This window comes from Solanum verrucosum, unplaced genomic scaffold, assembly GCF_900185275.1.
Source record: "Solanum verrucosum unplaced genomic scaffold, falcon-dt-bn FXZP01000299.1, whole genome shotgun sequence".
In the NCBI taxonomy this organism is placed as follows: domain Eukaryota; kingdom Viridiplantae; phylum Streptophyta; class Magnoliopsida; order Solanales; family Solanaceae; genus Solanum; species Solanum verrucosum.
This window is the reverse complement of record NW_026019922.1, coordinates 918,159-990,247: the sequence shown is the minus strand read 5'-3', so window position 1 is coordinate 990,247 and position 72,089 is coordinate 918,159. Positions and strand designations below refer to the sequence as shown.

General features: G+C 36.0%; 1 protein-coding gene and 2 pseudogenes across 1 annotated transcript; 1 reads left to right on the top strand and 2 right to left on the bottom strand.

The window, feature by feature from the left end:
* Positions 1-6,851: 6,851 nt before the first annotated feature.
* LOC125823533 (pumilio homolog 1-like) lies at positions 6,852-33,649 on the bottom strand (annotated as a pseudogene).
* Positions 33,650-40,676: 7,027 nt separating this feature from the next.
* Positions 40,677-56,965, bottom strand: LOC125823526 (uncharacterized; annotated as a pseudogene).
* A 9,584-nt stretch (positions 56,966-66,549) lies between these two features.
* Positions 66,550-69,208, top strand: LOC125823435 (WAT1-related protein At2g39510-like). Its single transcript, XM_049502821.1, has 7 exons — positions 66,550-66,787; positions 67,250-67,312; positions 67,413-67,529; positions 67,864-68,098; positions 68,200-68,361; positions 68,727-68,878; positions 69,031-69,208. The coding sequence occupies exons 1-7, from the start codon at positions 66,594-66,596 to the stop codon at positions 69,206-69,208; spliced, it is 1,101 nt and encodes a 366-aa protein (XP_049358778.1). The 5' UTR covers positions 66,550-66,593.
* Positions 69,209-72,089: the final 2,881 nt, after the last annotated feature.

The window sequence follows — 72,089 nt, the reverse complement described above, 5'->3', positions numbered from 1 at the left end:
ACAACCCCAATTGACATATTAAATAAATATGAAATAGCTATACAGAATGAATTTAGTAGTACGACTACAGAAATAGAAGAACAAAATAAGGAAAAACAGCTAAACAAAAATTTAATATTAAAATTAGTAATATGTAATATATGTTATATAGAAGAATATACATGTGTATTTAGAGAATATTATTATAAAGGAACATATAGTACAGAAGAAGGAAAAGAAATACGAAGGTTATACTTTACAAAATTACCAGAACCATTTAGTTCAAAGATAATAAAAGATTGGAATGAAGCAGGATTACAAGATACTTTAGGAGCAAGAATAAGATACTTACAAAAATGGTATTCAGAAATATGTGAAAAATATAGAGAAGAAATGAAAATGGAAAAAACCATAATAAAAAACTTAACATGTTGTAAAGATAAGATAGCACCCCAATTTGGATGTAATGATAACTACTATAAAAAGAAATACAGGAAACCGGGCAAATATAAAAAATATAAATCCCAGTATAAGTACAAAAGACCTCGAAGAAAATACAACATAAGAAATTATAATACCAAAAGACCATTTAGACCAAAGAAAAAAAATAACTGAATGTACTTGTTATAATTGTGAAAAACTAGGACATAGAGCTAAAGATTGTAAATTACCCCAAAATCCTAAGAAAAAACGAATATCCGAAGTAATAATCGATAATGAAGAAGAATATACACAAATAGAATATATAGATTATGAGCCAGAAAGTGATGATAGTATTTATGAATTATCCGAAAATGAATAAAGATAATTTATATAATAATATAGATGACTGAAAAAAATATACAAATAATAACTCAAGCGGATCATATAACTGAAGAATCCACGGAACAAAAAGTAATATTTGATATTAATATATTTGAACAAATAAAAGGAAAAGAACTAGACCTAAGCGTAGAAAAAATATTTAAAGTACCAATAATAAAAAATTTATTAAAAAGACAAAAAGAAGAATATTACGTGGTAAGCCAAAAAGAACATATAATAGATTGTAAATATACCAAAGGAAAAGCGAAAATACCAATAATAAATAAAAGAATAATAAACAAAGAAATACAAGAAATTAAAGCTAAAGACCCAATAAAATATGTACACCTAGGAGGAACAGAAATATTAATAAAAGAATGTTTCAGAGCAGGAATAGATACAGTAATAGAAATATATCTAGCAGACGACAGAATAATAGAACCTATAGAAAAAAGTATAATAAGTGCAGTAAAAAGAAATCTAATATACCAAAAATTCAAATTTATAATAAACGCCAATTATTCAGTAGCAGTAAACGATAGAAACATAGATAAATCTCTAGTATTATATTGGAAAATGTCAGGAATAGAGTTAGCCCCAGGAAGTAAGATATTTACAGCAAGATGTAAAATTTTATATGTATTAACAACAAAACATAAAATAACAGCAAAAAATAAGATAAATAGAATAAAAATAGAAAATCCTTTTGAACAAATTGTTACAGTAATAGATAATAATGATTACAATTACAAGGAAATAGATATAGAAGAAGATTTAGAAATAGTAAGTGACATAACAAGCACATCAAAAAGAATGAAAGGAATAAACCACAGTAATGAAACACCTCAACTTTCAAGAAAATCAATAGAATATCAAATGATAAAAGATATAGAACCATACCATTACTATATAACTGGAATAATGGAACAAAGAAAGTATATTATAATAATAAACACTGGCCAAAAAGAAAATTACATAACAAGAGAGTTAGTAGCAGAAGATGAAATAACCTCTAAAGAACAAACGTGCCCAGAATTACCAAAAGAGTTAATAAATTCTGAAGAAACAATAGAAAAAGAAATAATTATTGGAGAAATAGTAATGTTAATAAAATTCAAAAATTATCAAGGAGATAACATAATATTAGGAATAAAATGGCTAGAAGAAATGAAACCATATAATTTAGAAAATACACAATTAACCATAACATATAAAAACAAGAAAGTCATAATAAAAAGAACAATATGAAAATATACATACTTGCAAAAATAATTAAAAAAAATTACTACAATAGATATTATACCCCTATGTTAGATACAGGAGCAAAAGCTAATATGTGCAAACACAATTGCCTACCAGAAGAAAACTGAGAGAAGCTAAAAACACACATAGAAGTAGCAGGATTCAATAATAAAGGAAGTATGATAACATATAAAGCAATGAATATAAAATTACAAATATGGGATAAAATATTAACTATAGAAGACTTATATAGTTACGAATTCATAAATAAGGATATGCTTTTAGGATTGCCATTCTTAGAAAAACTATATCCCCATGTGATAACAAAAACACAATGGTGGTTTACTACACCATGTAAACAAAAGGTAGGAGCAAAAAGAGTAAACAACAAAAATAGAAAAACCACACCATGGATCAAAGGAAGTGAAAAGATTACCCAAAAACTAGAAAAGATCAAAGAAATTAACCATAATATCGAATTAACTGTATTTTCTATAGATAAACTAAAACTAATTCAAGAAAAACTAGAATCACTATATAGTGAAAATCCCTTGAAAGGATAGAAAAAACATAAAACAAAAATAAAAGTCGAATTGATTGATGACAATGCCATAATAACCCAAAAATCATTAAAATATAATTTTAATGATTTAACAGAATTCAAAATGCACATAAAAGAGTTACTAGAAAATAATTACATACAAGAAAGTAATAGTAAACATACAAGTCCAGCATTTATAGTAAATAAGCATAGTGAACAAAAAAGAGGAAAAAATAGGATGGTTATTGACTATAGAAATCTAAATGCAAAAACATAAACATATAATTACTCAATACCAAACAAAATATTAAAAATAAGACAAATCCAAGGATACAATTACTTCAGCAAGTTTGATTGTAAGTCAGGATTTTACCATCTAAAATTAGAAGAAGAATCTAAAAAGTTAACAGCTTTTATAGTACCACAAGGATTTTATGAATGGAATGTATTACCTCTTGGCTATAAAAATGCACCAGGACGATACCAACATTTTATGGATAATACTTTAACCAACTAGAAAATTGCATAGATGATATATTATTATAATCAAGAACTCAAGATGAACATATAAAATTGCTAGAAAAATTTATACAAATTATAACATACTCAGGAATAAGTCTAAGCAAGAAAAAGACAGAAATAATGAAAACACAAATAAAATTTCTAGGAATACAAATAGATAAAAATGGTATAAAAATGCAAACACACATAGTACAAAAGATAATAAATTCTGAAGAACAAATAGATACGAAAAAGAAATTACAATCGTTTTTAGGATTAGTAAATCAAGTAAGAGAATATATACCTAATTTAGCAGAAAACTTGAAACCTTTGAATAAGAAATTAAAGAAAGATGTAGAGTATCATTTTGACAATAAAGACCAAGAACAAATATGAAAAATAAAATTATTATGTAAAAAATTACCTAAATTATGTTTTCCAAATGAGAATAAAGAATTTACATATATAGTAGAATCAGATGCAAGTGAAATAAGCTACGGAGGAGTATTAAAATATAGACATATTAAAGAAAAGGTAGAACAACATTGCAGATATTATTCAGGAACATTTACAAACCCCGAAATAAAATGGGAAATAAATAGAAAAGAATTATATTCAATATATAAATGTTTATTTGCCTTTGAACCATACATTGTATATAACAAATTTATTGTAAGAACAGATAATACGCAGGTAAAATGGTGGATAACAAGAAAGGTACAAGATTCAGTAACGACCAAAGAGATACGAAGACTAGTATTAAATTTATTAAATTTTACATTTACAATAGAAGTGATATGTACTAACAAGAATGTTATAGCAGATAACATCTCAAGACAAAACTACACAGACTGAAAAAGAAAATACTATAGAAGAAATACTTAAAGCTATGACTCTACTTTGCACAAAAATAGAAAATATTGACAAAGAACTACAACAAATAAAAAGTCAGCAGCATGACTATAAAAATACGGAGCTAAGTCGATCAGAAGACGTAAAAATTCCAGAGCTACAAGGTGACGTTGGGAAACACCTAAAAACCCACAATGATTTGTTACATGCAGCTACAGGGAGCACATCTGCAACAAAAGAAGAAAATAAAACCAGATATGTTAACACTAATATGAATAAAATATTTGAAAAACCATTTATGCCAAAGAACCAAAAAGATCTATTATTCATACCACCTCAGCTAAACACATATAAAGAAAGCTTAGGACAAAACAAAAAGACTTATAAGCATATAACCAAAGCCTACATAGAGAACATCCATAAAATACAGACCTTTCTAAACCAAAATTCCTGATCCAAAAATACAAATAAACCCCATGAAGATTACATTACACAAAACCTACAGGGATATAATAAGTTGATTGCACAATCAGGAACAAGTACAAATCTAGTAGGAACTTGCTACAACTATGGATTGTTAAGTACCGTATATACCCAAACAGGAGACGAAATATCTACGATACCAGAGTTACATAAAGCATTTATGCACTACAAAAGGATAACTAAAGGAACATTTGTTTATATAAAGTTCTATTCAGCACCAGCAGAAATATTGTATGATGAAATTAAATCTATCATCCAAGTCATAAAAATCGGATTAACCAGAGAAAGGATAATGCCAGAAAAAATAGAACAACAAGACGAGATACAAAAGATAGAGATACTAGAATTTTATGCAAGAAAGCGGATTATTGGAATAGCTACTATTTTGAACGAGTTAACAACCAATTATTTAAATGGAAATTCAGTATGGAGCTACTATGCAAGAGAACAAACTATGATATATTCAAATTCCAGAGAAATCAGAGAAGCAGATATGGAAGAAATACGACAATGGATATTAAACTTATTAAAACCAGAACAACAACCAACTACAAGAGCAATACGAAGGAATTTTATTTCACCAGAGATAATGACAAACTATTGCAAAACTATTGGACACAGATACCCAGATCATCAATGCTTGAAGTGCTATGGAGAAGATAATGTAATTCCAACTGTCTAGCTAGAATAAAGAGCCACCAGACAAGATAAAAAGCAAGATTGACAAGATGAAAAGAGAAGATAAAAAGCAAAATTAAAGTTGTTCGTCTTATTGTAAAAGTAGGTTAGTAGAGTAGGAATAATTAAAGTATGTAAATTAGTGGATAAACATGTGTAAAGTAATATGCATTATTAAAGTAGTAGGACAGATGTAAATTAGAAATAGTATAGGACAGATGTAAAGTAAGTAGAAGCATCTCTACTTGTATAAATGGAGAGCCATTAGGCACATCTAAGGCAAGACTTTCTCGACGGAAAGCAAGCCTCTTTGTAATACTCTCAAATAAATAAATATCAAGTTTTAATCTAAGCTATGGAGCAAAATATACCAGATCTCATAGAAAACAGGTATATCTATTTATGATTATGCATAGCTAAATCTATTAATTCCTGAATATCATAGCATGATTAAATAAGTTCATACTAGTTATTATATACTAGAATTATTTGAAGCATGTTTTCTAGTTTGTTAACATGGGGAAAAAAGGAAAAACTTCCAGACTATGCCATCCTAAAGTTGAAACCATAGGCAAGGAAGCCGTGAGGGGAGTAAACAGAGTTGAGGCGCTGTTAGGAAGGGAGTACCTTTGAAAGTACGATGTTAATAGTGACAGGAGGACATGGTTGAGAATAAACTAGTTTATAGTAATCTCATATGAATAATATTTATTATGCATATGATATAAGGGAATTATTGATTAAACAACAGATCATTAATATGACTACTTATCTACATGATGAAATGATATTAGCTTGTGAAACACTGATTTTATATATTCTTAAAAATATAAAAATAATTGAATTAAGAAGAATGATATGGGAAAAAATATTTGACTTAGAAGAACTAGAACTAGCAACCCAAACATGGTATGAAATAGACGAAATAAATGAAATAGATATAGACCTAGAACGAATTAATATTTGCGATCTAGAATTAGAATACTCAGACTAATGATAAATTACGAATACTTCCAATACTGGCAAGAAACTACTGAAGAAATAACTTTACTAGGAGATCTAATAAAAGAAAATATAGAAATATATCAAAGAATCCAAAATATACAATACATAGAATACATACTAGAAAATATAAGAGAAATAATTAGACTAATACCTTTAAGGAAAGAATATTATGATAAAGCTTTTAATGCCTAATAACATACTCATAAACCCCCCCCCCCCCCCCCCACCCAAAATTAGTAATTTTTAGAAAATTTTCAAAAATGATTTTCCCAAGAAATTTTGAAAGAAAAATTACTATTGCAAAAAAAAGGAAATTGGAGATTAAAAGGCCACATAGAAACTTGCATTCTACTAGCATGATTAAAATGAAAATCTGATAGAAAACACTTTATTTTATTTAAAGAAAAATAATTATCCATACATTAGGAAAACCTCATGGCAACCTAAAAATCATAGGCTCTGCACATGGCAACATTTGTACAGTCACGAACAGACTTCTACAGTTTAACTTTTACACCCCTTGTACAGTTACTTTTATCTCATCGACAGTGGCATCAGGTATGTTTAACATCTGAGCCCTCAACTAATGGCTAACCCAACTCTACGTATACACCTCGAACTAATAATGTACAACTCAAGTACTACAAACATTTTTATTTTTGAAGATGCTCCATGGTAACAGATAGAGCCAAAGCTAGACAACAGAACAAAGACGAGGACACTCGACCTAGCCTCAGTTAGCTGTACAATTTCCTTCCTATGCCATCTAAGTAGAATACGAAGCCAGAAAGCTGATCCTCCTCTCTGCAAAACATGCAACACCTAGTTAGAAATGCACTTCCACTCTGGGCACTTTGTGACCATAGACAAATTTAATATTTAGTGCAAAGTTCCAGAATTGATGGTGGGGGAGGGATGGGGAAGGCAGCTTCATCAAGTTCAAACTAGAGTATAGCAAAACTAACATAGACAAAAAGAAGATATTGAGTGAACTATGGAAGAAATATTGATACCATAAAATGAGATGTCAGTATAACAAAATATAGACAGGTAAAGACTTGACTTATCATAAGGCGAGAAGGGAGGCAAAAGAAAGAATACCTCCAGCAGCAACTAGTTTCTCTACACGGGCAACTATGTGCTTTCCATAGGTATATTTCTTCAGAGCATTTAAATGAACTTTGATTCGGTTGAGAATTAGTTCAAGTTGCTGGTCATCACAGTTCTCCAGCACTTTTTGTACAACATAGTTTGCAAACTGATCTTTCATCAACACCTGCACATAAATCATACATAAACGAGCACCCTATCAACACCAGCAAGATACTTTTCCTACTGCCTGAAGTTGAAAGACAGTTTCTCACAAATACCCTCTCCCATCAACAAAAAGAATTTGACAGTACAAGCTGAAATTATGTAATTTTCAGCATGAATCTAGAAATCAATTCCTACTTCTTGAATAAATATCACATACTTAGAAACTATATACAAAGTATTATAATTCACAATTTTTTGCAAGTAAAGATATTATAAAATGTTTTTAAAGAAATCATAATTGAACATAATAAGAAGTTATTTGACTCCCTAAATATTAATTGTCATTTAACATAAGGAAATTGAGTATCCATGTCCAAGAAGTATGCCTGATAAGTTCTTAAAAATAAAATTTTCAATACATAGGATAAGAAAGGAAAACTGGCATAAATTGATAACTTGCAAAATCTTCACCAGAACCATATTTGATGGAAGAAATGTGGTTTTCAAAGTAGCTATCCTCCATTTCTCCACTTCAAGCAGCTTTTTTTTTCCATTGTTCATTTAGGGGTCGTTGGTTGGTGAACAAGTTATACTGGAAACCAGAACCATACAAGTCACTAGAAACAATAATCGACTTTAACCATCCCTATAGGTGCATGCAACATTCATCATTAAATGACTACTCATTGACAATGAAATTTAAGCGAAAATCAATCTATGAACTTTCTCACAACAACGAAGATGCAATTTTATCACCAACAAACTTATGTTCATGCATCACAGACAGAAACTCTCATTTCACAAAGAAACACACCATGTTTTTCCAGACAGAAACTCTCATTTCACAAAGAAATACCCCATTTTTTCCAGATAGAAACTCTCATTTCACAAAGAAATACACCATGTTTTTCCAGAATACCATAAGCTTGGCAATCAAGTAATTCTCCACTAATGTAGGCATTCTCATGTTAAAATCATGTAGGACTTGCACGGGTGTATTTTGTGGTAAGGGTGTTTGTAGAATCTGAAAATAATAAGCCAAATTCCCCTCTCTTTTTCACTTCTTTTTTTTGGGCAACTTTCGCCTTCTTTTGAAAATACATCCAACAACTTCCGTTACTTTTCAACACATGGCTAAATTCAGTTGCCTCTCTTTCCTTTTTTTTGTCATAAATCAATTCTCTACACTTTCGCTTATAATTCCAATTAAGAGAGTGACACACGGGGGATTAGACAGGAGGGCTGTATCGGCTAATAAAAAAAATAGATTATTATAAGGCTCAAATTGGTTAACTAGGGATACTTATCATGAATGGTTGGTGAATTTAGGCTAGAAGGTTAATCAAAGAAAGCCTACAATCATATTCTTCCTCAAAAAGTCCTAGAATTTTGCCTCAAAAACTACCATGTCAAGTTCTAAATTTTTTCAAACATGAGTACACATCTAGATATTCTCACCACACAATATTCAAGGATTGATAATGCCTCAACTTCACATGCCAACAAGTGTGCAAATTTCGAAAAATAAAACGAGCAACACAACATCTAGATAGGAATCAATCAATTTATGCTACGACTCTTATCCTAAAAAAAACGTCTGATTCAAAACAAATACGACAATGGTAAAAGAATAAGAGAAAAATCCCATAGAATTACAATAAAGAAATTACTTTAGCAAGAAAAACTCTTTTTTTTTTTATTTACAACTCCTTCACCCCCTACACTTAAGCTATGACATGTCCCCATGACATAAAGAAATTGCAAAAGTAAAGAAAACTTCCCTGACTCTCTTCAATCAGTGTCACAAAAATGTAGGGGTCTATTGTGCATGCTCGGCCAAGCGCGTGTAACCAAGCCATGATCTTTTTATTCGATTTGCCCGTGTTAACAAAGAGTTCATCTAGCTTCCTATGCATATTAGCCATCGAAGATTGTATCTCAGTTACTTGTGTTTCAAGGGAGTGGAATCGTTCCTCCCATGACAGTCCCATTGTATCCTGAGTGATAGGGCAACTCTTCCACTTCATCAGAGTCATCCTTGCTGGCTCTCTTACTTCTATTCCAATTGACGTTCTATCAACTCTAAACTTTGGACCAGCCATAAGAGTAACATCTGACTTGTTGAATTTAACAGCGGAAAGTCAACATAGCCTTATGATAAGAGCTAGAAAAAAATAAGCATACTTGGGAGAAGTGGTTTTTTCTAACATCTCTTCTTCAATTAATAAGCCAGGCATGATAAACAATTTTTTCATCAAACAAAAGATAAGGGCCGCTCTAAAACCATGTACCTCAGTTGTATTTGTGGAGGGAAGAATATGGCTAGAGATTATATGCAACCAACACTTTGCCTTGGTGTTCAAACTCTTAGAGTGGATTTTGTGGTTCACCTTTCAACCACTGCACTGGTTGTCCTGATGCACAGATAACCTCTGCGAACATGTTCCATTGGTAAGGCTCTTTTTAGTTTCTTGTATGTATTATATATGCATCACGTGTCGTTTCACTAAATCCTGGGAGGTTATAGGTGTGTTCAATGGCTTCTTGTGCAAAATTTACCTCCTTCCCCCATACCATACAAACAAGATACTCATGTTCAGGCAAGTCACATAAACTTCCACAACTATTCAAAAAGAATTTCCCACTAGCGACGCATGATCTCCAACTAAGCCAGATCTGGCATTTGCCTATCAAGGAACCCCTATCAACTCCTTTTTCGTCTGTGGCTTTTTGAATGATTTCACTTTTAAAGTGTTGTTGAGCTTCCCAAGAAACAAATCTGGTTGCATCAAATGACTTCAACAGTTCCGGCTCTTTTCCTTTTGAAGATTTTGAACCTCGAAGAACTTGCTTTTGTGTTTGGAACAACCCCTAAATATTTTTTGCTTTCTTAGATTTTCCATTTTGTTGAGTGTCCTGCCAATAATAATCCAATCAATATAATCTTGACATTCCAATCTTAACAATGTGCACCAAAAATCATAAATTGTGATTGCTTTTTTCTTTTCTTTTTTTTTCTAAGTTTTCTTCTCTTTTTCTTTCATTGAGACATTTTTATCAAATACGTTGTGTGCATCCATGTTGTTACTTCAATTGTAACAAAATGAGTATAATCTACACCCAACAATCAAGTAGACAACAATATTGACATTCTTATGCAACTTAGTTCATCAAACCATTCAAAACAAATACATACAATTCTTCTTTGTTTCAAGGTTCTTTAATCAACATAAAGTTTGTGCAAGAAGAATTGTATGTATTTGTTTTGAATAGTTTAATGAACTAAGTTGTATAACAATGTCAATATTGTTGTCTACTTGATTGTTGGGTGTAGATTATACTCATTTTGTTGCAATTGAAGCAACAACATGGATGCACACAAGGTACTTGATAAAATGTCTAAATAAAAGAAAAGGAGAAGAAAAACTTTTTAGAAAAAATAGAAGAAGAAAAAGGCAATCGCATATCATGATTTTTGGTGCACATTGTTAAGATTGGAATGTCAAGATTATATTTATTGGATTATTTTTCTAATTGACAGGACACTCAACAAAATGGAAAATCCAAGAAAGCAAAAAATGTAGGGGTTGTTCCAAGCACAAAGGCAAGTTCTTCGACAAGGAAAGATTTAGCATCTTCAAAAGAAAAAGAGTCGAAATCGTTGAAGTCATTTGATGCAACCAGATTTGTTTCTTGGGAAGATCAACAACGGTTTAAAAGTGAAATCATTCAGAAAAGTCATAGTCAAGAAAGGAGTTGATAGGGGTTCCTTGATAGGCGAATTCAACAAGGTTTACTAGGACAATGTGCATCGCCAATGGGAAGATCTATTTGAGCAACCCAAGGAGGCTAATATGACAGTTGTGATGAAATTCTATGCAACATGAGCATCTTGCTTATATGGTACGGGGGAAGAGATAAATTTTGCACAAGAAGTCATTGAACGTACCTATAACCTCCCAGTGGACACGTGATGCATATCATAAGACATACAAGAAAGAGCTTTACCAATGGAACATGTCCACCGAGGTTATCTGTGCATCAGTACAGCCAGTGCAGTGGTAGAAGGTGAACCACAAATTCTACTCTAAGATTTTGAACACTAAGGCAAAGTGTTGGTAGCATATAATCACTAGACAAATCCTTCCCTCCACCAATACAACTGAGGTACACGGTTTTAGAGCAGCCCTTATCTTTTGTTTAATGAAAAAATTGCTCATCATGTCTGGCATATTAATTGAAGAATAGATGTTAGAAAAAGTCACCTATCCCAAGTATGGTTATTTCTTTCCGGCTCTTATCACAAGGCTATGTCAACTTTCCGGTGTTAAATTCAAGAAGTCACATGTTACTCTTATGGCTGATCCAAAGTTTAGAGTTGATAGCAAGCAAGGATGACTCTGATGAAGTGGAAGAGTTGCCCGATCATGTAGTGCCACCTGCTCAAGGCACTCAGGATTCAATGGAACGGTCATGGGAGGAGCGATTCCACTCCCTTAAAACTCAAGTAACTGAGATACAATCTTTGATGGTTGATATGCATACGAAGATGGATGAACTCATTGTTAACACGTCAGATAAAAAGATCATAGCTTAGTTACGCATGTTTGGCCGAGTATGCACAATGGACCCCAACATTGTTTCTGACACTGATTGAAGAAAGTCAGGGAAGTTTCCTTTACTTTTGTAGTTTCTTTATGCCATGGGACATGTCATAGCTTAAGTGTGGGGGTGAAGGAGTTGTAAGTAAAAAAAAAAAAAGAGTTTTTCTTGCGAGGGTAACTTCTTTATTGTACCTCTATGGGTTTCTTGCCTGATTCTTATGTCATAATCATCTTTGTTTTGAATCAGACTTTTTTAGGATAAGAGTCATAACATAATTGTTGAACAAGTGCTAGAGGTAGATATTGACTAATTTCTATCTAGATGTTGTGTTGCTTGTTTTATTTTTGAAATTTACACACTTGTTGGCATGTGAAGATGAAGCATTATCAATCCTTGAGTATTGTGTGGTGAAAATATCTAGATGTGTACTCATGCCTTGAAGAATCTAGAACTCAGCATGGTAGTTTTTTAGGCAAAATTCTAGGACTTTTTGAGAAAAATATGATTGTAGGCTTCCTTTGATTAACCAACTACTGGCCTAAATTCACCAAACGTTCATGACAAGTATCCCTAGTCAACCAATTTGAGCCTTATAATAATCTATTTTCTTTGATTAGCCGATACAGCTCTCCAGTCTAATCTCTCGTGTGTCACTCTCTTAATTGGAATTATAAGAGGAAGTGTAGAGAATTGAATTATGAAAAAAAAGAAAGAGAGTTGAATCTAGCCATGTGTTGAAAAGTACCGAAAGTTGTTGGATGTGTTTTCAAAAGAAAGCAAAGGTTGCCAAAAGAAAAAAAAAGAGAAAAAGTGGGTGATGTGACTTACTATTTTTCAGATTCTACAAACACCCTTTTTCCACAAAATACACCCGTGCAAGTCTTACATGATTTTAACTTGAGAAGGCATACATTAGTGGAGAGTTACTCGATTGTCAAGCCTATGGTATTCTGAAAAAACATGAATATATTTCTTTGTGAGAGTATATGAAATGAGAGTTTCTGTCTATGATGCATGAACATAAGTTTGTTGGTGATAAAATTGCATCTTCATTGTTGTGAGAAAGTTCATAGATTGATTTTCGCTTAAATTTCATCATCAATGAGTAGTCATTTAACAATAAATGTTGCATGTACCTATAAGGATGGTTGGAATCAATTACTGTTTCTAGTGATTTGTGCGTTAAAGTCTAGAGGGGATCAAGTTTGTTCTAATTTGCTCGGGATGAGCAAAAACTCAAGTGAGGGTATTTGATGGGCAATGGAGATGATTTTAGACAAATTTTAAATATGAATTTTGCAATTAATGGTCTGCTTTTCATATGTGTAGGGTTGCTAATTCAAGTATTGAACATGATTAGTGAAAAGGGCCAACAAGAATGCTAAGGGAATTAAAAATAAGGAACAAAAGCAAACATTTGCAGGTTGTTGCACTTCCCCGCGCTCGGACTCCTACCGCGCACCCACGGGGCAAGTTTTGTTGTTGTTGTCCTTCCTCTTGCTCAGGCTCCCAACGGCGCGCCCGCGCGGCGTGGAGGCATGCACACATTAAAAGAAGGGTGCTTTTGGAATTTCACGAGGGACCATATGCTATATGATGTTGGAACTTGCTCCAAGGCTATATGATGTTGGAACTTGCTCTAAGGCTGAAGTATAAAGAAAAGGCTAGGTTACGAAGGAGAGAAGAAGGAACACTCGATACACTACTTAAATCCAAACTAGGAGTTGAGATTTAGAGTTTGGTTGCTATGCTTCTATTACATCTTTGTTCTTAGTAAACTTATTCTCCTCCATGGAGTAGATTCTTAGATGGTATTTGACAAACATGTTGACTTGTTGTATTGATTAGTATGTTGGGATTTTGATTTTCGTTCTTATCTTTGAACTTATTATGGGAGCTTTAATTAAATTGCAACTATGTTCATTATCTTATGGGAAAAAGGTCAAATATACCCCCGAACTTTCAAAAATGGTACATATATATCCTCCGTTATACTTTTGGGTCATACATACCCTCACTGTCATAATTTTGGATCATATATACCCTTTGATTAAACGGAAAAGCACGTGGCATGATCTCAAATATTTGCCCTATTTTATTTTATTTTTTATCCAAAATTTAACTTTTTTAATCCAAAATTTAATTTTTTTTATCCAATTTTTTTTTAAAAAAAATCCATTCATTCACTTGGCTGATTTCTTTGATCTCCATTATCAATACATCTAATTTCAACACCGATCCAACACCCATTTCCAATTAATCACTATTGGCAAGATCCTTCCCAAATTTTGATGTCAATAATTCAACACCGATTTATTTTCAAGGTCTCTAGATTTCCATCACTCCCCCTCCCATAAATCTCAGATCAATGGTGAAGGTATGCAATTTCAAGCTCTGCAGATCTGCAATTTTCAAGCTTTGTAGACCAAAATATGTATGAGAAAAATTCAACACTCACAATTCAAAAACAAAAAAAGTGAGCAGATCAAACTACTCAAATCTAAGCACCAAAAGAACAGAGAATGGAATTTTATCCTTCACAAATGTAATCAAAACTTAAGCAATTAGATCTTCCAGAAAGTGTTTTCCGAAATACACCATAAACCCTAAATCTCAACCACGTTAGGAAAACAAATCAACCAAAAGTTCGATCTTTGGCTAAGAAACAGATACGAGCCCTAACTGATTATTTAATTTTCTTTCCTTATGGATGAGAGATCAATTAAAATTATATATAAAAATGTGAAATGTGTCGAAGATTGAGAGAATTTTCCGGTGATACTGTGACATTTCTGGTGCCGCCGGTGAGAGAGAGGAAAAAACAGAATATGAACTTGGAGAGAGAAAGAGAAGAGAGAGATTAAATTTTAGATAAAAAATAAAATAAAATAAAATAGGGCAAATATTGAGATCATGCCACGTGTTTTTCCGTTTGATCAAAGGGTATATATGATCCAAAATTATGACGGTAAGGGTATGTATGGCCCAAAAGTATAATGAAGGATATATACATACCATTTTCGAAAGTTCGGGGGTATATTTGACCTTTTTCCCTTATCTTATTTAATCGAAAGAGGAATATCTTATGAATATTATTGCATAATCTTGTGTGGGTTTGAATCAATATATCTTCTCTAAAGTAATTAAAAGAGCTTGTTGATGATTGTTGATTGAATCACACGGAAAAATAGTCGATAGACATTACTTCCTTAAGAATAATCCATAACATGTTCTTACATATTAGGATCACTGTGTTATAATTAGTTTATTTCTTTAACTTGAGATTTACTCGGAAGAGAAATCTAACTCTTAATGATACTCTAATCAACTATCAAATTCGAGAGAATCGATAGAACTTTAGATGTGATCAATGAACATGGTCAAATCACGACTATCATTATGCACTTGTTTCGTCTTTTACCCAACCAATTGTTTTAAATTGTCATTTAGTCTATAAATGTGGTTCATAACCACAACCAACTCTCTTCTTTTGATCACCTGAATAATAGTTAGCAAGATTTGGTTGAATTATTATTTGCACCAATCCATGTGGAGACGATCTTTATACTATACTTAGTGCTAAACTTATAGGGCTCGTTGTGTGAGGGATTAAAAATAATAGTGATGGGATAAAAAAAAATTATCTTGTTTGGTTGTCATGTTTGGGATAACTTATCCCACCATTTATATCATAGTGATGGGATAAGTTATCCCATATACATGGTGGGACAAGTTATCCCAGGATAACTTAACCTCAGGATAAGTTATCCTGAGATAACTTGTTTCCAACCAAACAACCCCATAGTGTTTGTGCTCATCACAACCCAACCCACACCATAGGAAAAGCCCAAGCTGCGCATTTACCCGATTTCACTAGTTAAGGACAAATGCTTGTGACAAGAAGCATTTGTTCACAGAAAATCATCTACATTAAAGCTCAGGCCACCTAAAAAGAGAAATTATATCTGAGTAGATCATGTTTATATTAGACAGCCAAAAGTACAGAGAACTCTAAGTAAACACGTGCATACCACTAGTGAAGGAAGAATCTGAAAACTAACAGACCTGAAGAGGACCATTTTCATCGTCAGAGCCAAGCATCTCATCTACCAATGTCTGGCGTTCTTCACGAGTTCCAAAGGTTAAACACGTCTCCACAACATTTGAGGCAAATTTCTGCTGGCTCATCTGAACTATCTGCCCCATCAGCTTATTAATTATAGAAGTGCGCTCCTCTGGCTTTCCATGTTCCAAGACGTGCTATTACAAAAACAAATCTACAGGAGTAGTCAAACATCTAAGCTAAGACACTATAAAAGAATAAATTCCTCTACCCAACCCCCAAAATAGGGAGAGCTGAGGACCTCGGCCTGATTCTTATCAACTGTACAACATTGAGACATGAGAATGCATGAAGATTTGCTAAGAATGAGAAATGCATCAAATTTATGAATAAAAATTGTACGCCAATCCACATGGGAATTTAAATAAACGTTAACATCAATTTTCATTTATCTGTCCCATTGAGAGACAAATGAAAAGTCCTTAAATATAAAGAATGGTGGTACATCAGAGGCCTTCTCCACAATGCACTATCTAACAAATGAAAAAATTAAACACCAAAAGTTCATGTACCAATCTTTTTCAAAAAAGAAAAGAGAAACCAGTATGGAAAAGAAGATGATGGTTTTAAGTTTTAATAGATTAGTGCACATCTTCAGGTAAATTACCATTCTCTTGAAACATCCCATTGGTAATTAGCTATGGAGGTTGAGATATGCAGCAGACCTGAACGACATAATTGCCATATTGATCTTGTGCCAGCATGCAAATAGATTGCAAAATCTTCTTCATCACAATGTTCTGTGTTTCAGGATTATGGCAATGTTCCAAGACTCTCTGTCATGAGAAAGTAAATCAGAAGTAAAGATCATCCCCCAGACACTAAATACCAAAGAAAAACAAAAAATTTACAGGCAATTCAGTCTGACCTGTATGACCCGACATCCATATGGATGGGTGGACAATGTCACAACTTGATCATAAAATGTGGAAACGACAAACTGGATGGCATCCTCTGGAATGCATTCAATACACTTCTGGATAACATGATTCCCATTTTGATCTCTAACGCAACGCATAGCATGACCATCAAGCTCTGTGACCATTTTGGTTTGCTGATCCAGATCAACAACCTCTACTGCCTGAAATATTCAAGAAGGCATAAGAACAGAGAGAACGTCAGATATTTCACAGTGATGTGTCATAGAAGAAATCCTTACAACAGTATGATGCATAGAATATGTATATATTGGATTATAAATTTGCCAATTTCCATTAGTTGAGACACTAGGTATTATTCAGACCTAAGCCCAATCAATATATTCATGATACAGAATCAACAGTTCTATAGCAATGCAATTAGAGACAGGAAACAAGGCCACTCCATCGAAAAGCCTTGGATACCAGTGAACCCTAAAAGTCAAATTTACGCAACATTTCCGTATAATAATTTATTTTTTTTAAAATGATCACTTTCATTTCATAATTTAAAATCATTCCTTTCATATTAGACCAAGATGGTATCAACTTTCCAACCTTACAAAGGATATGCCTTATCTAAATACATAAATAAGCTCAGATGGTTCCCATTTACTTGGGAGAGTGAATTTTGGCATACTAAGACAAGAACTTTGCATAATATTTGAGAAAGGAAGTGGTTATGTCATAACAGTCCGATCATAGTAAACAAGGCAAAATTTTGGATGTTTAGCTCCTAATCACATAGTATGTCCATTTTTAACAAGGACAAGAAGCAACTAATATGGCTTCCAGGGAGACAATCTGCCATAGGAATAAGATAGCCCCAGTAATTTAGCTTCTGAAGAAATGAGATTCCACTTTATGTGATAGGATAATAGCCAAGTTGCAAGGGTATAAACTTTTTCCACAGCTCTAGCAATACGTAGCCAATTTTGCAACATAATTCTCTTCAAAACGAATTAACTATTTCCCCAGTAATAGCTATGGTGATCCTCTAGCATGTTTCCATGGAAAAAATACTACATTTTTAAAAATAAATAAGAAGGGAAGGAAATATGCAGAGAAGGGAAAAGACAAGAACACTAGAAGAACATCAGAAACCAGTGATGTGAAATTGAAACAACACAGCAACGCCTTTCATTTGTTGAATTACTGGAGTTTCCAAAGGAAGGCCTATTTTAACATCAGTTTGTGATTCAACTTCTCAACTAACGTTACTTGCTAAATTACCATACATACACCAGCAGAAAACAAGACTAGTAGCCTGTTTTCCAAGTTTTTGGGAAGCTAACAACACACCTTTTTTGTTCAAAAAAGAAAACTTTTTTGAGACTTGAGGTGTCTGGCCAAAATAGAAACGTGCTCTTGAGCAACATAAACAATTTATTTTACTTATGGGATGAAGATACAAACTCTATCTACTTGCAAAGACGCAGAAGCAGAAAATTAATTTCACAAGACAAAAATATATGTACCATAAATTTATAATTACCAAACTATCCTTTATTAATTAAACCTTTTCCATTTATTTTTTTTTTGTTCCTACCACTCCTTACCCGTCTCCTTCTCATCATCCTCTTTGGAATAGTCTCTCAACTATAAATGCGATCTCCTTTTCCTTTATCTTTCTACCATTTCTCCTCTCCTCTTTGAAATAGAGAAGGTAGAAACAAAAAATTAAAAAAAATCAAGACAAAAATATTCTTATACTATAGATAAAAGGGAGTTGCTCGGATGGTGAGCACCCCTAACTTCCAACCCGAAGGTTGTGAGTTCCAGTCACCATGGGAGCAAAAAGGGTAGAAGCTCCTAGGGAGTGGTTTAAATATGTATATATATATATATATATATATATAATCTTACTATAAATTTTTGTTTACCAAACTATTCCTTATTAATTTAAGTACAATTTTAATTCTTACTATATATATTCTTACTATAATTGTTTGTCTATTTCTAATGATTGGAAATAATAAAATATTTTTAATTTATTTCTATTTTAAATAATATTAATTGTAAAATGAACCTTGATACTACCCTTTTTCATAATTTGACACGCAAAAGCACTCTTTGAAAAGATTGGTCAAACATAATCTGCTTATCAAATAAAGAAAAAGCACTTCTCTGATGAATTGGTCAAACACAAACGGCTACCCTCAAAAAGTACTTTTCTGAAGTTATTCTGATAAAAACGCTACTAAACATAAGCAATTTCTGGCAGTGTGGCCAAACAGGCTCTTAACAGGACACATAAGGATCAGGCGATAAAAATCATCCTGAATGACACTACACATCATACATTATCGTAAATTATAAAGTGTAACAAATCCAGATTATAAAGAGTATGAAAGACGGTATGGCAATCAATTTATGAACAGATATAATTACTAACACAATTAATACCTTCTGAACCACTCGGCAACCATACATTTGAAGAGAAAGTGTTAGCACATGCCCATTGAGCTGGTCAGCTAGTTCTCTAATCTGAGATGCACTTCCATGTTCAAAAAGCTGAAAAAGTGAAAAAGAAAGAAAAAAAGAGAACAAAGAAGATCATGTTTCTGATTCCTTATGAATCAGAGCATTTTGCTCACAAAGTAAAGACAAGATACACCAAATATTGACTTGGGCTAACAAGCACATCCAAAATGATTGTGAAAAAAAAAACATATCTGCACGAACACACCTTTTGGATCACATAATTACTGAACACATCAGTCATCAATGAGAGAGCTTGGGGCATAATTTCACGGAAAACCATGTTCTTCTCCTCTGTGGTAGCAGTCTCCAATTTTTGTTGAATGAACCTGCTTCCATACTGGTCCACACTAATAACAGAAGGCTTTTAATCAACTTATAAACTTATATAAGTCCAGATGAAATGGAAGGAAAGAAGTATTAGACACTAAATTCACCTGAACTACACAACATGGCCTTCAATCTCCGACAACTCAAAACACTTACTTTTGTTGCTCTTAACCTCATCCAATAATGAAGAAGCAAAGCATTCTCCCAAGTTAGAAGCAGGGTCAGAATCCCAAGCTCCCATTACACCAGATAAGTTCCTCATTCCTAAAGGAAAATGTACATACCTTTCCCCATACCTCACATAACTATCAGGTCCAAAGGGAGAATTTTGAAGAGATGCACTAGCCAAAGGACTTCCAGGATACGACATATTAACACCAAGACCTAGATTACCATAGTAACTGTGAGAAATATATACGAAAAATATTATTGAATTGTGTATCTAAATAGTTACATTGAGACCCTATTTATAGACACTACATTGGAATCCTTTTCCAACTAGGATTCCTATTCCTATTCCTATTCTTATTTCTATTCTAAGTAGGAAATACTTATTTCTATTCTAACACTCCCCCTCAAGCTGGTGCATACAAATCATATGTACCTAGCTTGTTACAGATGTAATTACTACGAGGACATGTGAGGGACTAAGACGACACAAATGCATAATGGGGTGATGATAGACGATGATAACTTAAGAAGGTATAATGTGGGTTAGTATTTCGAGTGGATCGTATACCTTTTTGAAGTGCAAGCGGTTGGCTAGGAGGAGGCAAGTCCGCAGTAGGAGCAGGGTCCGGCACATGACATGAATCATCTGGGACTAGGGTTGGACGTGGACGGCGATGATAAGTTAGTAGTGGTGGCACTACAACTGGAGATGTAGAAGTAACCGTAGATTCCTCAAAGGTTGGCACAGGTAAAACCTGAGGTATGGGTAAGACCATAGAGACATCAGGATGATCAGAAGATGTATAGTAAGGCTGAGACTCAAAAAATGTAACATCAGCGGACATAAGGTATCGATGAAGATCATGTGAATAACAACGATACCCTTTTTGGACTCGAGAGTAACCAAGAAAGACACATTTGAGGGCACGAGGAGCTAATTTATCTTTTCCTGGGGCTAAGTTATGAACAAAGCATGTGCTCCCAAAGACACGAGGAGGGATAGGATAGAGATGTGACTGAGGAAACAGTATGGAATGGGGAACCTGATTCTGAATAGAAGAAGAGGGCATCTATTTATCAAATAACAAGACGTAAGAACTGCATCTCCCCAAAAACGCAGTGGAACATTGGATTCAAGGAGAAGAGTACGAGCGGTCTCAATAAGATGCCGATTTTTTCTTTCAGCTACACCATTTTGTTGAGGGGTGTATGGACAAGTAGTCTGGTGAATAATGCCTTGGTGAATCATAAACTCCTGAAATTGGGAGGATAAGTATTCTAAGGCATTATCACTACGAAAAGTACGAATAGAAACACCAAACTGATTTTGTATTTCAGCAAAGAAACTTTTGAAAATAGAAAATAACTCAGAACGATCTTTCATTAAGAAAACCCAAGTACATTTTGAATAATCATCAATGAAACTAACAAAATAACGAAATCCTAAGGTGGAACTGACTCTACTAGGACCCCAAATATCATAATGAACTAATGAAAAAATAGACTCTGAACGACCCTCAGTACTACGAGAAAACGTAGCACGAGTGTGTTTCCCAAGTTGACACGACTCACAATCTAATGTGGATAAACTAGACAAACTAGGCACCATCTTTTGCAGTTTGGATAGACTCGGATGTCCCAAACGTTTGTGAATTAGATCTGGGGAATCTGTAACGGAGCATGCTGCTAAGGAATTTGAAGAGGTAAGATAGTAAAGGCCTTGTGATTCATGTCCTGTTCCAATCATCTGTCCCGTACTGCGGTCCTGCATGAGAAAAAAATCATCGAAAAAAGTTATGCTACAATGTAGGGCTTTCGTCAAACGACTAACAGATGCTAGATTAAAGGGAGAACCAGGGACATAAAGAACAGAGTCTAGGGTGACAGAAGATAGGGGTTTGGCTTTTCCAACCCCTTTTGGTTTTGTTTGGATCCCATTGGCTAAAGTAATAGCTGGAAGAGATTGTGAATAAATAATATCAGATAAAAGTGATTTATTACCAGAGATATGATCAGAAGCCCCAGAGTCCATGACCCATGTTCCAAGAGTACTAGATTGCGACACACAAGCAAAAGAATTACCCGCAACAGAGACATCAGGTTGTGCAACCGAAACTACTTGTGGAGACGTTCGCTTATTTGCACGATACTGATGGAACTCATCATATTCTGTTTGGGCAATATGAGCATTATTGGATGGTTGATTAGGTTGAGCACCATATGCTACTGGTGGAGATGTCTGTTTACTTGCGCGATTTCGAAGGAACTCATTATATTCCTTTAGAACAATAGGATCATAACTGGGTGGTGGACCATGCAAAATATAACATATATCACGAGTGTGTCCAGGCTTATGACAATGACTACACTTGGATCGAGGTTTCCCAAAACGCCCTCCCCCTCGCCGATTCTCCATAGATTGATATGTACGCTTTTCAAAGGTTTGAGATGCGAGAATAGATGAGTCAACAATGGGTGATGAAACTACCTTGTGACTGGGAGGTGCCGCAAGACGAAGGAGACGAGAGAATAATTCATCGATTGTAGGAACTGTAGGGCTAGCTAAAATCTGATCACGTACAGAATCATGATCAGGAGGAAGTCCAGCAAGAGTAAGAACTAGAAACAATGTTTGTCTGTGTTCTTGTTGTTTTTCCACGTTCGTAGTAACTGGCATTAATGTGTCAAATTCCTCCATGGCTGCCTGTACCTGTCCCAAGTAAGTAGACATATCAGATTCTTGTTTCTTTAAGTTGGTCAATCGAGATATCACATCATAGAATCGAGATATGTCATTAGTGTATAAAGCACGAGCCTTTTCCCAAACTGCATAACACGTCTGGAATGGGCGAAACAAGGGCATCAACTTGGAATCAATAGAACGCCATAGGAGACTACATAATTGAGCATCTACTTTCTCCCATTGTGCTTTGGCTTTTGCATCTTCCTCACTAGTCTTTGCCTTTACATCTACCTCATAAGCCTTGTTCGTTAAGTGATCTTGGACACCTTGACCCTTGCACCAAAGCTCAACCGAGGAAGCCCAAGATAAATAGTTTGAACTTCCCAATAAAAGTTCTGAAGTGATTATAGGGCTAGAACTTCCAATCCCCATATTTTTGGAACCAAAAACATCACACCCAAAAGACATTATGCTAAATTTGTCTCGGAAAATTCAAATCTCGAAGAAAAGTCGCCGGAAACTGCCTGGAAATAGCCGGAACCCTAATTCCGGCGATCGGATCTGGTCAAAAACAGTATGGGCCTGGTCGGAATGGCTGGACGACCCCAACTGTCAAAAAAAAGCTCAAAAAATATGCACAGAAAATCCCTCACGCGCCGGCGCGTGAGACAGATCTCGCCGGAAACTACCACCTCCGATCGGCGCGTGAGAGCGCGTGGGGTGGTGTTTTCCGGTGGTTTTGGCTGGGTTTTGGTCGCGGGGGCTTTCCGAGCCTCGTGGTGGTGTTGGTTTTCGCACAACACCCACAGAAAGAAAAAAGAATAACAAAATCAGACCCAACAGTCACCGGTAATTGACATAGACATACGGTGACTTGTTTGTTCTCACCAATGCTCTGATACCATGTGAGAAATATATACGAAAAATATTATTGAATTGTGTATCTAAATAGTTACATTGAGACCCTATTTATAGACACTACATTGGAATCCTTTTCCAACTAGGATTCCTATTCCTATTCCTATTCTTATTTCTATTCTAAGTAGGAAATACTTATTTCTATTCTAACAGTAACCATTATTAAAGCCACAAGATTTTCCAAGACGAGAAAAATCATACTGTGATTTTTGAGACGCAAGCAGCGCCTCAATATATGCTTTCTGAATCTCAAGCAAATCCATGTATGAATTGCCAAGAGATTCCCTGTTAACCGTTGGGTCATTGACAGCTGATAGCTGAGCAGCAAGATACTCGGCTGATCTCAAGTACTGAAGGTGCATGGGATCCATCTGACACAATTGCACTGAACCACCCAAGGTCTGATTACCAAGTCTATTAATGTTCTGTAATTCAGCTGCGACAGCCAACAGATTAGGACCCAAATTCAGGCCTCCTCCAATTGCTCTAGGGTCAATTCTACAGGCACCCATTGCTGCCCCAGCAGCAATATTTTCAAATAATGAAGGAAAATTACCACCACCAAGTTGGTTTTCCGACATTGACAGTGATGAAGGGTTCATACCATAACCTCCTAAAACATATGGAGACAACATTGAATTAGGACTATCAACAGTTGGATAGTACGATGGTGAACTTCCTCCACTACTGAGAGTTGGGGTAGAAGGCCCTATCAAGTATGAAGCAGCAGAGGAACATGCAGATTTATGAAACTGAACTGATTCAGACTTGTTTAAATAGGAATGCTGTTTTATAGGATTTTGATCCTTCTGCAAATGAAAGAGGTTCCGGTGATAGTCAATCTCATTATGAATTTGAGTGTTTTGATGCTTCCATTCTCCTCCCGTAGCATTCACTGACAAACCCATGCCAGAAAATGCAGTTACCAGATCAGTGTACTCCCCAATATTAGATGAAATGTTCTCTGATGTGTTTGGGACATCTAGGTTTCTTTTGTCTAGTGAGCTTATCCTTCCTCCACCAGTAGAAGGAAAATGAAGACTAGGAGCTCTAGCTACAAGCTGAGGGTCAGGGTTGGTACTTTGTGACAATGATGCACCCAAAGCAGAAGCAGAAGATTGAGAGCCTGATGTGTTGACTTTTTGGAGTGTAGATGTGCCTTGAATCTTTGCATGAGAATGTACTGCATCCAAAGATGTCAACTCATGATGGAGATGAGCAAATTGGGACTCAGAAGGATCAACAACATCACCAAATGCACGGCTAGCTGGACGAGAAGAATGCCTCGAAGTAGATGTTGTGTGACTCATACCACCCTACATTTCCAAAGAAGTCTCAGAACAATATGCCCACAGCCCTTTAAATGAAGTCACCAGAAAGAAAAAAGAACTTGTGCAACAAGCTGAATATAGGAAGAATAAAACGAAACAACTTGCAAGCACACTAAAAAGTAATCATAAGAACTAGGTAAATTGTAAACCAAAATAAATGATAAAACAAACTTTTACAGGTGTACCACGACATTAAGCAGTGCTGGTGAAAAAAGGAAAAGGGCAATTGTTGGCATCGGTATGAGGTTTCTCAAGGTACATCGAAAATGTCACTAACAATGACATGAATTGTGAATAGCAAACTCGGACAGACCGCAGTCACCAAAATAAATGATAATACAATCTTTTACAGGTGTACCATGACATTGAGCAGTGCTGGTGAAAAAAGGAAAAGGACAATTTTGGCATCGGTATGAGGAGCAAATTGTCTATTAGGAAATGGGGAAATCGAATGAGTGAAAGTGTTTGGATTCTCTTCCCAACACGTGTCTGACACACAACATTCCCAACTTGAAAAATATGATGATTAACTCTCATAAGTCATACCCAAGCATATGCTGTCCCGTTGAACAAGCTAGAGCAACCAAATACTAGGACAGATTTAAAATTATGAAGTCCACAAAGTGTACAAAGGCACCAGAGAAAGGATTACACATTTGCAGAAACCCTTTTGACCAATTTCCTCGAGATCAAGAAAAATAATTTATTGTGGATATGTTGCCTGAAAGAGTCCAAGATACCTCAGGCTACAAATGTGATACTCCAACTCAATAAAGAATTGTTTTTGCAAGAAATGACAACTATAGAGACATAATAAAAATAGAAAGTCAATTCAACAGATTTCAGAAATGACAAGTAGACACAATACACAATTCTCAACAGCAATTAACCGACATGCGCTTGATCCTCGGACCACCAATTTTTGAGTGGATAAAATCCAAGAGTGAACGTTTTAACTATATATACCTTCTTTTTCCTTTTCTCCTTTTGAGTCCAAGGTATCCAAAACGCACGGGTGGAAAAACTTCACACATTATAAAATACTAATGAACACACTTTGACAATCAAGGAAAAGCTTTGAAAAAAGCAATTATGACATATATATAATTAATTAAGTAACAATTCCGAACGGGAAAACCAAGCCAATACATGAATACAAATAGTAATATTACGGACAAGCAATATCCAAAAATGCAGACATAACAAGCATGTTACTACAATATCAAAGAATCGTCTTCCATATGCAGAAAGGGATATTAACAGAAAGCATTCAACAACCTCTATAAACAGGAATAACATTTCAAAGTTACTAAACAGGCACAACAAATTAGATAACAAATTGATTAGAAACGTAAAGCTAACAAACCAAACCAATACTTCAAACATCTTATTGTATTTTCCATTTCTCTTGCACCTGAATCATCTCATCAACAATCTTCTGCTGGGTTCCTAATCCAAGCCCACGTAACCCAATAAGTCCATCTCGACCCCATTCCTTCTCGTCCTCAATTCCAATATCTCCATCTTCAACATCAACTCCTAACTGCATCGAAAAAAATGATTTATGATCCGCTCCCTTGTCATCTTGATTAAATTTCCTGTTATCTCCAATACCCCCTAATGCCACAGCATTAGTAGCTCCGGCACCTTGCAGTCGCTGAAGAGGGGGCGGAAGGCGAGGGTTAAGGTTGACGTTGGAGTAGTAGTAAGCAATGTAGGCTGAATCAGACCTCAATTCCTCTTCTGAAAGACAACCAAAATCAGAAGCAATGCAACTGAAAGTGCTAAGTGATCCTTCAACTGTGGGAGAAGTAGAATCAGTTGGGAACATGCTAAGCACTCTCTCTCGATCAATCTCCTGTTGCTGCCTCCTAAATTCGTTGGTTCCTTGTAGCATTCCGACGTTTGAATAACTATCAGTAATCATTGCACCTCCAAAACTGCAAAACGCTCATAACTTTTTAGCAGCATCACACAATTTTAGTTGATCATCAAACGGAGAAGGATGAAGTCATTGTTTCAGAGAAAGCTCCACGGGGAAGTGCACTCTAACAGTGAAGGAAGAAAATGAGGACTGATAAACAGTAGTGTACCGTTTGATCAACAGATGGACGGCTCAGATTGAGAGTTTTACTTCTTACGGTAAGGCATCGGTTTAGGGTTTTATTTCACGATTTTGGATGTAAATTATTAGTTTTCTAGTCTAGCGGCATGCATAAATGTATAAATTAAATGTCTAGATGATCTCTCCATTGTTTGGTCAAACACACGTGCAGATCTTTAAAAAAAAAATTAAATTTTATTTTGGCACTCCAACTAAATTTTATTCCATTTTAATTCTTTAATTTCAATTTTTATGTTTCATTTTGACATTTCTAAGTGATATGGCAGAGTGTATGCATCACACTCAGGGGCGGAGCTACAGTAGTCGATGGGGGTTCGGCCGAACCCACTGACTTTTCCATAGACCCTATATTTGTATTAAATTCTGAAGTAAAATGTATATATATTTCTTGCGAACCCATAATAACACTGAGGCGTTTGGCCCAATGGTCACTGCATACCCAGCGAAATCATTCGTCCGCGCGGGATGTCTGTTCGAATCCTGGTAGCCCCAGTCTTTTTGGATAATTAAAAAAATAATTGTTAAATGAAAAAAAAACAAAGAAAAATAGTATTTGTATCGTACTCTGAAACTACAATATCTGACTATTGATTTCTACTCACATTCAAAAAGTTTAACTCATTTTTTTTTCAAAAGTTAGAGTTCTAACTTTTATTGTTGATCTAATTGTTGTTATCCAACATCTAGTCTCCGGTGTGTACTCTTATCTCTCCCTTTTTTTTTTCCTTATTTGTTTGCTTTGACATTGTACAATTAGTTATTCAAAAATTGATTTTTAATCTTTGATTCTAGGGTTATCCAACATATTGATAATTGATTATATTATATTAATTGTTGTTTGCTTTTTAAAATTTTAACTTTTGACGGCATTAATGGTTCAAGATGATAGTGAAACTAGTAAAATATTTATTTTAGGTACCAAAATATTAATGCTGAATTTAATAATTTTAATCTCACTTAGAACAATATTGAAGATTATACTAAAAATGTTCAAAATTTTAATTTAAAAAAATATTTATCTTTCATTAAAAATGACTTGCAAAGCATAATGGACGATGACTTTTTAAATGATTGTTTAGTTTGTTATATAGAAGATGAATTGTTTGAAAGTGTACCTAATGATGTGATCATTGATCGTTTTCAAAATATGACAACTCGTCGAATGCAATTGTAATTATAATGCTTATATATATATAATGTTTAAGTATTTTGTCATTTTTAGTGAATTAGATACTTGTATTTGTTCGTTAATTTGATGATTGTTACTTTAGGTTAAGATCGTTGTTCTTTTTAAAAATTTAGAACCCACTGACATGAAATCCTGGTGCCGCCTCTGATCACACTTTCTCTAAGAGAGTGAAATACAAAAAAAAAAAAAAAAATTTAAAAAGTAATAAAAGATTAACCCTTCAACTCTATTTTTTTAATGTACCATTTAAACACAAAATACTAATTTTATGATTTCTTCATTTCTATATATGCTCTTCAACTGCAATTTTGCATTTTAAAAATCATTGTTCATCCGTTAGTTATTGTAAAAAATTCAAATTGATGGATGATCATTGATTATTTTTTTAAAAAGTAACAATTTCTTTTTGAGAGTTTCTCTATATTTTTGCGTGAAAAATAACCGACGAAAGTGTGTCAATTTTCTTTCCTAAGAAAATCAATGACAACCTAACAAAGTCTATCGAGTTTCAACATTTTTTTATAGTGTTATTAATTAGCAATGAACATGAGTTTTTCTTTACTTGTATTTAGTTGAATGAAAAATTAGAAAACTGGTATTTGAGTTAGTCCAAATAGATTAGAGATGAAAAAAATATGTGGTGTTATTTAATTTAATTAATTGTTTTAAAAAGAAAATCAACACACTTTTGCTGATTATTTTTCACACAATAATGTACAAAAACTCTAGAAAAAAAAATTGACGATAAAAAGTTTCTTCATTTTTATTTATGTTCTTCATTTCCACTTTTTCATTTTAAAAATCAACGTCATATCTTTTTTTTTTTAAAAAAAATAATGGATGAACATCAAATTTTTTTAGAGTTTCTGTACATTATTGTGTGAAAAATAATCGATAAAAGTGTGTTGATTTTCTTTTTAAAATAATTAATTAAATCAAATAACACCACATTTTTTTTCATATCTAATCTATTTGGATTAACTCAAATACCAGCTTTCTAATTTTTTTCTTCAACTAAATACGAGTAAAAAAAAAACTCATGTTCATTGATAATTAATAACACTATAAAAAAAATGTTGAAACACGATAGACTTCGTTGGGTTGTCATTGATTTTCTTAAGAAAGAAAATCGACGCACTTTCGTCGGTTATTTTTACACGCAAAAATACAGGGAAACTCTCAAAAAGAAATTGTTACTTTTTTAACAAAAAATCAATGATCATCCGTCAATTTGAATTATTTACAATAACTAATGGATGAACGACGATTTTTAAAATGCAAAATTATAGTTGAAGAGCATATATAGAAATAAAGAAATTGTAAAATTAGTATTTTGTTTTTAAATAGTACATAAAAAAATAGAGTTGAAGGGTTAATCTTTTATTATTTTTTAATTTTTTTTTGTATTTTACTCTCTTAGAGAAAGTGTGATGCATACACTTTGCCACATCACTTAGAGGTGCCAAAATGAAACATAAAAATTGGAGTTAAAGGGTTAAAATGGAACAAAGTTGAGTTGGAGTGCAAAAATGAAATTTAGGGACAAGTTTAAGGGTCTACATATGTGTTTTGCCCCATTGTTTTAACAAAAAATTATTCAACATATTGCCAAGTTCAATATATTTAATAAATTTTCATTAAAAAAATACACAAAAAAATATAGTAAATAAAATTTTGAATTGTCTTTGTTGATCATTGTATTTTCAAGGGGGAGGTACACTATGCGCGGGTGTCCAATTGATCACCCTTTGTCCATGTCACAACCCGAGTCTACACCCTGGGCGGGACTGGCACTCGAGAACCATTGTTGGCCCCAAGCAAACCCTTGGTCTGGCTTACCTACTCAGTGGAAGACTTAAACACAAGAAATAGTCTCAAATAAGGAACTTATGAAATAACTTAGAATGTCTTAAAAGAAACATTCAAACTAGCCAAGATGGCAACATAAGTCTTATAGCAAAACATCTTAAATCCAAGACTAAATGACTCATATCTAACTGTCTATGAAGCCTCTAAATACTAAAAGGGATGTCGGGACAAGACCCCCGATCATCCTAATAACTGACTAACAAAGCAATAAAAAGGGAATCCTCCGGAAGCAAGGAGGCTCACCAACTAACTATGAATGCTCAACTAGGTCAACGAGGCGCTGAATGTTGATCCTGGTTACCTGTATCTGCAACATTAAAAGATGCAGGCCAAAAGGCATCAGTACATTGAATTTACGAGCATGCAAGGAGAAAACTAAAGATGACATAAGCTTGAAAGGAATCTGAAAAGAACACTTACCTTAGCTTTACTCAACTCATGGATACTCAACTCAAATGAAAAGTAAAACAACAATAAAGGTGCATTTTATACAAAGCATTTAAAACAGTAGGTGACAACTCAATGTTTAAAGAAATACAACAACAACTCAGTTTACATATAAAGTAATATAATACTGTGGAGTTTCTCTAATTGACAACCATCACTATGAGCTAAAGTGATGATACAATGTTGTAACGACCCGAGCCCATACCCTGGAAGTTACACGGCGTACTTGACACCAAAGGGTCTCGTCCAAGCCTCTTAGAATTCATAACATTCGATATATAGAAAAAGTGTGGAATTTACAACTTTTCTTTAAATCCATACGATCAAAACTTTATTAAAAACATTTGAAACAACGGAAGTCTATCATCTCACATGGACATCTAAAACAATATCTTGAAACAAAAGTAGGGTCACGACCGTTTACAATAGAAAGTCTAACATATGTCTATTACATGAAAGAAAGAAACATCAAAAGTACTTGTCCTCGATCTATAAGGGCATACCACTTGGCCTTGGAGAAATCACAATCCAAGCCCTTGAACTAGAGAGAAAGTAACTCACTTGCCGGAACCTACACTTGTAGTAAAATAAGAGAAATATGGGTTAGCACACAAAAATGTACGAAGTATGATGACCATGCAAAAATCATGCTTTAAATGGACATTTTGGTTGGAAACCATGCATTATGCCACTTTTTAGAAATATCATGTACATTAGTTTAAGAGACATAAAATACAAGTATAATCATCGTACAAGTCATAGTCATCACATGTAAACATTCACTTTAAGTAACCCTAAGCTACACTTGTGCAATGTAAAAATAGCATCCCATACTACTATCCTTACTAAGTGCCACTTTGAGGCCATCTTTGATGAACTTACCATTTCATACTTATCTTCAATCAATACTCATGCATAAGGAACACATTCAATTCATAAGTCATAATAAGGGAAAATAACTCATAATACAACCCAAGTATAATATGAATCATCACATTAGACATTTAAGTCAACATTCTTCATTAGCTTCATTAAGAGTACTTTCATACATTAGTCATTAAGACATTAGAAAACTCACTATAGCCCTCTCAAAGTCTACTCGTGCAATGCATGGATGACATCCCATACTACAACCCACACTTCATAGAACTTCTCAAGAAACCATAATGCACATCTCACATGATGGGAATAAGCATTAACCGACATAGACCAGGAGAGCAAACCATGGAATCCGGTGTCATATAACCCCACACTGAAGAAAAGTGTCCTACTTGCCTAAGGTAGAACTAGGTACATTTAGCTTAGGTGGATCAACTAGCTAGACCTATGTGGGCACATAATTATGAGATAAGGAAGATGATCATTGAAACCCGACCTAAACATCGGGAGAGTTTCCATCTAACCAAATCCACTCGGTGCTTAGCCTACATTCCCATAGAGTATTTCATTACTTTAACATTATTACACATGAGAGGGTGCCATTGGCCTACCGACCCAAGGTACATTCATTAACACATGTAAGGGTGCCATAAGCCTATCGATTCAAGGTAAATTAGGAAAGCTCATTGAATCCTCATAAAAGGGTGCCATAAGCCTACCGATTCAAGGTTCATCATAACATTCATGGAAGGGTGCCATAAGCCTACCGATCCCAAAGTTCATTAACATCATTAATGGAAGGGTGTCATAAGCCTATAGATACCAATGTTCATTATTAACATGTGTGGAAGGGTGACATTATTCTACCGATCCAAGATTTAACAATCAACAATACATTCATTTATACAAGAAAATGATGCATAAGGCTACCAATTCAAGATATACATTACCATGAAGAACCATTCACATTCCATCATCAATATTCATACGGGTAAAATTGATAAATAGCCTTTCAATAATAACACAATTACATTCAAGACATGATCACATTAACTTCATTATATTCACACCTATACCCAAGACATCATGATAATACTCAATTCCTCATACTATGCCCTTCAAGGCCATGAATCACAAATCACCAACACACCAAAAATTTACTACAATTAAGGCATGGATAATGATACAATTCAATATACTAAAGCAATTTAGACAATTTCCATTCACATGCTTTCATAATCAACAAACCCACTTCATAAAGGCACAATTTAGGAATTGAGGAAATTTATGGGTTCTTAGAGTATTTTCATCATAAATCATCAATTAAACACTAATTCAATCATAATTTGCCATTAATTAACCTTTGAAAACGTTTGAAGAAGGAACTCATGAGTTAGAGTAAAAACCCTAGCTTTTGAGAAACTTGATAACTTTCAAATTTACTTTTGAATGACTCTAGGGATGAAAGCTACCCCTAGATGAAGGATCACCATACCTTGCTTGTGAATCCCCAAGAAATTTGAGGAAGAAGACCTTGAATCCGCAACCCTAGCTCCCACTTCTTCTTCTTCTTCTTTTTTAGGAACTTCTAGAGAGGGAAATATTGAGAGGGAAGAACTCTTTTATTTTGATTTGGGTTTTGGAGAAATAAGGAGTAAATGAAGTGTTTTGGGACTTAAAACTATATATACTAGTGATATAAAACATTTAAAAACGACCCCACACATTAATTAATTAAAACGAAATTACTCAAAAGCCCTCAACTTAGGCAGCCCCATCAGGAACCACGCCCATGTGGACGGGTCGTGAAGGGGACCATGGCTCGTGGTGGTGCCTGTGGTCCCTTAGGCAGTAGCCTCCTCAACTTGCCAAGTCTCCTTTAAGGCCAAGGCATGACCACAAAACCTCCCACGATCCGTGGTCAAGACCACGAGTTGTGGTTGAGGTTGTGGTCTTGAGGCAGTGTCAAGGCCTTGGAGCCTTGCCTCTCTTAAGCCTAAGTGTTCTTCACGATCACCTCCCATGGCTTGTCAAGGGTAGCACGGCCCGTGGTGGCGCCCGTGGTCCCTTGACCAGTAGCTCACTCAACATCTTCCAACTCCCACAAGGCCAAGGCAACCCCACAAGCCTTCCTATGGCCCGTGGTCATGACCATGAGCCGTGAAGTGGCTCGTGAAGGGGAGCCTTGGCTTGGCACCTTTCTAGGGCACACTGTCATGCCAACCACGGGTGGCACCATGACTTGTGCTGGCCACCACGGGTCGTGAAGACCCTCGTGGTCATGGTAGGCAGTGGCTAGGCCTAGATTTAGGCAGCCTTGGTCCCCTAACCATGGCCTTCACCCAAAACCCTTAGCCCTTGCCCTTAACCCTTGACGTTACCCCTCATGTTTAGGCTCTAGTTCAACCTATCATTTTCTGAGTCGTTACATTATCTCCCCCTTAGGAACACTCGTCCTCGAATGACACTTTCAACACATTAAGGGATAACGACTCAAGACTAGCAGCCCAACAAGCATGACACATAAATATAATGCACAAAATCATAGAAGGAAACATCAACTCCACATCAATAAGCTCAATGCAATACAAGGAAGTAGGAACTACATCTACAAACTCATTATGCACAAAAACATCATATTTCTCATTTCGTTGGAGGAATTTCCTTCTCCAACTCACATCATGCTCATTACAACATTATAAGGAAAATTATGCAACTCTTCTCAAAGACACATTTAAGCATATTCAACAAGTCAACTCATGAAGCATTTTGGTAACTCACTATAGATGCACATCAATAAGAGGAACAAAAATCCTGAAAGCTCAATTTCTCAATAAACATAAATTTTATCAAAACATGCATGAAATAAGGAGATCATGGAAACACATAAATCACACATGACTTCAAAACATGAAACAAGCTACAAGGAACTCTTGGTCTCAAGATTGAATAGGAATAGAAGAAAGTGATAAGGATATTGGATCTCTGAACAACCTTACTATTCAACACACCATCTCCCTCTTAAGAGTAAACTCATACTAAGGCTAACATGAAAACAACATAGGAACCTTAACAAGACATTCACAACTATAAGTAATCATCATTTACCGGTGCCTTTATCCAGAAAAGCTCCTTTGCCCTCTTTAGCTTGAAGTGCATAAAAATGACTATTCTTTGGAGCATTAGGATCCGAGCCACTAAGAGAAGCTTGTTTAGCCTCCCTTCCTTTGGCCGCAAGAGTAGGGCAATCTCTCACTTGGTGATCTTTCTTCCCACAACCATAGCACCCATTAGTATCGGCTAGGCATAGTGCCTTTTCCCACAAGTGGTGCAAGTAGGCTTAGAAAATGGAGGTCCACCAGCTCTCTCTTAGTTAACCTTAGGAGTGCTTGAAGAATCTTGGTTTGGAGCTCTCTTTTTTAAACCTAGGTTGACCTTGCTCATTGGGCCTAGACCTCTTCAACTCCTTATTTTTCCTCTTAAGTTTGGACTCCTTAATAGATTAAGCATATACCATGAGTCTAGAAATGTTCATATCATCATGGAGCATCGTCGTACAACACTCTTCCTCAACTAGGTCGGATACACTCATCACGGAATGACTCATCTCATCCCTAGGGTTTGACACCAAAGATGGAGCATGCTTAGACAATTGGGTAAATTTCAAGGAGTACTCCATGTTACCTTGCCTAAGGTTGATAAACTCCTCCACCTTAACCTCCCTCTTCTCACGGGGAAAGTACCTATCAAGGAACGCTTTCTTAAACTCCTCCCATTCTATAGGCCCCGCTCCTAATGGCCTATTGCTTTTCCATTGAGTTAACCAAATTTGTGCCACATCCTTCAATTGATAAAAGGCAAGTTCAACTTTCTCTATAGAAGTCACCCCCATAGTATTCACTACCTTATACCCTTCATCTAAAAACTCTTGGGATCCTTTCCCACCTTAGATCCTAGAAACACCGGAGGATTCATCCTCATAAAGTCCCTCAACCTAGAAGCCATAGTGCTTGCAATAAGGTTCACATTAGTCTCAACACCCCTAGTAGCTTGAGCCATCATGTCTTGGGCTTGAGTAGTTACGGCTTGAGCCATCATCAAAAGAGCCGACCTAAGTTCCTCATTGGTCATAGCCAGAGCATCAGTCGGAACTTGATTTCCTTGAGGACCTAGGTCACCTTGAGGATCTTGGGGAGGAACTCCCTCATTCATAATCTCCTCTTTCACTCTTCTTGCAGGCGTCCTTCTTGTATTCATATCCTATAAACACAAAAGAAGGATTAGGAAAAGGACATTTATAGAGCTAGACTCTATGGCACGACTTCAAGAATAATGAAAGAAATGTAACTTTCTAACGTCCTATAGCCTCTCACTCATAGATATGTCGCGACTAACACCGATAAACAAGACTCTACTAGACGTGGCTTGTGAGACAAAAATCCTAAAATCCATTTCCAAAATCTGGTGCTCTGATACCATGTTTGTAATGACCCGAGCCCATACCCTGGAAGTTACACGACGTACTTGACCCCGAAGGGTCTCGTACAAGCCTCTTAACATTTATAACATTCGATATATATAAATAATGTGGAATTTAAAAGTTTTCTTTAAATCCATACAATCAAAACTTTATTAAAAACATTTGAAACATCGGAAGTCTATCGTCTCACATGGCCATCTAAAACATTATCTTGAAACAAAAGTAGGGTCACCGCCCTTTACAATAGAAAGTCTAACATATGTCTATTACATGAAAGAAAGAAACATCAAAAGTACTTGTCCTCGATCTATGAGGACATACCACTTGGCATTAGAGAAATCTCAATCCAAGCCCTTGAACTAGAGAGAAAACAATTCACTTGCCGGAACCTACACTTGTAGTAAAATAAGAGAAATATGGAATAGCACACAAAAATGTACTAAGTATGATGACCATGCAAAAATCATGCTTTAAAGGGACATTGTGGTTGGAAACCATGATTATTCCACTTTTTAGAAATATCATGTACATTAGTATAAGAGACATAAAATACAAGTATAATCATCATACAAGTCATAATCATCACATGTGAACATTCACCTTAACTAACCCTAAGCTACACTTGTGCAATGTAAAAATAGCATCCCATACTACTATCCTTACTAAGTGCCACTTTGAGGCCATCTTTGATGAACTTACCATTTCATACTTATCTTCAATCAATACTTATGCATAAGGAACACATTCATTTCGTAAGTCATTACAAGGGAAAATAACTCATAATACAACCCAAGTATAATATGCATCATCACATTAGACATTTAAGTCAACATTCTTCATTAGCTTCATTAAGAGTACTTTCATACATTAGTCATTAAGACATTAGAAAACTCACTATAGCCCTCTCAAAGCATACTTGTGCAATGCATGGATGACATCACATACTACAACCCACACTTCATAGAACTTCTCAAGAAACCATAATGCACATCTCACATGATGGGAATACGCATTAATCGAGATAGACCAGGAGAGCAAACCATGGAATCCGGTGTCATATAACCCCACACCGAAGAAAAGTGTCCTACTTGCCTAAGGTAGAACTAGGTACATTTAGCTTAGGTGGATCCACTAGCTAGACCTATGTGGAAACATAGTTATGAAATAAGGAAGATGATCATTGAAACCCGGCCTAAACATCGGGAGAGTTTCCATCTAACCAAATCCACTCGCTGCTTAGCCTCCATTCCCATAGAGTATTTCATTACTTTAACATTATTACACATGAGAGGGTGCCATTGGCCTACCGACCCAAGGTACATTCATTAACAAATGAAAGGGTGCCATAAGCCTACCAATTCAAGGTACATTAGGAAAGCTCATTGAATCCTCATAAAAGAGTGCCATAAGCCTACCGATTCAAGGTTCATCATAACATTCATGGAAGGGTGCCATAAGCCTACCGATCCCAAAGTTCATTAACATCATTAATGGAAGGGTGTCATAAGCCTATAGATCCCAAGGTTCATTATTAACATGTGTGGAAGGGTGCCATTAGCCTACCGATCCAAGATTCAACAATCAACAATACATTCATTTATACAAGAAAAGGATGCATAAGGCTACCAATTCAAGATATACATTACCATGAAGAACCCTTGACATACCATCATCAAAATTCGTAAGTGTCAAATTGAGAAATAGACTTTCACTAATAACACAATTACATTCAAGACATGATCACATTAACTTCATTAGATTCACACGCATACCCAAGACATCATGATAATACTCAATTCTTCATACTATGACCTTCAAGGCCATGGACCTCAAATCACCAATACACCAACAATTTAATACAATTAAGTCATGGATAATGATACAATTCAATATACTAAAGCAATTTAGACAATTTCCATTCACATGCTTTCATAATCAACAAACCCACTTCATAAAGGAACAATTTAGGAATTGAGGAATTTCATGGGTTCTTAGAATATTTTCATCATAAATCATCATTTAAACACTAATTCAATCACAATTTGTCATTAATTAACCTTTGAAAACGTTAGAAGAAGGAACCCACGACTTAGAGTAAAAACCCTAGGTTTTGAGAAACTTGATAACTTTGAAATTTACCTTTGAATGGAATCTAGGGGTAAATGCTACCCCTAGATGAAGGATCAACATAACTTGCTTGTGAATCTGTCACGACCCAAGCCTAGGGCCTAGACGTGACATGGCGAATGAGGAACCCGAAGGAACCCCAAACAAGCCTCTCAAACTTGTCATCACACTTCATCGGTCGCGGAAGTACATTCAACATTAATTAACGGGGAATAGGTACTAAGGGCAAACCATTTCAAAATGACATCATAGAACAAGAGTCAAGCTCATTTACAAAATACTTGTCCAACGCACACCTCTACATACATAGATAGGACGGGGCCATGACATACTACCGGCTCCCCTCATAGTCAAAATACAATTGCAAGCTAAAGTCTCAAAACATAGGAGTAGGAAACATAACATAGCCCTCGAATCATTGAGGACTCACCAACAACTCGGATAAGCACCGTACTAGCCACGTGAATGGAGATAAGGATCAAGAGTAGCTCCGGTCCCTACATGGTGACATCATGTAGGCAAAATATGCGTTAGTACTTGGAATGTACTAAGTATGCGGGGTGCAACACAACAATAGACAAAGACACAATCGAAATACAAGAAATAGTTTCATAGGCATTATGAATAACAATATGAGGATGCATGATCAAAGTGAAGTCAAAACATATTTAAGTAAATCTATACTAATAGTAGATATCATATGTGTATGCATGATCCAACCAATCTATAACCCCAACTTAGGATGGGGGATGCCGTTCACACCGGACACCCTGGTGGCAAGGTATAAACCCCTCACATGGTTGATGTTGGTCACACCCCAAGCATCCTAGGTGGTGAGATATAAACCTCTCACATGGTTGATGTTGGTCACACCCCAAGCATCCTAGGTGGTGAGATATAAACCTCTCACATGGTTGTCCGGTTCTTTTCCCCCGGACCGAGCATGGTCATGCAACACTTTATATAGGAAATTCCCATTAGGCTCTAATGCAATCTCACGTATGGAATGAACATATACACAAGCTTAGTTTGTCATCAACACATCTCTGGATTTCCATACATCTCATAACTCAAGCTTTAAAGCATCGATTCATCAATTCTCCATAGTTGGACAATTTGTCAAACACCTTGAAGGCATGAAATGGAATCAAAGAGCATGTAGAATAGGGTAGTAATTATGCAGCCAAACCAGTGAACAACCTACAACAACACCTTTTTAACACCCACAATACCACATGAAAATCTCCACATCCATTCCAAATTTAGGTTCAAGTTCTAGAGTCACAACATGCTCAAAACAATCACTTTTCATGTTTAAAATTCAATGTGCAGGATATTATTACAAAGAACAAGACTAATTTATGAATCTTAACTTAAACCATGAATTAGTGAGTAGAATAGAGTCTAGGCACTATGGGTGGAAGGACCCATGAGTTCAACACCACATACCTTGAGTTTTTATGAAGGTCTTGAGAGTGTCTTCAATGGAAGCTTGGAACTTGGAGCAAGAGTCTCTTCAATCTTGAGGAAGGTTTTGGATTAGGGTTCTTGAGAGAACTTGAGAGAAAATGTGTCTAAGTATGGGAGAGGTGTTTTGGGAAATGTTTTAGAGATGGGAATTGAACTAATGGTATATAGGAAATAACATAGGCCCTTTGGAAAAATGGTCCAACACTTAGAAAAAAAAATGAGGCAGGTGAACAGTAAAATCGCTCACTGGAAATTGTCTTTCCTGCCGGACAGATTTTACAAAAATGGGTTTAACTTCTTCGTCCGAACTCCCAATGAGGTGAAACGAAGTGCGTTAGGTAGCTAACTCAAAGGGCTTTCCATGGATATGTTATTAGCCACCCAATAATTTGTGTGCTAGGAGATATGACCCTCCAAAGTAGACCCTCGAAAAAGGCTTCACTTGGAAATTTTGGATTTTGATACGGTTGCTCTAAAATTTGGGTTAGAACCATTTCCCACTCAATTTGACCCCCTAAACAAGAATATGAAGTTGGATTTTCGAAAAACGTAACGGATTTTTTTTATATAGCTAAACAAGTTTCCGGTAACTCCGAAGCACATTTTTAAGAACTTTTTGGGTCATTTCAGAATCCCCAAGATATTTGAGGAAGAACACCTTGAATCCACAACCCTAGCTCCCATTTCTTTTTCTTCTTCTTTGGGAACTTCTAGAAAGAGAAATATTGAGAGGGAATAACTCTTTTGTTTTGATTTGGGTTTTGGAGAAATAATGAGTAAATGAAGTGTTTTGGCACCTAAACTATATATACTATTGATATAAAACATTTTAAAATGACCCCACACATTAATTAATTAAAATGAAATTACTCAAAAACCCTCAACTTAGGCATCCCCGTTAGGGACCACCCCCATTTGGACGGGTCGTGAAGGGGACCATGTGTCGTGGTGGTTCCCGTGGTCCCTTAGGCAGTAGCCTTCTCAACTTGCCAAGTCTCCTTTGAGGCCAAGGCATGACCACAAAACCTCCCACGATCCGTGGTCAAGACCACGAGTCGTGGTTGATGTCGTGGTCTTGAGGCAGTGTCAAGGCCTTAGAGCCTTGCCTCTCTTGAGCCTAAGTGATCTTCACAGTCACCTCCCATGGCTTGTCAAGCGAAGCACGGCCCGTGGTCCGTTGACCAGTAGCTCACTCAACATCTTCCAACTCCCACAAGGCCAAGGCAACCCCACAAGCCTTTCTATGGCCTGTGGTCATGACCACGAGCTGTGAAGTGGCTTGTGACGGGGAGCCTTGGCTTGGCACCTTTCTAGGGCACACTGCCATGCCAATCACGGGTGTCACCATGACTCGTGGTGGCCACCACGGGTTGAGAAGACCCTCGTGGTCATTGTAGGCAGTGGCTAGGCCTAGTTTTAAGCAGCTTTGGTCCCTTAACCATGGCCTTAACCCAAAACCCTTAGCCTTTGCCCTTAACCCTTGACGTTAACCCTCGCGTTTAGGCTCTAGTTCAAACTATCATTTTCCGAGTCATTACAAACGTCTCGCACTCGCTGCCAGAACTGTCCTATACCTTGCCGTGATATAGAATGTCTCAACTAAGTGGGTCCACTAGTCTATGCTAAAAAGCACTAAGGAATCAATTAAAAAGTATGACCATTTCTTACCCACAATTGTTACACGGTTTATAGAGACTTGAGTTATTATGAACTCGTCCTCATATTGGTGATCAATACTACTCCCTAAATATACTTTGCTCATATGTTTTAATAGCAAAAACTTTTTCTGTGGTTTGAGATAATTACTCAAAAAATAGCCCAAAGGCTCTCTTGAAAATCGGTGTTTCCTTTCTTGTTTAAATGTGAAAATATTTGAAATCTTGGGAATACTTAGTTCCCGTATAATCTTTTGAAGAAATGAAACTTTACTCTTACTATTTACTCAACTCAAAACTCAAGCCTTAAAACCAAGTTAAAACATTTGTAAAAGACTTTTAGAAAACTCTATGAACTTCTCTTGACTTGACACTTAACTTTCCTTGAATTGAATTATGGATTCAAGGCTCATGATCTCATGTTTATGGATGATTTCATGATGTTTATATGTACCTTAGAGTATAGAAATCAACTAGGAAACTTAGGTACGTTGCTAGGGAACTCAAACAGAAAGAAGTGGGTAGAAGTTCTAGTGACCCTGGCGCTCTGAGAGGCGCTGGGTGCCAACCTTGAAACTTCAGACACTGGCTTGGGGCGCTCTGGCTGGCGCGGTGCTCAAGAGGCCAAATTTCAGGAACCCTTTTGGGGTGCTCTGAGAGGCATGGCGCCCCAGCCCTCTCCCCAGATTTTTGACGAAATTTCTTTCTCGTTTTTCAACTCTAAACCCTCTAATTTGATTGGTTCTTTCCCCAAGCACTTAGATTCGACTATAACACTAATATATGTAGGAATCTACTCAAAAACACACCTAATTTCATGAATCAAACTCAAGAAATGTCTCAACAACTTCAACAACAAGAACCCACAAGAACTTAATTAAACAAATTTCATCAAGAACTCATAATATTTTCTTTCAAGAACACAATTACACTAAATTGAATTATGATTGGTGCGTGGGTGAACTAACCCAACACTATGTGATCTCACATACCTCGTAGGATTTAATCCTTGGTGAAATCCACAACCAAAATTGCAAGAACTTGACGAATCTTGAACTTTTCTTCTCCTTTCTCCTCATTTCTCTTTTCTCCAAGCCCTAGCGTGTTTTGTAAAAGCGTAAACTGATCAAATTCTGATTACACCCCAATTAAACTTCTAAAAACGAAATTAATTAACTGGGTATGGAAAAGACCAAAATACCCTTTCAAAATCCGGTTGAGTTTCCTTATCTGAATAGCCCAACTTCAAATGGACATATCTCATTCATACAAACTTGGAATTGAGCAAACTTGGCGGGGTTGGAAAGATAAGTCAAAGATATTTCCTACGGTATCTAGTAGTACACCTATTTATTCATGAGCTAGGAGTTATGGTTGTTTGAAGTTGACCAAAAACTCAAACTTAACATAACTTAACCAATTTTCCAGATTTTTCATTCTTTCCAAAAATGACTCTTTCTAATTCTAGCTTTTTTTTCTAGTTCTTTGAAATATCGATGTGTTGCAATATCTACCCCTTGGAAACATTTGTCCTCGAATGAGATTAATCTTAGTAGGCTAAGAGTGTAACATATACATTCAGCTAAAACACCCAACAAGCAAATCTAATGCATTAAACATGCCAATTTAAAAAGTACTAAGAATAGAATTAGTACCTTGATCTAGAATTTCTCCGGGCTCAAAGAGATATGGATATCTCTTCTTCATATCCTCCTCAGCTTCCCAAGTAGTTCCTCAACAAACTGATTTCTCCAAAGAACTTTGACTGATGCTACTTCCTTAGTCCTCAACTTGCGAACTTGGCGATCTAGAATCGTAACAGGAATCTCCTCATAAGATAAGTTATCATTGATACCAATATCTTCAGTTGGTATGATAAGTGAAGGATATCCCATGCACTTCTTCAACATGGAAATTTGAAATACTGGATGAACCGTTGCTAACTCTTAGGGTAACTCTAACTCATAAGCTACACTACCAACCTTCTTCGATATTCCGTAAGGGCCAATATACCGGGGGTGACACTTTTCCTTCTTACCAAATCTCATAACACCTTTCATGGGTGAAACTTTCAAGTATACCCAATCATCTACCTCAAACTCTAACTCTCTCCTCCTAACATCAGTGTAGGATTTCTGACGACTTTGCGCTATTTTCAACCTTTCTTGAATAACTTTTGGCTTGATGAACTAAGTATGGTCCTATCAATCCAGCTTCACTAACTTCAAACCATCCAATAGTAGATTTGCATCTTCTCCCATAAAGAGTTTCATATGGAGCCATCAGGATGCTAGAGTGGTAACTATTATTGTAAGCGAACTTAATCAGAGGTAGGTGATCATCCCAATTTCCCTTGAAATCAATCACACAGGCCCTCAACATATCTTCTAGAGTCTGAACAGTGCGCTCTGCTTGACCCTTTGTCTACGGATGAAAAGCAGTTGATCTTAGGCATAGTTATATGCCTAGAAATCTGATAATACCCGCATTTAAGCTAAGTTTGAATTCAATGTGTGTTTGCTTATAGTCTTATCGAGTTTTTTGGTTGTTTATGAGCTAACCAACATGATTAGTTGTGTAGGTGAGCTTAATTGGAGAAACGAGCACGAAAATGGATAATGGGGAACACAAAAGATCTGAGCTGAAAGGAAGCAAGGAAGAAGAATGAAGAAATCCAAATCAAGGAATTTTCGTATCCTCTTCGCGTCGTGGAGAGGAATTTTTAGTTTGGGTCGTAAATGACTTTTGAGGCAGAACCCTCCATGTAGCAGTCGCTTCGTGGAGAAATGGGTTTTCTCACGAATCAAATCTCAAATATGCATCCGCGTTGTGGAGTGGAAGACCTAAATTAATTCAACAAAGAGAGTTTGAGGCAGAACACTCTGTGTAGTGCCCGCATCGCAGAGATGAGAAATTATGTGCCAACGGGAATTTAAAGATGCCTCCTCGTCGCGCCCTTTGTTCCCAGTTGTGGCCGTTTCAACTTTTAGTATAAATAGTTAAATATTTTATTTTATTAGATATTCTTTTTCTGGGTTTTGAAGAATGACGACTTAGGAGAACGTTTTCATCATTTTTAGGGTTGTTTTCTAAACTCTTTTACTTTCGATCTCTTTATGTTTATTAAACATTGCTTGATTGAATCTTTGATAATGAGTAGCTAAATACCCTAGTTCTAGGGTTGTGGCTACAAAATGATTGTAATCTATTAAGTTTTCATTGGGTTAATATCAATTATCATATGAATCTTTCTTATGTTCTTAGTTTTTGTATTTCGTGACTGATCACCATTGAAATAAATACATTGTCCAAATTGAACTTGGGAAAGGAATAAGATGATAGAACGTGGGGCATAAGGAGCATTATTAATTCTTAATAATTATGGTTAATTTGTATCTAGGATAGGGATATACCTAGAAACCATTTTTGGTCACTATACATGAAGAAATCGTAATGTTCGGTACTTAATCTAGCCTATCCCCCCTCAACAATGTAGTTAGGTTGTTATTTATAATAGGTGATTAGAGGTCGGGAGACCATGATCATACATTTAACCCTGTGATTCATTGATTCGATAGTTAATAATTACCCATTTAAATGATATTAATTGCATGAATACTGATAAAAGTTGCAGCCCTGGACTTTACCCAATCATTGTTTTGAACCCTTGAATTGAATAGTATTTGTTACATTTTGTTTAAACTCTTAGAATTATAAAATAAATCACTTTTGGAATATTGATAACACTTGTGCTTAGCTGAAAGTTGGAGAAATTAAGTGATTATAAGCGTAAGTCCCTGAGGGCACGATACCCGACTCTTTATAAGAGCCACTTTAATACTTGAATGACCACGTGCACTTGCGTGTGCGATTTGGGTGCAATAAGCTTTTAGCGCCACTACCGAGGACTTTAGAATTAGGAATTATCTGATTTTCTGATTTCTGAAGTTAAAAAGCAAGTGTTGACAATTTGATCTTAGCAATTCATTGTTGCAGGTTGTATTGGAATTTCAAACTGGACGACGATCAAGGATTAGTATAACCTCTAGCGGAACAAAAAAGATATGTGCACTACCGGAGAAGGCTAAGACGACTTACTTATCCGATCCCTCTTGTTGCTAGTCAACCAACATCTCCAGTAGCAAGAGTTGAGCAAGAGGAACCTGAAATAATGGCTGAGATGAAGGTAAGAGACGTGGTAATCCCACGTACCACCAATGCGACATCATGTATTCAGAAACCTGCAGCTGGTGGAAAGTTTGAACTGAAGCTGAGTATGGTGCAACTATTGCACACCAATAGGCAGTTCATTGTTCTATCGCACCAAGATCCAACAGTCCACATCCGAAACTTCCTTGAGATCAACGATACTTACACTCCAACTGGAGTAAATGAGGATTACGTGAGGCACACTTTATTCCCCTTCTCTCTGCTTGGGGAAGCAAAAAGATGGTTAAACTCAAAGCCCACGAACTCAATTTCCACCTGGAATGATCTGGCACAGAAGTTCCTCATCAGATTTTTTCCATCTGGAAAAACAACGAAGTTGAGGAGTGACATTCTGAGTTTTAGATAGAAAGGGGGAGAGAACTTGTACCAAGCTTGGGACAGGTTTAAATCGATGTTGATGAGCTGTCCACATCATCATCAATCTAATGAGGTGTTAGTCCATACCTTCATTGAAGGATTGGAGCCTAACACCAAAATTCTACTTGATTCAGCTGCAGGTGGTCAGGCTTTGGAGAAGACATATGCTGAGCTATTCACCTTGCTGAACAGGATCTCGCAGGGCAACCCCGAATGGAACGGTGGAGGGGTGAAACCTGTGATACAAAAAACTGCAGGTATGCTAGAAGTAGATGCAGTGTCTGCTTTAACTACACAGATTGCTACAATGCAGAATATGATGAACACACACTTCACCAATCTAGCATTGGGACAACAACCCGCGCAGGTAAATGCAGTTTAACAACCACCAACTTGGTGTGAGATCTGCGGATGTTGTTATCATATTGCAGAGGTATGTGGTGCAAACTCGGATTCTGTTAATTTTGTAGGCAATGCACAACGAGGAGGAGGCCAACAAAATTATGGAAACTCTTACAACCTGAGTTGGCGCAACCATCCAAACTTTTCTTGGGGTGGAAATCAAAATCAGGGTCAAGGCCAAAATCAGTATAGAACCCAAGGAAATGCCCAAGGGTACCAACCATAGGCCCAACAGGTGCAGCCTAATAAGTAGTCTGGTAACATGAGCATGGAGGAGATGCTGAAAAAGATCATGGATGATCAAGCCCAGTTAGCTGCTGATGTGAGAAATAATTAGTTGGCTACACAGAATCTGGAGAAGCAATTCGGGCAGTTTGCTAGTGCCCAGAGCTCAAGACCAAAAGGAGGTTTGTCGGGAAACACTAATCCAAATCCCAAGTAGGTAAACGCGTTAGGTACTCATAGTGGTTTGCAATTGGAGGAGTTAGCTCCTAAGAAAATAAACACTGAAACTGTGATGAAAGAGAGTGAACCCAATGAGGGCGAAGTTGTTGCACAAGAAGAAAGAGTGCAACCAATAGTGAAACCACTTCCTCCATTCCCTCAAAAGTTCAAGAAATAGAAGGAGGATGAATGTTTAGGTAAGTTTCTCTCTTTTTTGAAACAAGTTCACATTAACTTGCCATTGATAGATGTTTTGCATGGTATACCTAGGTATGCCAAATATGTGAAGGAGATTGTGGCGAACAAAAGGAGGCTGACCGAATATGAGACTATGGCACTTACTGAAGAGTGCAGCTCTAGAATCCAAAATAAGTTGCCTACAAAATTGAAAGATCCAGGTAGATTTACGGTTCAAATCACTATAGGGCAGAGCATTCTTGCGCGGGGATTGTGTGATCTAGGAGCTAGCATCAATTTGATGCCAACTTCGCTGTACAAAAAGCTAGGGTTGGGTAGTCCTAAACCTACTACCATCATCTTACAATTGGCTGATAGATCTGTTGTTAGGCCTGAGGGTGTTGTAGAGGATGTGTTAGTGCAAGTGGGATCATTGATATTCCAGTAGACTTTATGGTGTTAAATTTTGAGCTAGATCCTGAGGTCCCATTCATCTTGGGAAGACCTTTCTTGGCTATTGGGCGGCCTATGATAGATGTAGCAGCTAGGCAACTTACTATGCGGGCACATGATAAAGTGAAGATGTTCGACGTGTACATAAAATTAAAGTTGCCAACTGTTTATGAGGAGTTGTTTGCCATAACTGTAATAGATCTTAAGGCAGAGGCTCGATACATTGCATATAAGGACCCTTTAAAGCGAGTGTTGTTAGAAGATAATATCTATGGGGATGTTGAGGCACATGAAATGGTGTAATATCTTGATGTGGCCTTTGTTGGTACATCTGGAGATCATTGGGAGCCTTTAAATAGGGTGTTGGGTCCTCCACCCAAGCCCTCCATTGAAGAAGCACCCCAGCTGGAGTTAAAAACATTGTCAGCCCACCTCAGGTATGCATTTTTGGGTGAAGATAAAACTTTACCAGTTATTTTTTCTAAAGCAGCATTAATCATCTTAAAGAAGAGAAAAACAGCCTTGGGTTGGCAAATGTCTGACATCCATGGAATTAGTCCTGCGTTGTTGCATGCATAAAATATAAATGGAGGAAGGGCATAAGCCGAGTGCACAACATCAGCGGAGACTAAATCCAGTGATGAAGGATGTGGTGATAAAAGAAGTAATCAAGTGGTTAGATACAGGGATCGTGTACCCCATATCAGATAGTAAATGGGTGAGTTTAGTACAGTGTGTGCCTAAGAAGGGCGGAATGACGGTGATAACTAATGAAAAGAACGAGTTGATCCCCACAAGAACAGTGACTGGGTGGTAGTTCTGCATGGACTACATAAATTTGAATGATGCCACCATAAAGGACTATTACCCCGTACTTTTTATTGATTAGATGTTGGATAGATTGGTGGGTCAGGAATAGTACTGCTTCCTTGATGGCTACTCAAGGTACAATCATATTGTTATTGCACTAGAGGACCAGGAGAAGACTACCTTCACTTGTCCGTATGGCACGTATGCATTCAAGCGCATGCCATTCCTCTTATGCAATGCACCAGCGATATTTCAGAGATGCATGATGGCAATCTTCCATGATATGGTGGAGGATTTTGTTGAAGTGTTCATGGGCGACTTCTCGGTGTTTGGTGAGTCTTTTGAACTTTGTTTGACTAATATTGACAGAGTTCTTGCTGGTGTGAAGAAAAAAATCTGGTGTTGAACTGGGAGAAGTGTCACTTTCTAGTTCGAGATGGAATTGTGTTGGGGCACAAAATCTCCAAGAATGGGCTGGAAGTTGACAAAGCTAAAGTGGAGGTTATTGAGAAGTTGCCACCACCTATCACGGTGAAGGGAGTTAGACGTATTTTAGGCCACGCTGAGTTTTATAAGAGGTTCATCAAGGACTTCTATAAGACTGCAAGACCCATGTGCAGCTCGTTAGAGAAAGAGATGAAATTTCTTTTTGATGAGAAGTGTTTGCAGGCATTTGAGCTATTGAAGAAGAAATTGATAGAAACTCATATTCTGATTGCTCCAAAATGGGAGCTTTCATTCGAGCTTATGTGTGATGGCAGTGATATAACAGTTGGGGCAGTGCTTGGGCAACAAAAAGATAAGATGTTTCATTCCATATACTATGCGAGCAAGATGCTTGATGCAGCCCAGTCAAATTATACTGTTATTGAAAAAGAGATGTTGGCATTGGTGTTTGTGTTTGATAAGTTCAGATCATATCTGGTGGGAACTAAGGTTATAGTCTACACTTATTATGTTGCAATCCGATATTTGTTTAACAAGAAGGATGCCAAGCAGAGGCTGATTAGGTGGATTCTGCTGTTACAAGAGTTTGATCTAGAGATAAGAGATAGGAAGGGAACTGAGAACCAGATAGTTGATTATCTGTCCAGATTGGAGGATTCATCTCATTTGCAAAATGAGGGGCAGATTCGCGAAGAGTTTCCTGATGAGCAATTGCTTGCCTTGGACCTTGCTCAAGTGCCTTGGTATGCTAACATTGTTAATTTTCTGGTAAGTGGTTTATTTCCACCTGGGGCCTCAACACATCAAAAGTAAAGGCTGAAGTATGATGCACACTTCTATGTATGGGATGAGCCCTTCTTATTCAAGCAGGGACCTGATCAAATGATGAGAAGGTGTATAGTTGAAGAGGAGGCGACACAAGTGTTGGAGAGTTGTCACTCTTCACCATGTGGTGGACACCACGGGGGCGAACGAACTACACATAAGGTATAACAATCTGGCTTTTTTTGGCCTACTCTTTTTAAAGATGTTGTTATGTTTGTGAAGGGTTGTGATGACTGTCAGAGAATGGGAACCATTTCAATAAGGCATGAGATGCCATTGAGCAATATATTGGAGGTGGAAATCTGTGTCATTTGGGGGATAGACTTCATGGGACCATTCCCATCTTCCCGTGGTAATCAATACATCTTAGTCTCAGTGGATTACGTGTCCAAGTGGGTGGAGGTTGTTGCATTACCATCTAATTATTCAAAGGTGTTCGTGAAATTCATCCAGAAACATATCTTCACCAGGTTTGGAACTCCAAGGGCTATGATCAGTGATGAAGGTACACACTTTATTAATAGTTTAGTGCGTAATTTATTAGCTAAATATGGGGTGAGACACAAGGTAGCTACAACATATCATCCCCAAACTAGTGGGCAGGTGGAAGTGCCTAATATAGAGGTCAAGCAAATCCTCCAAAAGACTGTGAATGCCCAAAGGAAAAACTAGACTGACAGGCTAGATGATGCTCTGTGGTCATACCAGACTGCGTACAAGACACCGATAGGGAGTTCTCTTTATCGAATGGTGTTTGGAAAAGTGTGTCATCTACCAGCTGAATTGGAGCATAAGGCATACTGGGTGATCAAAAAGTTGAATTTGGATGCTAAGTTAGCCGAAAGAAAGAGAATAACGCAGCTGGATGAGTTAGAAGAGTTCATGCTTTACACCTATGAAAATGCTAAGTTGTACAAAGAGAAAACCAAAAGGTGGCATGACAAGCATATTGTGTCACACACCTTTGAGCCTGGTCAATTAGTGTTGTTGTTTAACTCAAGGTTGAAGTTGTTCCCCAGAAAGCTTCGGTCTAAATGGAGTGGCCCTTTTGAAGTTGTGAGAATGACTCAACATTGTTCGGTGGAACTAAAGAACAAGGACAAGAGCTCTACTTTCCTTGTGAATGGACAAAGGGTCAAGCACTATTTTGAGAATGATATGGATCGTGAGCTTGGAGCGCTCATATTGAATGACGAATGAGTCATGAGATGGGTCGTGCCGCGATGTTAAATCAAGCACTACACGGGAGGCAACCCGTGAACGCTTGTAATAGTTAGGATTTCTTTTCTTTTGTTTTGTCATTTCAATTCATAGGAATTAGTGAAAAAATGAAATATTTAAAAAATACAAAAATATGAGTCGTGCCACGACCAAAACTAAGGCGCTGGATGGGAGGCAACCCATCGTGTTTTCACTAATGGGTTATGTGTTTAAAGTGTGCAGGAATAAGTTATTTTGACCCAAGGTGCGTCGTGGAGAGGGGTACAAATTTCACCTCGTTTGGAATTAATTTTCCAAAACGAGGTAGAGGGGTCCGTGAAGGAACCGCGTAGCGGAGGGAGGCCCGAATTTTGATTCGACGGTAAGTTCATTCTATGTCAAAAAAAGGCAGCTCCGTGATGGAGTCGCGTCACGAAGGCTGGTTCAAATTTTTCCCTCATGAAATTAATTAGTTTCGCCAAGGCAGAACAGTCTGTGAAGGCACCGTGTCGCGCCCCAGGTAAGCAGATTATGATGTTCCATAAATGAAATGAGTTTTGCCCATTTTAAAAAAGAAATAACCCGACCCATTCCCCCTTTTAACCTTAATTTCACCGAAAACCCCCATTATTCACCCTGTTTTCACTGCGATTTTCTCCCCTCCCCTCCCCTCCCCTCTCCCTTGCGATTTCTCTGAGGTTCATCTATAACGCGGAGTTAATGTAACTTTTCTTCTTGTCGATTTTCCCTCGATTTCACAACTCCAGGTATGTACTTTGAGTTTTTCTTGCGCGATATAGATGATTTTTCCTGGGATAACTGTTGTCTTGAGAAGTTGGGTATGGGAAATTGTGGAGGTAGTTATTTGTAGTTTATGGGTTGTGGTGAGAGGGCTGTGTTATGTTTATCTCGGTGATTTTGAATTCTTAAGTAGATATCACTTCATGTTGATTATTGGTGATTTGGGGGTTACATGAATATACCTAGTTAGAGGAATGGGTTATGCATGATTGGGAATGGATGTCTAAACTATCAATTTATTGGGATTTCGAAGACTAAGTAGAAGTTTCCATTTGATTGCATTATAGGGTATTGAGTTGAATTAGGTAGTGTATAAACATTGGTGAATTCGAAATCTTGAGTAGCATTATTTTCTTGTTATGTACCTGTGGGTTTAGAGAAATTATGGGGTTTTGAATGCTTACACTAGTGAGGTCTAATAGGTGTTTAAATATGTTCTCATTGCAAATTGGGTGCCTATAGTGTTCAATTCTTGAGTATACATTATTTTGGCGATAAATGCATGAATGGTAAGTGTTGCTTAGTGGTGTTGGCTGGATGATAGTGTGTATTCATAGGTCTATATTAGTGGTGTGAAGTCTTGAGTAGCACTACGAGTGTGTTGTCGGTTATTTGTGGGAAGTTTGAGTACCTAGGCAAGAGGCTGCATTGAACTAAGTGTGGGGTGGTGTGTGCACACCACCCATATTTTTATCATTGTTATGTAGTCGTTTGGGCTGAATTATGTTATGTTTGCAGGTGATCATGTCGAGCTCACAAAGAACCGGCAAGAAAGTGGCCACATCTAGCCATAGGAAACATGTCAGGAGTGGGAATGTCCCACTTGCCCCTGCAGTTCCCAAGGGCCAAACTAGGCGGTTTGGGGTAAAAGTTGTCACCAAGGAAGGCAAGGCTTGGTACAAAAAGCACACCGAGGCCATCTATTTCTCTGATGTTTGTATTGACAGGGACAGCCTGGCGCGTGAATTCCCACAGATCATAAAGCGGATTAGGGAGCTAGGGATGGAGTTTATCTTTGCCGAACAAGAAGAGTGCAACTTGCACATGATCTGAGAGTTCTACGCCAACTGGGTGCCGGAGGTGAGATCCCATTTTGTGACGGTACGAGAAAGGAATGTGCCTATCACTCCCTCAGGTATAAATGACATATTGGGTACACCATAGGATACATACCCACTAGTGCAGACATGGTTAAATATACGCCCTCCATACCGGTCCATCAGACATATTATGTGCGGTCCACAATCCATGGCATAATGGACTAAGCATAGTGGGAAGAGATATCACCAATCTTTTCCCTACGGTCACATATTTAGGGAGACGCACATCTGGTTAAATGTTGTCATGAATTTTTTGGTACCGAGGTTCCACTACACAGTTATTACTCGTGACAGGGTGTGCTTGGTATATGCCTTGATGATTGGAACGAAGCTGAATATCAGAGCCATTTTGAAATCTGCTATGCGAAAGGCCCGGGTTCACAAAGGCCACAAGTATGCTTTTGGTGGTCTGATTACAAAGATGTGTCATGTTGCAGGTGTTCCTAAAGAAAATTTGGACTACATGGCACCCCTATTTCCAGCACCGGTGGACATTACCAGGACAAAGGGACCTGACACTGAGTTTGGGCCAACTCTTACCACTGTTGAGCGCCATCGATGCGATGAGTTGATTATGGCCAGGATGTATGTCTTAGAGATGTTGCGCCATCAGAATGGCTGCATGGCTTCCACTGATATGCAATTGGGAGATGTTGAAAGGCGTTACCCTGAATGACCACGCCAAGGCCCTACTTGGCATTGGTCCTGCGTTTCATGAGCCGGTAGATAATGATATTTCGACTGATGAGGAGCACTTGCGTACTAGCTCAGACGTGGAGTCCAATTTTGATGAGGAGGCAGGCCCCGCTCTGGCCGGTGATGAGGCCGAAGGGGGTGATGCGATTGAGGATTGATCAGGGAGTGTTTTCACCTTACCTCGTGTATTGTTCTGATATTTTTTTAAAGCACTGGGGACAGAGCTAATGTTTAAGTGTGGGGTGAGGGATGAAAAGCATACCTGGTCTGTATATATATTTTTATTATTGAACATTGCTAGAATCTATTTTTGTCTTTGTTTTGTTTTATTTAGAGTCTGTTTTTTTGTCTTTGCTTTGTTTTATTTTGAGTTCCTTGGAGGTTGTTTTCGGTTCTTTGGCCAAGGGTAGTCCCTTTGAACCGTACAAAATACAAAAAGATTTTGTCTTTGTAGGATTGAGTCAGTAGTCATAGGTGAGTCATGTTGCCCAATGATAGATGTATGAAGACCGTCTTAAGGGCAATTTCGTCATTAAGTCTTAGGTTGGTTTGTGCTGAAGCTGAAATTCTGAAAGGAATATGTATGAAAAGCATGTTTGAAATTGATATATGAATGCAGTTAAACTTTTTTTGTATATGATTTGAATGATACAACTTATGGTTAATTTGGACCTTGTGCATGATCTGATTGTGTTGCTGTGATTGATCCATTCTTGAGAATAACTTGTGCCTTAAGTGGTGAGTTTTTGTAATGTCCATGTTTTGCATCTTAGTCTAGAACTTTCCATGCATGTTATTGAAGCGAAATACAAGTGTTATTGTGTTTAGAAGATGATAATAGGCTTTCTTTGAATTGTTTGGAATTTTAGCCTTTTTAGAAATAATATCCCTAGTATAGCCCAAATGAGCCTTGATTTTGTTCTAACCCACATAATGAAGCCGAATCCTTTTTATTAATATCGTTAGCTTTGATCCCAAAACCCTAATGCACTATGTTCGGAGGAAAAGTGAAAACAACGGAAAAAGTAAATAGGGTGGAAATGTTTAGTTTGTTGGGGAAGAGTTAAAAGAGGAGGTAAAATGATACCCCATGAGTTTGAATATGAGATTTGCCCTGGTCCTTAGGACATTGTGCACTTCGACTAAGGTTAAAAGCCTAAGTTGAAGGTGGCTAACTTGGTAAATACCTTAATGATGGCCCTGGCCCTGGCCCTTCCAAGGGTATTGTGCACCATAACTCAAGAGAAATCTCCAAGTAAAGGGTGGTTATTGTTGAGTGTCAAAAAATAAAATAAAGGGGCGAGTGAGAAATAAAGGCAAGGGTAAGACGAAAAGAGAAAGTTGTGAATGTAAGAAGAAAGTTGAATATAGTGCATTAGGGAGGGGATTCACTAATTTTATTTAAACGAATCCTCCCTTACCTTAAACCTACATTACAACCGAAACAAGTCCTATTTGATTTTGAGCATAACAGACTTTATTAGTAGAGATGTACATAATGAGCAAACTTATGGTTCTCAATGCATACATGTTTGATGTTGTTGTTGAGTGAGAGTGTACCTTGTTTGCAAAGTCCTTAAAGAATATTCAATTTGCTGAGTTGAGTGTGTGGACTATTCTTTGGAGTGAGGGGCACTTGTTGTATAAAAGATAGGTGATATGTAATGGTGCACATTTTGTTAAATACGTTGGTTGCTAAAAGTTGTCAAGTTAATTACAGGAGTCATGCATACTTTGAATGAAATCATGTCTGTGTTAATTGGTTACAGATCCTTGGAAGAAAGTGGCGGATGCACAAATACCATAATAGAGAGTCTAGGTCTAGGAGTAGTTAGTAAGTTGTTCGAGGACGAACAAAGCTCTAAGTGTGGGGTAGTGATCTTAGGCATAGTTATATGCCTAGAAATCTAATAATGCCCGCATTTAAGCTAAGTTTGAATTTAATGTGTGTTTGTTTATAGTCTTATCAAGTCTTTTGGTTGTTTATGAGCTAACCAACATGATTAGTTGTGTAGGTGAGCTTAATTGGAGAAACGAGCACGAAAATGGACAATGGAGAATACAAAAGATCTGAGCTGAAAGGAAACAAGGAAAAAGAGTGAAGAAATGCAAATCAAGGAATCTCCATATCTTCTCTGCGTCGCAGAGATGAATTTTTGTTTGGGTCGTAAAATGACTTTTGAGGCAGAACCCTTCGTGTAGCAGCCGTTTCGCGTAGAAATGGGTTTTCTCATGAATCAAATCTCAGATATGCCTTCGTGTCGCGGAAAGGAAGTCCTAAATTAATTCAACAGAGCGAGTTTGAGGCAGAACACTCGGTAGAGTGCCCGCATCGCGGAGATGAGCAATTGTGTGCGAATGGGAATTTAAAGATGCCTCCACGTCGCACCTTTTGTTCCCAGTTTTGACTTTTTATATAAATAGTTAGATATTTTATTTTATTAGACATTCTTTTTCTGGGTTTTGAAAAATGACAACTTGGGAGAACGTTTTCATTATTTTTATGGTTCTTTCCTAAACTCTTTTACTTTCGATCTCTTTATGTTTATTAAACATTGCTTGATCAAATCTTTGATTATGAGTAGCTAAATACCCTAGTTCTAGGGTTGTGGCTACAAGATGATTGTAATCTATTAAGTTTTCATTGGGTTAATATCAATTATCATATGAATCTTTCTTATGTTCTTATTTTTTGTATTTCGTGACAAATCACCATTGAAATAAATACATTGTCCGAATTAAACTCGGGAGAGGAATAAGATGATAGAATGTGGGGCATAAGGAGCATGATTAATTCTTAATAATTATGGTTAATTTGTATCTAGGATAGGCAAATACCTAGAAACCATGCTTGGTCACTATACAGGAAGAAATCATAATGCTGGTTACTTAGTCCAGCCTATCCCTGCTCAACGATGTAGTTAGGTTGTTATTTATCGTAGGCGATTATAGGTCAGGAGACCATGATCATACATTTAACCCTATGATTCATTGATTCGATAGTTGATAAATACCCATTTAAATGATATTAATTGTATGAATCCTGATAAAAGCTGCTTCCCTGGACTTTACCCAATCATTGTTTTTAGCCCTTGAAATTGAATCGTGTTTGTTATATTTTGTTTAAACTCTTAAAATTATAAAATAAATCACTTTTGGAATATTGATAACACTTGTGCTTAGCTGAAAGTTGGAGAAATTAAGTGATTCTTAGCGTAAATCCATGTGGGTACGATACTCGGCTCTTTATAAGAGCCACTTTAATACTTGAACGACCATGTGCACTTGCATATGCGATTTGGTTGCAACAGCAGTACTTAAGTTCACCTTTGAACCCAAGCCTTTTTGAAAAGATTTCCAGAACTGTGTAGTGAATTGGTCACCTTTATCCGAAATAATTGAAACTAGAACTCCATGAAGTCTAACTACCTCTTGAAGATACAACTTGACATAATCCTCGCTGAGTGGGTAGTCTTTACCGGCAAAAAGTGGGCTGATTTTCTCATTCTATCAACGATCACCCAAATAGAATAATGTTGCCTGCGAGATCTTGGTAAACCTGTGATGAAATTCATATTGATCATCTTCCACTTCCATTCCAGAAGTTATATATTCTGAGCCATACCACCCAGCCTTTAGTGCTCTACTTTAACTTGTTGGCAATTCGGACACTTAGCAACAAACTCTGCAATGCCCTTCTTCATACTACTCCACCAATAAACTTCTCTCAAATCGCGATACATCTTTGTGGAACCTGGATGGTTAGAATATCTAGAGCTATGAGCTTCCTCCATGATCATTTCTTGGAGTTCATCTACCCTTGGTACACATAACCTACCTTGATACCTCAATACACCATCTCCCCCTTGTTCAAAAGCCATTACTTTTTGCTTATGAAAATTTGCCTTCAATTCAAACAAAATAGGATCTTGGTCTTGCTTCTGTTTCACTTCAGACACTAATGATGATTCATCCCCATTCATCACCACTACTCCTCCTTCTGTGGAATCCATTAGTCGAACTCCTAAGCGTGCAAGTCTATGCACATCTTTTGCTAACTCCTTCTTATCTTCCTTAAAATGGGCGGTACTACCCATGAACAACCTGCTCAAGGCATCAACAACAACATTAGCCTTACCTGGGTGATAAGGAATACTCATGTCGTAGTCCTTGAGTAACTCTAACCTCCTCATTTGTCTGAGATTAATCTCTTTCTGACTAAACATATATTGAAGGCTTTTGTGATCAGTGAATACATCTACATGAACACCATACAAATAATGATGTCATATTTTCAAAGCAAATACTACGACAGCCAACTCTAGATCATGGGCTAAGTAATTTTTCTCGTGAAATTTCAGCTGTCTGGAGGCATAAGCTATAACTTTACCATTCTGCATTAACACACAACCCAAACCAACTCTGGAAGCATCACAATACACAACAAAACCTTGAGTACCTTCTGGTAAGGTCAATACTGGGGCAATAGTCAACCTCTTTTTCAATTCCTGAAAGCTTTTCTCACAAGCCTTGGACCATTGAAACTTCCCTATTTTCTGAGTCAACTTGGTCAAAGGGGATGAAATAGTTGCGAACCCCTCTACGAACCTTCTATAATATCTAGCCTACCCCAAGAAATTCCTAATATCAGTTGGAGATGCGGGTCTAGGCCAATTCTGCACTGCCTCTATTTTCTGAGTGTCAACTCTAATCCATCACTGAAAACAATGTGACCCAAGAATGCCACATACTCAAGCCAAAACTCACATTTAGAGAACTTAGCATATAACTCCCTATCCTTTAGAGTTTGGAGAACTATTATGAGATGACTAGCATGATCTTCCTCATCTCTCGAATAAATTAGTATGTCATCAATGAATACGATAACAAACATATCTAAATAAGGCTTGAACACTCTATTCATAAGGTCTATGAACGATGCAGGAACATTAGTTAAACCAAACGACATGACCAGAAACTCATAATGACCATACGGGTCTTGAAAGCTTTCTTTGGAATGTCACATTCCCTTACTCTTAACTGATGGTAGCTTAATCTGATGTCTATCTTAGAGAAACAGGTGGCACCCTAAAGCTGATCGAAAAGATCATCAATTCTCAAAAGAGGATACTTATTCTTGATGGTAACCTTGTTCAACTGATGGTAATCTATACACATCCTAAGGGAACCATCCTTCTTCCTCACAAATAAGACCGGAGCTCCCCAAGGTGAGACAATTGGTCGAATAAAGCCCATATCAAGGAGATCTTTCAACTTTTCTTTTAGTTCTTTCAACTTTGTTGGAGCCATTCTATATGGCGGAATAGATATTAGATGAGTATCAAGAAAAATATCTATACCGAAGTCTATCTCTCTCTCAGGAGGGACTTTGGGTAGATCATCTAGAAAGACTTCTGGAAACTCACTCACAACTGGAACTGACTCGATAGGAGGTGTCTCAACACTAGAGTCATTAACTCGGACTAAGTGATAGACACAACCCTTGGAAACTAACTTTCCCGCCTTAAGGTACGAAATAAAACGACCCTTACGCACTGCTGAACTACTCCTCCACTCAAATACTGGCTCATTAGGAAATTAGAACTTAACAACTCGAGTTCTACAATCAATGGAGGCATAACAAGCATGAAGTCAGTCCATACCAAGAATGACGTCAAAATCTACCATGTCTAACTCAACTAAATCAGCCATGGTGCTCTTGTGATTGATGGAAATGGTACAATCACGATAGACTCGCTCATCAAGAATAGATTCCCCTACAGGTGTAGAAACACAAAAGGGATCACAACGTTTCTCAGGAAGAACATCAAATTTCATTGCAACATAAGGGCTCACAAAAGATAAACTCTTTCCTAGGTATAGCAAAGCATACACATAAAGAGTAAAGACTTTGAGCATACCAGTGACAACATCTGGAGAATTCTCTTGCTTTTGGCGACTGGTGGCATAAAGACGATTTCCTCCTCTGCCTGTACCTGAAGTAGCTCCTCTAGATGCAGCTCTGTCTGGTGGAGCAACTGAAGAAGACTAGGCTCTATTGTCCTGATTCCCATTGCCTTGCCGGTTCTTAGGGAACTCTTTCATGAAGTGACCCTCTTTTCCACACTTGAAAGAACTTGTGGAGCCATCGTGACACTTACTTGGGTGGTTCCTACCACACTTAGAACATGCAGGATCCTAGTTACCTCCTTGTGCCACACTACCCTGAGACTGTGCTGGTCTAGCTCTGAAGTTCTGCGAATTCTCACCATTATACTCATCTTTGTTTCTGAGTGCAGGTGCACTAGCAGATGATGGAGCAGGTCCCTTTTGCTTCTGATGGAAAGAAAAACGGTTCACATTATTTCTTTGTTGCCCGAACTCATTCCCTGTCTTAGCTTTCTTGTTTCTGAATTCCTCCCTACCCCTCAGCTTCTCCTCCTCAACCTACTGTACATAAATCATCAACCTTGCTATATCCATGTCCCCAATTAGCATAGCTGCCTTGCCCTCTTTTCTTGAAAGTGAGACAACCCAACAAAAAATAGACTTATCCTGCTCCTCATATTCGCAACCATCTCCGGAGCATATCGGGAAAGTTGGGTGAACTTCAAACTATACTCATGAACACTTAGCGAATCCTTCTTAAGGGTAAGGAATTCCCATACCTTGGCTTCTCTTAGTTCCCGGGGAAATAAACGCCCCCAAGAAAGAACTCTCGAACATAGCTCAACTCAAAACCGGTGCATCATCTTCTCTAATCTTCTTGCACTAGTCAAACCAAGTCCTAGAAACACTCTTCAATTGATATGTAGCTAGTTCCACTCGTTCAGCATCAACAACGTGCATAACCTCAAACACATTTTGCAGTTCCTCAACAAAATTTTCTGGATCCTCAGTATTGCTTGAACCAGTGAAGCTTGGAGGATTCATTCTCAAGAACTCGCGGATCCTCGAAGTATCTGCCTCTTACTGTCGAGCCCCTCTTTGTTGCCTAACTTGGTTAGTCACAACTTGACTTAGCATTCAAATTTCTTCCCAAAATTCAGCATTCGTGACCTCTCCTTGGGGTTGCACTTCATGTGCATCAGGTACCCCTTGCTCCTCAACATTCCTTCTAGTAGGATGACCTCGGACAGCTCTTCGTAGAGGCATGATCAACTGAAAGACATGCACAAGCATGAGTTAGAAATAAACTTTATAGAGATGAACTCTATTGCACAAAATGAGTATGAAAGAAGTGAAGGAATTTCCTAAATGTTGCAGCCTCCTAGTTATAGTTGTGGTGCGCTTCACACCGATAACTAGGACTCTACAGACACGACTTCATAGACTCCCTAGGACTTTTGAACTCCGTGCTCTGATACCAAGTTTGTCACGCCCCGAGCCTACACCCTGGGCAGGACTGGCACTCGAGAACCATTGCTAGCCCTAAGCGAACCCTTGGCCTGGCTTACTTACTCAGCGGAAGACTTAAACACAAGAAATAGTCTCAAATAAGGAACTTATGAAATAACTTACAATGTCTTAAAAGAAACATGCAAACTAAGATGGTAACACAAGTCTTATAGCAAAACATCTGAAATACAAGACTAAAGGATTCATATTTAACTATCTATGAAGCCTCTAAATACTAAGGGGAAAATCGTGACAAGACCCCCGATCATCCTGCAACTAACTAACAAAGAAATGAAAAGGGAATCCTCCGGAAGCAAGGAGGCTCACCAACTAACTCTGAATGCTTAACTGGATCAATGAGGCGCTGGATGCTGATCCTGGTTGCCTGTATCTACATCATTAAAAGATGTAGGCGAAAAGTCATCAGTACATTGAATGTACGAGCATGCAAGGGGAAAACTAAACATGACATAAGCTTGAAATGAATCTGAAAAGAACACTTACCTTAGCTTTACTCAACTCATGGATACTCAACTCAAATGCAAAGTAAAACAACAATAAAGGTGCAATTTATCCAAAGCATTTAAAACAGTAGGTGACAACTCAATGTTTAAAGAAACACAACAACTCAGTTTACATACAAAGTAATATTATACTGTGGGAGTTTCTCTAACCGACAACCATCACTATGAGCTAAAGTGATGATACAACGTCTCGCCCACGCTGCCAGAATTGTCTTATACCTTGCCGTGATATAGAATGCCTCAACTAAGTGGATTCACTAGTCTATGCTAAAAAACACTAAGGAATCATCTAAAAAGTTTGACCCTTTCTTTCCCACGATGACTACATGGTTTATGGAGACTTGAGTTATTATGAACTCGTCCCCATAATGGTGCTCAATACTACTCCCAAAATATACTCAGCTCATATGTTTTAATAATAAAAACTCTTTCTGTGGTTTGAGATAATTACTCAAAAACTAGCCCAAAGGCTCTCTTGGAAATCAGTGTTTCCTTTCTTGTTTAAATGTGAAAACATTTCAACTCTTGGGAATACTTAGTTCCCGTATAATCATTTGAAGAAATGAAACTTTACTCTTACTCTTTACTCAACTCAAAACTCAAGCCTTAAAACAAAGTTAAAATATTTGTAAAAGACTTTTAGAAAACTCTATGAACTTCTCCTGACTTGACTCTTAACTTTCCTTGAATTAAATTATGGATTCAAGGCTCATGATCTCATGTTTATGGATAATTTCATGATGTTTAGACATACCTTAGAGTGTAGAAAACAACTAGGAAACTTAGGTACGTTGCTAGGGAACTCAAACGAAAAGAAGTGGGAAAAGGTAGAAGACTTGGCGACCCTGGAGTTCTGAGAGGTGCGAGGCGCTAGCTTTGAAACTTCAGACACTGGCTTGGGGCGCTCTAGCTGGCACGACGCCCAAGAGGCCAAATTTCAGGAACCCCTTTGGGGTGCTCTGAGATGCGCGGCGCCCCAGCCCCCTCCCTAGATTTTTGACGAAATTTCTTGTTTGTTTTTCAACTGTAAACCCTCTAGATTTGATTGGTTCTTTCCCCAAACACTTAGATTAGACTATAACACCAATATATGTAGGAATCTACTAAAAAACACACCTAATTTCATGAATCAAACTCAAGAACCGTCTCAACAATTTCAATAACAAGAACCCACAAGAACTTAAACAAATTTCATCAAGAACTCATAATCTTTTCTTTCAAGAACACAATTATGCTGAATTGAATCATGATTGGCGCGTGGGTTTAATCCTTGGCTAAATCCACAACCAAAATTGCAAGAACTTGACGAATCTTGAACTTTTCTTCTTCTTTCTCCTCTTTTCTCTTTTCTCCAAGCCCTAGCGTGTTTTGGTAAAAGCGTAAACTGATATAATTCTGATTAGACCCCAATTAAACTTCTAAAAATGAAATTAATTAATTGGGTATGGAAAAGACCAAAATATCCTTCCAAAATTCGGTTTTGACTTTCCTTATATGAACAACCCAACTTCAAATGGACATATCTCACTTATACAAATTCGGAATTGAGCAAACTTGGCGGCGTTGGAAAGATAATTCAAAGAACTTTCCTACGGTATCTGGTAGCACACCTAACTCATCTTGAGCTAGGAGATATAGTCATTTGAAGTTGACCAAAAACTCAAACTTAACATAACTTAACCAATCTTCCAGATTTTTCATTCTTTCCAAATATGACTCTTTCTAATTCTAGTTTTTTTTTCTAGTTCTTTCAAATAGCGAGGTGTTACAGTCCAAAAATAACATCGTATATATAAGTAAAATCATACTTTGAATGGTTAAATAAGTAAAATTACGTCGGAAATTTCTCAGCCCGACGATTTCTTTAGCAAAGCTAAAGCTAACGTGTTAAGGACTGGCATGCGCACAAGTTCAAATCCCAGTTGCTGCATTTGTTTTTACATTTTCAAAAGGCTCCTAATTAATTTCTAAATTATAGTTAATAAATCAGTTATTTTTTCAATAATTCAAAATTTCTATTATCTGTTAAAATAATCTTAAATTAGAGACCTACAACTTAAAAATTTAAGGAAAAAATTAAAGTATAGTAGCCATTAAATTTTGATCATTTTTTTTCCTTTCACTGAAATTTTAAATAAAATTAAAAGTAATTATCTAATTTAAAGTTAATAAGGAAATCCTATTTTTTTTCTATAAAGCTACTAAAAGTGAAAAAGGCTCTATATAGAATTTCTTTTTAAAAAACTAAGACTTGTACCTATTGAATACCTAAATTGTTCAAAACATGTACCTATTAAGCACAAATTGCTGATATGACAAAAATGTGTTTTGCACCTCCCTGAAGCGCGTGAAAAGATTCAAATAGTGTCTTTTTTGATTATTTGTTTACATTTTTTCTTCTTTTGTTGACACTTGGCATTATAATTAACTTAAAAACATTTTTCTTCTTTCATTTACACTTTTTTCAAAAAAGAAAAACACCCCACCCCCTACCAGTCATCTTCTTCATAATTTAATTTGCAAAACTTTCTTCACTTTACCTCCAACATTGTTTTAATTTCTTTTTTATATATAAAAAAAGAATATTATTTCTTCCAAATATGAAGATAAATGAAAATCAACTATGAAGTAATCATACGATTCACATTTGAAAAAAAGACTTTCTTTTGTATGATTTATTTCAAATCTCATAAAAATAATGGAACAAATATGAAGAAGAAGAAACAAGATAAATAACTTTACGTATAAAATAAGTTAGCCGATATTTGTTTATCACAATTTTCGAACAAATATTTTTACTCAAAGTCATATATAAACCCATTAAATTTATCAAAAATGATATTCAAAAATTTGAATAACTGCCGAAATTGTTTTCTTTCTTCTTCACTCTTAGTATGAAAAAATATAAATATATTTTTAAAAAGTTAATCTTCAAGTTATTTGAAAAGAAATTAGGTTTTATGATTTGAAAATGAATGTGTTTTGGGAAGAAGATGAAAAGGTAGGTTTTGTGATTTGAGAAAGAATGTGTTTTGGGAAGAAGATGAAGATGAAAGGGGGTTGGGTAGGGGTGGGGTTGGGTAGAATAGGTTGACATTTTCATTTTTTTCTTTTTATTTTTAAAAAATTAGATATAAATGTGTTTGAAATAATTTTAAATAAAATTATTTTTTTTATAATTTTCGAGGCCCAGTGCCACATGTTATTTTTTAATTAGCTGTTTTGCCATGTCACCGCAAGTATATCACACACTCTTCATATTTTTTGCTGATTATCAAAAAATGCCTAATAGAAATAATTTTTGAATAGGTAAAAGTGTTCAATAAGTACTAGTCTTAGTTGAGGTGTCTAAGTGAATTATCCGGACAACTTTAAGGGGCCGGCGATGACTTAAGCCAAGTTTTAATTAATAAGAAATAGTCTATGTATAACTTATCTCATTATAACTAATTCAAACATAATTTATTCCATTATAACTAATTTTATAAGTTAATCAAATGATCCTGAGAATATTCTTATTGAATGAATTCAATGTCCAAGCTGAATGTCCACTAAGAAAAAATGTTTGTGTTAGTGCATTCTATCTCCCTTGTCAGCATCGATGTATTATATCATATTTTATGTTTAACTGGTTCCAGGTATTGATCTTACTTATCTAAGAAAAAAAGGTGCCCACTTAATTCTTTTAATAATTTAAATTGGTTATTATTGTTTCATTTAGGAAATAGTGAACCTAAAAATAGACATAATTCGATTAATGGCAGAATACCTAAATCCCCTTAAATTTGACATGTTTTTCCACCCACATTCGAGCGTACCTTCTTATCCTAAGAGAGTGAAATACACTTGTTTGCCAAGTGAATTTTTTGTCCACAATATATTTTTAAAAAGTATTTATTTATTTTTAGTTACAAAAATTTATTTGGATTAAAAGAAGGAAAAAACTTCTCTTTCTTAGATTTTATTTTCCGGTCAAATTACAAAAAAAATAAAAAAAATACATAAGAAATTTACTAGAAATTAAACTTTTAGTTAAAAAAAAAAACAATTTTTCCATAAATAATGAAATTATAGACATTTCTTTTTACAGATTTTGCACGAAAAGAAAAAAAATGCACCGTTGAAAAATAAAGTCATTACATCTACATAATATATTGTTAAAGAATGACAAAAGTCCCACATCGGTGGTTAATGAGATGGGTGAACTCCTTATAAGGCTTAGGCAATCCTCCTCCCTTTGAACTAGCTTTTGGGGTGTGAGTTAGGCCCAAGACCTAATTTAACATGGTATCGGAGCAGGGCCCATCTCACCCGATGTTGGGACCCCCAAAATCAAAAATTGCCCACGCACCAGATGCTAAGCACTGGGCGTGAGGTGGGGTGTTAAAGAATGACAAAAGTCCCACATCGGTGGTTAATGAGATGGGTGAACTCCTTATAAGGCTTAGGCAATCCTCCTCCCTTTGAGCTAGCTTTTAGGGTGTGAGTTAGGCCTAAGACCTAATTTAACATATATAATAAAAATTATACAATTTGAACTTCATTATTCTGCTAAAACTTTTTATTTCACAGAAAATGAAAGAGCTCTAACAATTTTTTTTCTTTTATAGAATTGACCTTAAAAAGAAAAAGAAAACGTTTAACTAAATAGTTATCGTATCTAAACAAGAAAAAATGGAAATACACAATCATTGGGAACTTATTTTTCAATTTTATTCATCTTGACATGCTTAAAATAGAGTATAGTCACTCTTTTTCTCATGTATATAAGTGTCTCGGGGGTAAAGGTTACAAAATAGACAAGTTCGGGTAATTTATTAGACTAGTGATAATTTAGGGACTAATTGAAGAAGACACCCTAACTATAAGGTGCCTTTAAAATAAATATTGAAAAAATTACATAAATACACAACTTAATATATATCATAATCTCTAAAATTTCATATCATTTAAAAAAATTACAAATTTTTTTTCCGGATACATCCCTATTCCCTCTCGAATACATTCCTCCCCTCTCGGATACATCCCCTCTTGAATACATTCATATCCCCTCTCTGATACATCCCTACCATTAAATAATATATAATTTGCAATGTATCGGACAATCAAATAATGTATTCGAGAACAATGAAAAATCCAAAATTTTTGTAATTGAAGAAACGTCCAGCATATGATGTAATTAGCCCCAAATGTATGGAATTTCTGTACTTTATTCTTAAATATATTTAGTGTAGGCATATATAGTTGTTAGAAATGTTTGGACACCTTTTCTGTACCTGTAAATTAAGATAATTAAATAATTGGAGAAAAAAGAATTATGAGTTTAATATATCATGTTGAGAAACATTTTAAAAAAGAGTTAGTGATCATTATGTGGTAGAAGAGAAGTGTTTGATTGTATGATTCCATTATAAGACACTCAATAGTGGAGATGATATAGAGTTTAGATGTGGAGACGTGCTTAGATAGCATTGTTTGGCGCCTATATATAGCAAGCACCACAAAATAGGGAATTAAAGAAACAAAAGATAGAAAGCTATTGAGTGGAGTATATATACTTATATATAAAAAGAAAATTAGAAGCATCATGTCATGGTTACTGAAGTTTGTGAAGGAAGGTAAACCATATTTGGCAGTGACATTGTTGCAATTTGGATATGCAGGATCAGCCATTATTGCTAAGTCTGCTCTAAATCATGGCATGAGCCATTTCACCTTTGCCGTCTACAGAAATGTCTTTGCCACTATTGTCTTTGCTCCATTTGCCTTGCTCTTTGAAAGGTCAATTCTCAACTCACTTTTTAATCCGTACGGTTTGATGATTTGGCATGACGTTTAATAAAACAAAGAATTTTTTTGAATCTTGTGATTTTAAATTAAAGTTATATCAAATGTACGAAAATACTCTTTGAATTTATGGTTTTAAACATATCATCTGAAAAGTTGGATTTAAAGTATTGCTAAAAAAGGAAAGAGTCATTCTTTTTAAAACACAACAAAAAGGAAAATATGTTTTTCTTTTTTAAATGAACGGAGTAACATTTTGATATAACCTTTAATTTATTTAAGACTATAAATTTTAAAAGTATTCTTTACTTTTTATAATTTAGTTCCAAAACAAAATCACACAAAAAAATTGAAGCATATTCATGCATTATAACTTCTTTTTACTTAAATGAAGTTACTATTATTGATTGTGTTAAAGGCTAATTAATGTTTTTCTGTGGTTATTTTATTGCACAGGAAAATAAGGCCAAAAATGACTATATCCATTTTCTTGAAGATTATGTTGCTGGGCTTAGTGGAGTAAACATCTCTGACAATACTTTACTTTTTTATTTTCCTTTCAACTTAGCAAATTGCCCAATAGTTCACTGAAAACAAAAACTGACTTTTTGGCATGCAGACCTGTCATCGACCAGAACTTGTATTACACAGGATTGAGATACACTACTGCAACTTCTGCAGCAGCAATGTGTAATTTGCTTCCAGCCCTCACCTTTTTGTTGGCTTGGATATTAAGGTATTTCATTAACCATCTTTTTTCCAACTTATTCATAGGCATGCAATTAATTTGTTTCTAACATGTTTGTCTTAATTCAATTCTTTTTTAGTTTATTCGTTGTTTCAATTTATCTGAGTTATATTTTGATCTGACACGAAGTTAAAAGAAAAAAATAAAGACTTTTGAAATTTGTAATCTAAAATATATAAATCATAGATATTTGTGATTATAAATCATTTCATTAAGAGTAAAATTGATATTTTAAAATTAAATTATTACTAAATATAAAAATATATGACAGACAAAAAAAAACTAAATCATATAAACTGAGACTTTGAATTGAAACGTGTAGGCTTGAGAGGGTGAATATTAAGAGATTATCAAGTCAGGCAAAAATAATAGGAACAACAGTGACATTTGGTGGTGCGATGATTATGACACTGATTGGTGGACCTACAATTGGATTGCCCTGGACCAGACATCACCTCAATATTATTCCATCTTCTCCTAGTGATTTACAACCCATTAAGGGTGCTCTTTTCATAGCAGCAGGTTGTATCTGTTGGGCCTGCTTTTACAACCTTCAGGTACTATCCAATATTATAATATTAATTCGTTTCTTTTATTTAGTATATATATACAAAAGATGATTAGTTCTTTTTCTTATTTTTATATGTCAAACAAACAGGCAATTACATTGAAGACATACCCTGCAACATTATCACTCACTTGTCTAATATGCTCCGCCGGAGCTCTGCAAGGCACTCTTCTGACCCTTGTGGTTGAAAGGGGCAATACTTCAATCTGGGCCATCCAATGGGACACTACATTCTTATCTTACGTTTATAGTGTAAGCTTAAACATTCTCTTAATTAGTATCAGAGACAGGGTTAGGATTAAGAGTTTGAAAATTTTGAAATTTTAGGACAGAAAAAAAATATTAGTACAAAACATGCTTTCTTCAAAGAGGGGATTTTGAACACACAACTCTAGCATGAAAATCATTTTCATGGCCCTTTTCTTACCACTGATTTTATTAGGGGTTCATCAATTAATATGCATGTATATTAATTTAATTTTCTAATACAACTACACGATCTAAAAAAAAGCTAGTGAGTTCGTTCGAACCCCGAACTCTCTGTTAGCTCCACCCCTGTCTAGTATGTGTCCATATATATTTAGTCGGAGAGGATAATTTGTTTTTTATGGATGCAGGGAATGGTCACTTCTGGAGTTGGCTATTATGTCTCTGGATTGATAATGAAGGAAAAAGGACCCGTTTTTGTTACTGCATTTAATCCTCTAAATATGGTTATCGTCGCAATTTTGGGTTCATTCATTTTATCCGAGGAGCTAAACTTGGGAAGGTATATTACATACTCTCTTTGTCCTAGTTTATACGACTTACTTTCCCAGAATGCACATATCCTTATTAAATTTCGTGTCGAGTCAAACTAACTCTTATAATACGTGGTTGAGTGCAAAATAGGATGTCTAATCTTGTGCCTGTTTAATGTAGAGTTTTGGGAGGGGCAATCATTATAATTGGACTATATTTAGTAATATGGGGCAAGAGCAAGGACCAACAATCATCAAAATCATTCAGTAGTGAAGAGGCTGTTCAATCTGAATTTGTTGATCAAAAAGAAATATCAAAGTCTTCAAATCAGGCAAAAGTTGGAGATGAAGCAGTTTAAGAAGAAATGGCTAGGATTAAAGTTAGAAGGATATATAGAACTAATAACTCCTAATTATTGGCCTCCGGATGTTACTTTTGCAGTTCTTTATTAGAGAAATTGAAAAAGTAAGTGTGTGTAGCATCTGTCTATTTATTCTGCTCATGAAATGGACCTCCAATATTTGAATAAATACATATAAGGTGCTAAACTAATTAACCACTAAAAAAAAGAAGATAGAAAAAGATAAAGGGTGTGACAAATAGAAAAAGAGAGAGAAAATATTTTTGAAACATCGTTTTCTAATTTTCTCATGATCGGCTGGTCAAATCTTGTAGAAAAACATTTTCTCTTGAAATAAATTTCTTTAAAATGATAAAAACAACGTTTATGAGGGAAAAGAAGGTTCCATAAATGATATATCATATTGATTGTTATCCTCAGCAACATCCAAACCCATCTTATCTTCACCTCACCCCCACGGTACATAACCCACACCTCACAGCCCTACGCCCACACCCACCAATTCCATAATGTTTCTATACATTATATACAAATTCTTTTAAAATAATATTATTTATATATTTACAGCACACAAGAAAATAATTAAGTGATTAATCCATTGAGGTTTTTGAAAAGCAATCTCTGAGAAAATATTTTCCTTCCTACAACACACCCGAAGAAATAAAACTTATTGGCGTATACTATTAGCCATGAGGGTAAGTTATAGTATTACATTTTAATCCCTAGTAAACACTTTTTATTTTATTTTACTTTGTATAAAGTTTTTATATGAATAGATCTTTCTGTTAATATGTTTGACTTTTACATATATCGTAGACAATTTTGTATATGGAGTGTTAATTAACTCATGCAAAGTTACAAATAAATGTTCACAATAAATAATTGTAGCATAAGATTAAATATAATTTGATATTAATTATGACAGCGGTAATATTTCAACTTCTTGCGCTAGTACGTTTCGTATGTACTGAACGGATCAAGTAGAGATATTTGTTTATATTATGAATATTAATAAATAATTTCTCTAGTGAATTACATGTATTTATACTTTTAATTTCGATATAATTATTATAATCTATGTAGTTTGATTTATTATTTTAATCTATTAAAATGTGAAACTATATTATGATTCAATATATTCTTAACAGATTTGATGATGACAAATCACTAGGGGTGTTCATCGGTCGATTCAGTTAAGTTTTATCTATTATCGATTCGGTTTATCGATTTTTGGTTTTCAAGTATGATAAACCAATAGCCAATCCGATTATATATTTTTTATCGGTTTATCGGTTTTGATCCTTAATGATTTGATTTTCGATTTAACCAATGAGAAATTTCTTATGAAATATTTGTATGACTCCTCCAGCAATTTGACGCGACAAGAGGAATATGGTTCTTACTTTAGGTTTTGACATTTTGTATAATGTGAAGGTGTGAACTCAAAGTTATTGTGAAGTGCAAATTGAAGGCTAAAGGGCAAATGCAGTAACTTGTAAGGTATTGATATTAATATTTAATATTTTTGTACAAGTACAATAGTAAATTACTATAGTCTTCATGAATTATCGGTTTACCCAATAACCCAATATTAAAAAACCAAAATTGAACAAATAACCCGATAATTTTCTAAATAAATCCATTAATAAACTGTTAACCTAATAACCCAATAGCAATAAACCAACAACACTTTATTCGGTTCCATTTATCGATCGGTTCGATTTTGGCACATCCCTACAAATCACATTAGTGAAATAATAATTAGTGAATATGTAACACCCAATATATTTTAAGGTAACTAACTCCCTAAACTGAGACGTATGCACCAAAAATTTTCCTATAGTTTTTCGCCTTGCGTTGTTCATTGATGAGTTGTAGTGAAAATAAACTTCCAAATGAGTGATCATACCATGAAATAGATATATGTAGGTGATTAAATAATTAAATTAACAGTTTAGGCCAAAGGGAGCTTCGTAACAAAAAATCTATTTGAAGATTTTATTTCGAGGAAGTATTTCAAGTGGTCTCGTACGTGGTTTGACTTTGGATGACTATATCTCTCAATATATAAAGATTTAGAGGGTTGATAACCTACAAAATTAAAAGTCTATGAATCTAGTTATCAACACATTAAAGCGTTTACTAATACGACTTCAAAATAGAGAGATATTCACATTTTTGTACACACTGCGCAAGCATGCAGGTTAAGGTGGGCCCAGGTCGGTGGAATAAATTGATATCGATATATTTCATATTCAAAAATCATTTTTCTCCCAAAACCATCTTCGTCCTAAGACTGAAAAAGAGATTCTAACTTCTCCTTTGATCAAATACTCCTTAGGGTTTGATTATTAGAACTTAAGTGCTTCACAAAAATTATTCTATACATTGAACTCATCGCTTGACATAAATTTCTTTGTGTTTCATGTGGTTCTTCTCTTTCGTGGTTTGCACAGTTGGTTTTCCAGTGAATTAGTGGTAAGTGGCAGAAGCTATAAGTTACTTTCACAAGGTAAAAGTTATTACACCTCTCTCCATCGTTAATTTTGAGTTATACGTTATCATCAAAAGACAGTTATCAACTTTGGAGATTCTTCCGTTTTGCTTGGTTGTGGACTATTTTAGTGTCATGACCCGAAACCCCGATTCATAATGACACCTACCATAACTCACCAGTAGGTAAGACAATCCATATTGTGGAACGACAAGTAACAAACATATTGGGTAGAAATAACAATCAACGAGAAATAACTTAAACAATTTAATGAAAATAGCAGAAAATAAGAACAACATAAGATAAATACACTCAAAAAGAGAAATATAGTCCCAAAATCTGATAGTCACAAGTACATAGCTATTAAAATAGTAAAAGTCCCAA

What these genes read in the sequence shown, in the direction of transcription:
- LOC125823435 (XM_049502821.1), top strand. Translation starts at nt 66,594, where the DNA reads ATGTCATGGTTACTGAAGTTTGTGAAGGAAGGTAAACCATATTTGGCA. An exon ending in ATGTTGCTGGGCTTAGTGGA is followed by an intron (nt 67,313 to 67,412) that starts GTAAACATCTCT and finishes TTTGGCATGCAG; the next exon opens with ACCTGTCATCGACCAGAACT. An exon ending in CCTGCTTTTACAACCTTCAG is followed by an intron (nt 68,099 to 68,199) that starts GTACTATCCAAT and finishes TCAAACAAACAG; the next exon opens with GCAATTACATTGAAGACATA.